Source organism: Bos mutus, chromosome 15 (assembly GCF_027580195.1).
Source record: "Bos mutus isolate GX-2022 chromosome 15, NWIPB_WYAK_1.1, whole genome shotgun sequence".
NCBI classification, from domain to species: Eukaryota; Metazoa; Chordata; class Mammalia; order Artiodactyla; family Bovidae; genus Bos; species Bos mutus.
In genome coordinates, this window is record NC_091631.1 from 33162560 (window position 1) to 33221239 (window position 58680).

The following is a 58680-nucleotide window of genomic DNA, read 5'->3' on the forward strand; positions in this document are numbered from 1 at the left end:
AAATTGAAAAATATCCCTTCTGAGAGAAGAGGAATGTGAAGAAAAGAGAAAGCTGGAGCTTGACCATGTTGGCATGAGGAGGTGTTACTAGTCCTGCTCTGAACAGGGTGTTTATATTTAGATACTGGAGACACCACGTGCTTCCTTCTTCTGGAGGCAGCTGTTAGAAGCACCCTAACTCTAACATTTTCTTCATAGAGACAAATAATAATGAAAGCACAACAATCCAAAACCTATGGGATGTGGCAAAAGCAATTTTAAGAGGGAAGTTTATACCAATACAATCTTACTGCAGGAAGTAAGAGAAATCACAAATAAACACCCTAAGCTTATACCTAAGCTTACACCTAAGGCAGCTAGAAAAAGAACAAACAAAGCCCAAAGTTAGTAGAAGGAAAGAAATCATAAATACCAGAGCAGAAATAAATGAAATAGAAATAAATAAAACAATAGAAAAGATCAACGCAACTAAAAACTGGTTCTTTGAAAAGATAAACAAAATTAATAAAACATTAGCCAGAGTCATCAAGAAAAAAAATGTGGGGGTGGGGGAGGGCTCAAATCAATATGGTTAGAAATGAAAAAGGAGAAGTTGCAATGGACACCACAGAAATACTAAGAATCATAGGAGACTATTACAAGCAACGATGGGCTTCCCAGGCAGCACAGTGGTACAGAATCCGCCTGACAGTGCAGGAGCTGCAAGAGATGCGAGTTCAATATTTGCATCAGAAAGATCCCTTGGAGTAGGAAATGGCAACCCACTCCAGTAATCTTGCCTGTAAAATTCCATGGACAGAGGAGCCTAGAGGGCTACAGTCCATGGGGTTGCAAAGAGTCAGACACGACTGAGAAACTAAGCATGAACGCCTTCCCATATATGCAAATATATGCCAATAAAATGGACAACCTGGAAGAAATGGATAAATTCTTAGAAAGACACACTCTTGCAAGACTGAACCCAGAAAAAATAGAAAACATGAGCAGACTAATCACAAGTACTGAAATCAAAACTGTGATTTAAAAACTCCCAACAAATAAAAGTCCAGGACCAGATGGCTTCACAGGCAAATTCTCTCAAATGTTTAGAGAAGAGTTAATACCTATTCTTCTAAAACTATCCCCCAAAACTGCACAGAAATGAATACTCCCAAACTCTTTCTATGAGGTCACCATCACTCTGATATCAAAATCAGACGAAGATATCACCAAAAAACGTGTTTTTTTGTGATAGAAACGTTTATCACTGATAAACATAGATACAAAAATCCTCAACAAAATAGTAGCAATCCAAATCCAACAAAATTAAAAGGATCATATGCCATTATCAAGTGGAATCTAACCCAGAGATGCAAGAATTTTTCAATATCCACAAATCAGTCAGTGTGATATACCACATCAACAAATTGAACAATAAAAACCATGTGATCATCTCAACAGATGCAGAAAAACTTTTGACAAAATTCAACACCCATTTATGATTAAAAAAAAACTTTCTAGAAAATGGGCATAGAGGGAATGTACCTCAACATAATAAAGGCCATATGTGACAAAGCAGCAGTCAACATCATATTCAATGATAAAAAGCTGAAAGCATTTCCTCTTAGATCTCCAAACAGTAAACGCTAGAGAGGGTGTGAAGAAAAGGAAACCCTTCTACACTGTTGGTGGGAATGTAAATTGGTACAGCCTTTATGGAGAACAGTATGAGTACTCCTTTTCAGAGAATGCAATGGCAACCCACTCCAGTACTCTTGCCTGGAAAATCCCATGGATGGAGGAGCCGGTAGGCTGCAGTCCATGGGGTCGCTAAGAGTTGGCCACGACTGAGCAACTTCACTTTCACTTTTCACTTTCATGCATTGGAAAAGGAAATGGCAACCCACTCAGTGTTCTTGCCTGGAGAATCCCAGGGACGGGGGAGCCTGGTGGGCTGCCGTCTATGGGGTCACACAGAGTCGGACACGACTGAAGCAATTTAGCAGCAGTAGCAGCAGCATGAGTATTCCTTTAGTAACTAAATATAGAGCTATGATGTGTGTGTGCTAAGTCATTTCAGTCGTGTCCAACTCTGTATGACCCTATGGGCCATAGCCCACCAGGCTCCTCTGTCCATGGGATTCTCTAGGCAAGAATACTGAAGTGGGTTGCCAGGCCCTCCTCCAGGGGATCTTCCCGACCAAGGGGTCAAACTCTCATCCTTATGTCTCCTGCATTAACAGGGAGGCTCTTTACCACTAGTGCCACCTGGGAAGCCCAGAGCTACCATACGATCCAGCAATCTCAATCCTGGGCATATATCCAGAGAAAAACTCGGTTTGAAAGGATACATGCACCCCAGTGCTCATTGCAGCACTATTTAAAATAGCCGAGATATGGAAGATATCTTTTCCAAGATATCAATTCCAAGATATGGAATTTAAATATCCACTCACAGATGAATGGATAAAGAAGATGTGGTACACATATACAATAGAATGTTGTTATTGTTGTTTAGTTGCTAAGTTATGTCTGACTCTTTTGCAACCCCAAGGACTATAGCCCACTGGGCTCCTCTGTCCATGGGATTTCCCAGGCAAGAATACTGGAGTGGGTTCCCATTTCAAAACTTCTCCAGGGAATCTTCCTGACCCAGTGATCGAACCTGAATTTCCTTCATTGGCAGGTAGATTCTTTACCATTGAGCCACCAGGGGAGCCCACAGTAGATGACTCAGCCATTAAGAAGAATGAAATAATGCTATTTGCAGCAACATGGATGGAACTGGAGAGAGTCATATTAAGTGAAGTAAGTCAGACAGAGAAAGACAAATGTTGTTTGATATCATTTATATTTGGAATCTAAAAATGACACAAATGAACTTATTTAAAACACAGAAACAGACTCACAGACTTAGAGAACAAATTTATGGTTACCATGGGGAAGAATCAGGGGAGGGATTGGGAGTTTGGAATTGACATGTACACACTACTATATTTAAAACAGATAACCAACCAGGACCTACTGTTTAGCACAGGAAACACTGCCCAATATTCAGGAATAACCTAAATGAGAAAAGATTTTGAAAAAGAACACATACACATATTGGTATAACTGAATCACTTGCCGTGCACCTGAAACCAGCACAAACTTGTTAATCGACTATGTTCCAATGTAAATTTTTTTTGAAAACTGCTAAAACATACAACACAGGTTAAACTCAGGGTCATTATGTTGCATAGAAGAGACCAGATACAAAGGGCTATGTATTGCATGATTCCATTTTCATGAGGTTCCACATAGACAAAAACCAGCCCATGGTGATAAAAATCAGAATAACGATTGCCTCTAGGGTAGGAGGAAGCAGAAGGCACTTCCTCTGGTAAAAACATTCTATATATTGAGGGAAGTGTGGGTTACATGGGTGTCTACATATGTCAGAATAAAGATTTTTTTGGAGCATCAGGAAGGAATAAAGAATAATGAAAAAACAAGAATGTGTGCAAATGCTTCTTCCCATGAGTTTTTTATATCATATGCAATGATTAAAACAAAAGTGATTACACCATCTGACACTCAAGACAATAATATTTTAAAATAGGAAGAGTAAAGGGACCTAAATGGAATGAAGGTTTCACCACTAAAAGTGCCAAAATGTTGTTGCCAGTGGACTATGAATAATTGTCCACAATAATTTTTAATAGAGCAACCACAAAGAAAACTATACAAAGCCATATACTCAAAAAGCAAATCATGAAAAAAATCCTAAAAATGTTCAAGCAATCCACAGAAAGGCAAGAAAACAGAAACAGAGGGCTGAGACAGAGAAACAAACAGAAAACAAATAATAAAATATCAGACTTAAGTCCCAACTCATTAATAACTACCTGAACTGTAAATGGTCTAAACACACAAGCTAAAAAACAGAGATTGGCAAAGTGGACTAACCAAAAAAAAATGAATTCTATTCTGTTTACAAGAAATTCACTTCATATTCAGTGACATAGTTGGTTGAAAATAAAAGGAAAATATATATATATATATATATTATGCAAACATTCATTTTAAAAAAAAGCAGGAGTGGCTTATATTAATAACAGATAAAGTACACTACAATGAGTTTCCCAGGTGGCTCAGTGGTAAAAACTATGCCTGCCATTACAGGAGATGCAGGAGACGACGGTTCAATCCCTAGGTCAGGAATATACCCTGGAGCAGGAAATAGCAACACACTCCAATATTGTCGCCTGGAAAATTCCATGGACAGAGGAGCCTGGCAGGCTGGAGTCCAAGGGGTTGCAAAGAGTCAGATGCAACTGAGCAATTGAGCACACATGCATGCACAAAGCAAAAATATTTCTAGTGACAAAATGACATACTCAGTTCAGTTTAGTCACTCAGTCGTGTCCAACCTTTTGTGACCCCATGAATCGCAGCACACCAGGCCTCCCTGTCCATCATCAACTCCCAGAGTTCACTCAGACTCACGTCCATCGAGTCAGTGATGCCATCCAGCCATCTCATCCTCTGTCGTCCCCTTCTCCTCCTGCCCCCAATCCTTCCCAGCATCAGAGTCTTTTCCAATGAGTCAGCTCTTCACATGAGGTGGCCAAAGTACTGGAGTTTCAGCTTTAGCATCATTCCTTCCAAAGAAATCCCAGGGCTGATCTCCTTCAGAATGGACTGGTTGGATAAGTGACATATTACATAACAATAAAAGTATCAATTAGCCAGGAAAATATAATGATCCTAAGTATGTACACACCAAACAACAGAGCCTCAAAACACATTAAGCATAAACTGAGAAATGGAAAGGAAAATGGACAAATCACAATTATAGTTTAGGACTCTAACAGCCCCCTCAGTATTGAAGTTCTTCTATCTCTACAACTGATAAAACTACTAGACAGATTATGAACAAGGATGTAGGAGAACTGACCAACACAATCAAATAAGATCTGACTGACATATGTAGAAGACCACCCAGCAAGAGATCAAACTTTTTTTTAATCAAGTATCCATGAAAAATTACCAAGATAGCCATTATTATGAACCATAAAACAAAACTTAGGAAATTTTTCCAGTTTTATGGAGAAATAATCGACGTACGCAACACTAAAGCACACTGTATAAGGCAAACAGCCTGATGATTTGATTTACATACATTGTGAAATGATTATCAAATAGGTTTGAGTAACATACATCTTCTCGTACAGATACAATAAAAAGAAAAAAAAAGGGAAAAAATTTCTCCTTGTGATTAGAACTCATAGAATTTACTCTCAACTTTCCTACATATCACACAGTTGTATTAGCTGTGGTCATCATGTTTTACATTTCATCCCCAGGACTAACTTATACCTAAAAATTTGTAACTTTTGACCACCTTCCTCCAATTTCTCCTCCCCCACCCTCCACCTCAGGTAACCAAAACTCTGATCTCTTTTCCCATGAGTTTGGGGGATATTTTCTTTCTCCTTTTGGTTGCTATTTTTTCTTTAGATTCCACATATAAGTGAGATCATATAGTCTTTGTCTTTCTCTGAGTTATTTCACTTAGTGTAATCCCTTCAAAGCCATCCATGTTACCACAAATGGTAGGATTTCCTCATTTTTATGGCTGAATAATATTCCAGTGTGTATCTTACAACTTCATCCATTCATTCATCAACATGCACTTAAGTTATTTCCTTGTGTTGACTATTGTAAATAATGCTGCAGTGAACATGGGGGTATATATATATATATATACACACACACCAGTCTGTTGTTCCATGTCCAGTTCTAACTGTTGCTTCTTGACCTGCATACAGATTTCTCAGGAGGCAGGTAAGGTGGTCTGGTATGCCCATCTCTTGAAGAATTTTCCACAGTTTGTTGTGATCCACACAGTCAAAAGCTTTGGTGTATTCAATAAAGCAGAAGTAGATCTTTTTCTGGAAGTTTCTTGCTTTTTCAATCATCCAACATGTCAGGAAGCATTTAACAGGAGGCTTCCTGTGTGCTCCTTTGGATCTGTCAGGAATTCTCTATTCCTTGGAATTAAGAGGAGAGGCAAGCCTCTCCCGGGGGCTGAGGAATCTAGGCATTTCCTTCATTAGTGCTTCTATATGGTGATAAGTACCCTCTTCCTTCTTGTGAACCATACGGTAAAAGTGATTGTTTACAAATCTCTCTCTTTAATATGGATTGCCTATGTTTTGTAAGTCTGGAATTTTAATCTTTATCTTTGCTGAGAATAACTACTTTGTAAGACAGTATATATGCCCACACCATGTTGATTAAAACACCTTTGCTCCATCAGAGCTCTGGTCCCCGTGTCTTTCTTTCTTTCTCTCTCTCTCTCTCTCTCTCTCTCTTTCAGGCTGATCCCCTGGAGCACAGAGGCCCTCTGAGTTCACTTTCCTGCTCGGGCTTCTAAGACCCTCTCAAGAAGGTGCTCCACGCCTTCACCCCATCAAGAGGGCGCCTGAGGCCTCCGTGAACAGAGCAAGTCCCGTATCAGGGGCTTTATTGGCTTTCTGTGTAAACCAAGGAATATCAGCCTCTTTCTCTCCTTTACTTTCTTATCGTTGACTCTGGACCACCAAGTTCCAGTCCACTGAAGGACCTCAACAAGTGGCACCCAGAACAGGAACGTGGTACACATAGGCAGATTCTTGGACGGAGTGACCCCAGGGCCTATTGAGGCCAGTAAGTACTGAGACATGGGTAATACAGCTGGAAAGCCCCATCACTTTTCTACTTTACTTCATCACTTATTTAAAGTTCAGGGATCTAATGAAACGTATGCTGATTTTTTAGCTAGATTAGAAACTGCTATTTCCCCTACTGTAATGGGAGAAGAAGCCAAAAGGCAACCAGAGAAATTACTTGCTTATGAAAATGCAAATCAGGAATGTCAAAAAGCTATAGCTCCAATTCGTGAGACAGGGACTATTATTGATTATTTGAAGGCTCGTTGCAATCTAGGATTAGAAACTCAAAAGATGCAAATGGTAACTGAAACAATAGCTGCTGCCTTAAGAAAGGGAAATAGAGGATGCTTTACATAACCATTTAAAAAGGGACGGCCCTAAGAAAGCTTAAAAAAAAAAAAGAAAAAATATATTAAAAAAAAAATCTGCCCTCTCTACCGTAGAGGAATGTATTGGGCCAAAGATTGTAAGTCTAAATCTGACATTGAAAGAAAACCTATTCCGAAAACTCCAAGCAGGGACTCCCAGGTCCCCTTCAACAAAAAAACCTGGGGCAAATTCCATCTTTTACCTGAAACCTCAACATCTGGCAGTGCTGCCATCGATATACCAGCTTTGTTTTTAGAATGAGCTCTATTTAAATTCAAATTCACATGAACTGAAAAATATTAAATATATATAATGTTTATTTAAATATAAATATAATTTAAATATAATAGTTTGCTAATCTAATTAAGACATGTCTTAAGTCATCAACATTATATAATACTTTTATTATGCCTAGGTTTAAGGTAAACTAAATTTGTCAACAAAAAGTTAACTCTTTTATATATATATATATATATATGAGATAAAAACTTTTAGATAAACTCTATTAAAAATAATTATATTTTTAATAGAAAAATCTATTATTATAATCTGTTATTATAATCTAAAATAATCTCTTAAGATTAGGATAACTTAAATTTCTAGAGTTGTACTAAACTAAATAACAAAAGTTTATTAAATAGCTAGGTCATTTCCAAATAAAATAAGATTTTAAACCATTAATTACTAAACATTAACTTCCTTCTTACAAAAAGTTTTTCTTATAGAAAAACTAAAGAGATTTTAAACTATTAATAAATACATTATATAATGTATAATATATTGATATATAAATATAAATGTATATTTATATATAATATACATTATAATGTGATATAATAAATATATTCACCAATCTATAAAATGCTAATATACAAGACACTTCATAGTTGCTAAGGAAAAGTAAGATATATGCTTTTAATAAAAAGATATAAGATATGACAAACTCAGATATACATTCCACATTTTTCCTGGGGGCCACTGCTCATTTAACAAACAATACAATTATTAAAATAACCTGGAAATATGACAAGCCTATTTGGACAGAGCAGTGGCCCCTCACGAAAGAGAAATTACAGGCAGCTAAAGAACTTATAGATACACAACTAGAATTAAAGCATATTGAGTAATCTTGTTCTCCTTGGAACGCTCCTATTTTTGTCACAAAAAAGAAATCTAACAAATGGCATCTCCTAACAGACCTTAGAAAAGTTAATACATCTATGAAACCTATGGATGCATTACAACCAGGAATCCAATCACCTACCACTATTCCTCAAAATTGGCATATTATTATTATTGATTTACAAGATTGCTTTTTTAATATACCTTTACACCCTTTAAACCTAGAGAGATTCGCTTTCTTTCTCCCTTATCCTAATCATACTGGACCTCATAAACAGTACCAATGGACTGTACTACCACAGTTCAGTTCAGTCGCTCAGTCGTGTCCGACTCTTTGCGACCCCATGAATTGCAGCACGCTAGGCCTCCCTGTCCATCACCAACTCCCAGAGTTCACACAGACTCATGTCCATTGAGTCAGTGATGCCATCCAGCCATCTCATCCTCTGTCGTCCCCTTCTCCTCCTCCCCTCAATCCCTCCCAGCATCAGACTCTTTTCCAATGAGTCAGCTCTTCACATGAGGTGGCCAAAGTACTGGAGTTTCAGCTTTAGCATCATTCCTTCCAAAGAAATCCCAGGGCTGATCTCCTTCAGAATGGACTGGTTGGATCTTCTTGCAGTCCAAGGGACTCTCAAGAGTCTTCTCCAACACCACAGTTCAAAAGCATCAATTCTTCAGTGCTCAGCCTTCTTCACAGTCCAACTCTCACATCCATACATGACCACAGGAAAAACCATAGCCTTGACTAGATGGACCTTTGTTGGCAAAATAATGTCTCTGCTTTTGAATATGCTATCTAGGTTGATCATAACTTTCCTTCCAAGGAGTAAGCATCTTTTAATTTCATGGCCGCAGTCACCATCTGCAGTGATTTTGGAGCCCCCAAAAATAAAGTCTGACACTGTTTCCACTGTTTCCCCATCTATTTCCCATGAAGTGATGGGACTGGATGCCATGATCTTCGTTTTCTGAATGTTGAGCTTTAAGCCAACTTTTTCACTCTCCACTTTCACTTTCATCAAGAGGCTTTTTAGTTCCTCTTCACTTTCTGCCATAAGGGTGGTGTCATCTGCATATCTGAGGTTATTGATATTTCTCCCGGCAATCTTGATTCTTAGGTGATATTAATTGGATTAGACCTTCTTTAGGCATTGCTAATTATCAACTGAATAACCTATTTAATACTTTAAAATGAGATTCTGACTTAAATAGCCCTCATTCACTTTCTCAAGAGGCACGAGAGGAACTCTGATGCAAAATAAATTACAAAAACAATTTCTTATTCACATCAAAATAGATTTACCTCTAGAATTGTTTATACTCCCCTCTCCTCATTCTCCCACAGGACTTCTTGCCCAATAAGAACACCCAGTAGAATGGATCTATACCCGTTTTAGGGGAATAAAGTCACTTACACCCTACCTTGATTTAATTGCTGTAATCATTATCAATGGAAAAAATAGGACTAAAACTCTAATTGGCTCCAATCCTCATAAAATTGTAATACCTATCAATAAATCTCAACTTGAGAACGCTTTACAAACTTCTACCGATTTCCAAATAGCTTTTCTGGAATATTTTGGAGAAATTTCATTTCATTATCCTTCTGGTGAGCTGTGGAATTTCTTCAAAAATACTGAATTTATTATTTCTCACATTATCAGCTCACAGCCTATACCACAGGCCAAGATTTTTTATATAGATGGGACTAAAAATGCCAAAGCTTCATTCTGGCCTCTTAAAGAATATAAAGTCTTTTATACTAAATTTCATTCTGCTCAACAAAATAAATTATATGCTCTTATTTAAGTTATTTGCCTACATCTTCGATCCATCACACAAGGTATCAATCCTCATGGTTTACAACCTAATGAACTATGACAAATGGATATAACTCATTGCCCTGAACTTTCTCCATTTTCTTTCCTACACATTTGTATAGACAAAAATTCCTCTTTTATCTGGGCCACACCTCTTCGTGGTAAAGCTACACAACATGTTATACCCTGCCTATATTTCTAGACACTTTAAACAGTTTTTACAATCTTTTTCTATTATACATATTACAGGTATTCCTTATAATTCAGACACAAGACATAGTCAAACAAACACATCACACACTAAAAAAATGTAAAAAGGGGGAATACACAGGTACACTACTGTCTTCCTTATCTAAAGCAGACTTTACTAGATTCCAACATATTTTCTAAACCTATAACTATTGTTAATACAGCTTTATTTGTTTTCAATTTTTTAACCTCTTCTTAAGATTCGACCCAAGGGGGCCCCCAGCATTCAAAATGGAGATGAAACAAGAACCCCAGGAAGAAGAAATTCCAATACGGGCTATGTCTGCGCTAAGGATCTCCAGAAAGCACTGCCCTTGGGGCCATCACCCCGATGATCTCCCCACTTGGGGACAAATAAAAACCCCTACTAATCAAGCTGAAAATTTGGTCTCTCAACAGGGATTGCCTCCAAGTCCTGAATACACTCTTCTGGCAATGCTTAGTCTTTTGGCCTGTACCTCCCCCTGCTCAAGCTTGGACTAATACCCAACCCCCCTCTATTACAGGTGGTCGAATGGACAAAGAGAGGACCAATTGTTTCAACTAATGACTCTATACATATGCCTTCTCCCTAGTACATGAAAGGGCCCTCACACCCTGGGCAGGAAAGAAAACTAATTAACATTTCTTTAGGCTATGAAGTCCTTCCCTTGTGCATGGGCGCAGCAGAATTGTGCACAAACGTCAGCCGACAAACTTGGGCTTTCGTCCTGCCTCCAAAAGACTTTCAGACATTGCTTGGATTATTTACTGCCCTTTCTATGTCTGTAAACCATGTTTATACTACTGAGACTTTAAGGAAAGAGTTAGGGAAAGAACAAAGAACATTAAACAAAGGGTTTACTTATAAAAACTTTACTTATACTCCTGTTCGTTGGGACAAATGTCAAACCAAATCAAGAAAATCAATGTTTGTGGCTAATCATACAATTGTTGATTGGGGACCCCATGGCATGTGGTTATCTGACTGTTTAGAGGATATTAACAACACTGTGTGTGATATGGAAGGTCACTGACACTATGATGGAACATTACTATGACAAAGGACTTCTTGAGTGGCCTGACGGTGGATTAGCCCCACCTCGTCCTAGGATCGTCCTTGATAAACAGAGTGGGCCTGAACAATGGGATATTTGGAAACTTGCTGCAAGCACCAAGTGCGGAAGAACTTGGGACTTGGACTGGTCATTTCATAGGGATCAGTCGTGGTCATAGTAACTATTTCTTTCACTGTAATCAGTCATATTTTATACAGGCCTATGTCCCACTTCCTTTTGTTATAGCCATAGAAAATTTACAATTTAATAAGACTTTTACATTCTGTAACTTGTATTAATTGCAAACTATATACTTGTCTTAACTCTATTTTTTTAAGCTACACAATTTTGTGTTACTCCTGTTCAATTCAACCATAGTGCCTACAACTGGGAACAAGTCAAATTTCATTTACAAAATTTACATGATAATGCCTCTCTGAATGTACAATTACTGCAAAAGACAATCTTTAAAACTTTTTCTAAAAATCTGCCCTCTTCCCCTAATTTGGAAACTTTAGCTGAACAAATTATCCGGGCTAGACCCACAAGGATGGTTTCAAAGCATTACCCACAGTATCAGGTCTGGAACTGTAACTTTGGTGATTATCTTGATAATTATATTTACTGTTTACAGTCACCTTTCTACAATGTTGGTTAATACTAACCAAACTCATTGGTCAAGACCTTTTTTACAAACATAATAAAATAGGGGGAATTGTCAGGAAGCATTTAACAGGAGGCTTCCTGTGTGCTGCTTTGGATCTGTCAGGAATTCTCTATTCCTTGGAATTAAGAGGAGAGGCAAGCCTCTCCCGGGGGCTGAGGAATCTAGGCATTTCCTTCATTAGTGCTTCTATATGGTGATAAGTACCCTCTTCCTTCTTGTGAACCATACGGTAAAAGTGATTGTTTACAAATCTCTCTAATATGGATTGCCTATGTTTTGTAAGTCTGGAATTTTAATCTTTATCTTTGCTGAGAATAACTACTTTGTAAGACGGTATATATGCCCACACCATGTTGATTAAAACACACTTGCTCCATCAGAGCTCTGGTCCCCATGTCTTTCTTTCTCTTTCCCTCTCTCTCTCTCTCTCTCTCTCTCTCTCTCTCTCAGGCTGATCCCCTGGAGCGCAGAGGCCCTCTGAGTTCACTTTCCTGCTCGGGCTTCTAAGACCCTCTCAAGAAGGTGCTCCGTGCCTTCACCCCATCAAGAGGGCGCCTGAGGCCTCCGTGAACAGAACAAGTCCCGTATCAGGGGCTTTATTGGCTTTCTGTGTAAACCAAGGAATATCAGCCTCTTTCTCTCCTTTACTTTCTTATCATCGACACCAGACCACCAAGTTCCGTCCATTAAAGGACCTCAACACCAACAGATGTTGGCAATTTGATCTCTGGTGCCTCTGCCTTTTCTAAATCCAGCTTGAACATCTAGAAGTTCACAGTTTACATACTGCTGAAGCCTAGCTTGGAGAATTTTGAACATTACTTTGCTAACTTTTGAGATGAGTGCAGTTGTGTGGTAGTTTGAATATTCTTTGGCATTGCCTTTGTGACTGGAATGAAAACTGATCTTTTCCAGTCCTGTGGCCACTGCTGAGTATTCCAAATTTGCTGGCATATTGAATAAAGCATTTTCACAGCATCATCTTTTAGGATTTGAAATAGCTCAGCTGGAATTCCATCACCTCCACTAGCTTTGTTCATAGTGATGCTTCCTAAGGCACACTTGACTTCTCATTCTAGGATGTCTGGCTCTAGGTGAGTGATCACACCATTGTGATTACCTGGGTCATGAAGATCTTTTCTGTATATTCTCGCCACCTTTTCTTCTTATCTTCTGCTTGTTAGGTCCATGCCATTTCTGTCTTTTATTGTGTCCATCTTTGCATGAAATGTTTCCCTTGGTATCTCTAATTTTCTTGAAGAGATTTCTAGTCTTTCCCATTTTACTGTTTTCCTCTATTTCTTTGCACTGATAACCAAGGAAGGCTTTCTTATCTCTCCTTGCTATTCTTTGGAACTCTGCATTCAAATGGGTCTATCTTTTCTTTTCTCCTTTGCCTTTAGCTTCTCTTCTTTTCTCAGCTATTTGTAAGGCCTCCTCAGACAACCACTTTGCCTTTTTTCATTTCTTTTTCTTGGGGATGGCCTCCTGTACAATGTCCTGAATCTCCATCCATAGTTCTTCAGGCACTCTGTCTATCAGATCTAATCCCTTGAATCTATTTGTCACTTCCACTGTATATCATGAGGGATATGATTTAGGTCATACCTGTATGTATGTATGTATATATACAGCTGATTCACATTGTTGGACAGCAAAAAACTAACACAACATTGTAAACAAATTATACTACAATTAAAAAAATAAAGAAAATGTCAATGTATGGCCAAACCAATACAATATTATAAAGTAATTAGCCTCCAAATTAAATAAATTTATATTTAAAAATAAAATAAAAATTTTAATGAAAAAAAATAACAGTATGATAGTGGCAGAAAAGTAGACAAATAGATCAATGAAACAGAATTGAGAGCCTAGGAATAAACCCAAGTATATACAGTCAACTAATATTTGACAAGGAAGCTAAGAATACTCAGTGGAGAAAAGATAGCTTCCCACTACCTAGCTTTTTTACACATGGTAGTGTATATATGTCTATACTACTCTCTCAATTCTTCCCACCCTCTCTTTCCCCAGTGTGTCCACTGTTTTGATAACTATAGAGTATAGCTTTATGATCTTCTTTCTTGGGATGTCTTTGGTTATTCAAGGTCTTTGTGGTTCCTTATAAATTTTAAGAGATTTTTTCTACTACTGTAAAAAAAATGCTATAGGAATCTTTATAGAGATTGCATTGAATCTATAGATGACTTTTGGTAGTAATGACATTTTAATAAAATTAATTCTTCCAATCCATGAACACATTTCCCATTTATCTGTCTTGTTCAATTTCTTTCATCAATATCTTATATCAATAGCTTTTAGAATATTCTATTTCTCTTTTCATCTTCTTAGTCAAATTTTTTCCCTATTTTATTGTTTTTGATGCTATTGTAAATGAGATCAATTTCTTTTATTTCTTTTTCATTAAATTTGTCATTAGTATATAAAATGCTATTGATTTTTGGAAGTTAATTTTGTATCCTACAAGTGTATTGAATTCATTGATCAGTTTTAACAGCTTTTTGATTGTTTTCAGGATTTTCTATATGTAAAAATCATGTCATCTAAAACTAGAGACCATTTTGCTTCTTCCTTTTCACTTCAGATACCTTTTATTTCTTTTTCTTGCCTTCTTGTTCTAGCCAGGACTTCTAGCGCTATGTTGAAAATGGGTGCTGAGAGTGGCTGACAGTGGTGAGAGTGGCTGACAGTGGTGAAACTGTCTTGTTTTGATTTTAGAATACAAGTTTTCAACCTTTCACCATTGAGTACAGTGAAAAGTTGATATGAGCTTGTCATATATTGCCTTTTTATGATATATTCCTTCTATGCCTAATTTGTTAAGAGTTTTTATCATGAGGATGCTGAATTTTGTCATGTTTTTTCTGCATCTATTTAGATGATCATGTGATTCGTTTTTCATTTTATTAACATGATGTATCACATTGCTTCATTTGTGTTTATGCTGAATCACCCTTGAATCCCAGGAAAAACCCTATACTTGATCCTGGTTTATGATCCTTTTAATGTATTGTTGAATTTGTTGCTAATATTTTATTGAGGATTTTTGCATTTATGTTCAACTGACCTGTAATTCTCTTTTTTGTGCATATGATATCTTTGTCTTCCTTGTCCTGCAAGATTTTGGAATAGTTTGATTTGCTGTACTTTATTGAGAATCTTTGCATTCATATTTATCAGGGATACTGGCCTATAATTTTCTTTTCTAGTAGTGTCCTTTTCTGATTTTGTTATCAGAATGCTGGTCTTATGAAATGAGTTTGGGAGTTGTCCCTCCTCTTCAACTTTTTTGAAAGAGTTTAAGAAGGCCTGGGTTAATTCTTATTTAAAATATTTGGCAAAAATTTACTAGTGAAACCATCCGGTCCTGGACTTTTCTTCATTGGTAGAATTTTGATTACTGATTCAATCTCCTTACTAGTAATTGATCTATTCAGATTTTCTATTTTTTCCTGATCCAGTCTTGAATTATAGGTTATGCTTCTAAGAATTTTTCCATTTCTTCTAGGTTGTACAGTTTGTTGGTATAGTTCATTCACAGTAGCCTCTCATAATTCTTAGAATTTCTGTGGTATCCATTCTAATGTCTCCTTTTTATTTATACTTTTATTGATTTGATCTCTTTTTTGTTTCCCTTGGTGAGTCTAGCTAAGGATTTATTAATTTATCTTTTCAAAGAACTAACTTTGGTTAATATTTTCTATTTTCCTGTTCATGTCTTTCTGTTCTAATCTTTTCCTTCTTCTGGTAACTTTGGGCTCAGTTTGTTCTTTTTCCAGTTCCTGCAGGGGGAGAGTGAGGTTGTTTAAATGGAATCTCTCTTGCTTTTTAATGCAGGCATTTATTGCTGACATTCCCCCTTAGAACTGCTTTGGCTCATCCCACAAGTTCTGTTACATCCTAACGGTTTAACATGTGTAAAACAGCACTACCACTTGTACTAGGTTCACATTCTTTCTCAAATGTTTCACTGATGAACATTTTAATGTTATGTCCCTACTCCTATTTTTTCCATAGTCCCTGTGATTTTGTTATTTTATCTTACATACTGTGGTGATTTTTAGAATATGTGTCATCATAGCAGAAAGAATTTTACTCGGTGGACTTGTGGTAAATGGTGAGTCTTTTTCATTTCCATGGATACTGGAGGCTTCTGAAACTGTAGGCACCACTGTTAGTCAGCAAATGCTGTCTGGGTGGCCGTTTGGGCCAGCAGTTTTGTCCCACAATTAAGAGCAATAAACATTTATTTATTGACAATTAACTACCAGATATTATGATAAGTGCTGGTTATATTGAGGCTAATAAGAAACACTGCCTGTAACTCTTTCAGTCTAGTGGAGGAAAGAGAGACAATTACAATAGAGGGGAACTGATGCTATTAAAGAAGAAAGAAAGCAAGGTCTTTTCTCTCCAGACATCAATGAGTCAGCAAAGACCTCCCAGAGAAAGTTTCCTCTAACCCAGATCTTTCAATGCCAAAAGTCAGTCTCTTTGATCATTGTCCCCATCTCTGCCTCTTTACACTACTTCCTGAGTTACCCAGGCTACCAGACGCAGTACAAGGAAGAGTTAATATGGCCCAGGTGGGAGGGGTAAGGGCCCTGAGGGAAGCAGGTAGAACAGCCACATAAAGGGCCCCACAGGCAGCAGTCAAGGTGAAGAGAAGCTGCAAACCCATGGTGCTTAGGAGCTTTCCTCAGTCAAGTCTTCTGGGGCTTTTTTCCTCCTTCATTTATCCATCCAACCTTCACTAAGTTTCTGCTGTGGGCTAGGTTCTGGGAGAAACTGGTTCTACTCACCCTGCCTCCTCCAACACCAGAGATATTTCTTCCTCCTCTGGCTGCTAGTCTGTGTTGAGTGCCATTTCCTGCCCCTCTGTCAACTGCTCTGCCCTTGGCACCCCAGGAATGAGACTCAATTCTGGAATGTGACCCCCCTTCTGGAATGTGAAGAAGGAAAGGAGACAGAGAAGTTCTTTCTTTACTGCCATCTCTCTGTTGCTTCCCACGTCAAACCTCCGTTGCTTGCGCAGCGTCAATTCTCCAGCCCGTGTTCAAGTTCATTACTTCAGCATGGAGTGAAGAATAACAGAAGAACCCCAAACCCCAAAAGCCCACCAGGTTTTCTCCCATCGTATCAGCCTCCCTACTTTGCTCCAAGCCCCTTCTGCCTCCTCCTCCTGTTTCTCCCTTTCTCTCTCTTTTCCTTTCTTCTTAGAGGGCTGGTGCCCAGAATGTTAAAGCTGGGCAACACATAAGATCATTGTGCCTACCCCTGCTGTAGAGCTGAGGAAGCTGGGCCCAGGAGTTCTGCCTAAGATAGTCAGGAACAGGACCAGCCTGAGGCCTGATCGCCACCCAGCACTGGCTTTCTCTCCATCTACAGAGACTGAGACTGACTCTACTTGGACTCTGAGGAAGAAAAAGTCATCTCAGCTGATGAGCCCCAACTGGAAGGCTCCAGCTATTCTAGCACTGCAGCAGTGACACCCCCACTTCATTTCCACTGTCCCCCTTTGCTCCCCCAACACTCATGGACTTTCAGGCAAAAGGATTTCACCCTAGCTAGGGTTGTGACCCTGATTATCCAAGGTTATATCTATATAACCCCAATCAAAGGTTATACCACTGCCTCCCAGCCCTGCATGACTCCTACACATATGGATGGATCTGTGCCACACTGACACCCCCAAAATCTCTCCCTTTGTCCTTCACCCATCATGAGTCATGCTTCCATGAGCCCAAAAGCTCTGACCCCACAGAATGACAGAAGCTCCACAGCCCAACTCTACTTTCTCATGCCCAACCTTCTTCATACTGACTGGCATCCCAGGGCTAGGGGGTGTGCAGGCCTGGCTGACACTGGTCTTTGGGCCCATGTATCTGCTTTCCCTGCTGGGCAATGGAGCACTGCTGGCAGTGGTGCAGACAGACTCCACACTGCATCAGCCCATGTTTCTGCTCCTGGCCACCCTGGCAGCCACAGATCTGAGCTTAGCCACATCTATAGCTCCAGGGCTGCTGGCTGTGCTGTGGCTCGGGCCTCGGCCTGTGCCATACGCTGCCTGCCTGGTCCAGATGTTCTTTGTTCACGCACTGACGGCTGTGGAATCCGGTGTACTGTTGGCCATGGCCTGTGACCGTGCTGTGGCAGTAGGGCGTCCATTGCACTACCCCATCCTAGTCACCAAAGCCCGTGTGGGGTATGCAGCCCTGGCACTGGCACTAAAAGCTGTGGCTATTGTTGTGCCTTTCCCTCTGCTGGTTGCACGATTTGAGCACTTCCAAGCCCAGACCATAGACCATGCCTACTGTGCACACATGGCAGTGGTGGAGCTGGTGGTGGGTAACACACAAGCCAACAATTTGTATGGGCTGGTGCTTTCGTTGGCTGTGTCAGGTATAGATATTCTAGGCATCACAGGCTCCTATGGGCTCATCGCCCACGCTGTGCTGCAGCTGCCTACCCGGGAAGCCCGTGCCAAGGCCTTTGGTACATGTAGTTCCCACATCTGTGTCATTCTAGCCTTCTATGTGCCTGGTCTCTTCTCCTACCTCACACACCGCTTTGGTCGTCACACCGTCCCCAAGCCTGTGCACATCCTTCTCTCTAACATCTACTTGCTGCTGCCACCTGCCCTTAACCCTCTCATCTATGGGGCCCACACGAAGCAGATTAGGGACCGGCTCCTAGAAATCTTCACATTCAAGAAAAGCCAGTTCTAATGAACAACGAAAACAAGGGAGCCTGAGGGTGGGAGAGGGGGGACATTCAGAGGAGTCTGTGGTCTGGAGGTGTGGTGTCATCTTTGTCCCATGATCTGTGTATGACTGTGACAACCACTCAACAGATATTTGCTGTGAAGTCTCGGTGTACCAGTGGCATCTGTAGACTGGTCTAGCCATGCATCCTGCTTGGGAGGAGACAGGAGATGGGCAACCATGTTGCCATGCAGAGGAGATAAGAAAAGGTGCCAGGGAATAATCCTGGGATCACAATACACGATTTAACTTAAAACCACCCTCCTCCTTCTCCCCCAACTCTGCTCCATCATTTTAACCTAAGTCTGCCCACGTTCCTACACCAAAGCTTCTCTACAGATCCTGGACCCAGGGGTCTGGAAAGAGGGACACGGCCTCTGGAAGTCCTTGGGCACCTATCTGGGATTATAGCCTTCCCTCTATGCCTGGAGCCTGATTCTGTTTTCAGCCTATCCTTCGGGAAGGAGTTAAGCAGGCTTATTCCCCACTTTCTAATAATTGGGATAAGGTGCCCTGGATTCCCAAATTTTTCCAAGACCCTGATCCTGAAGACATTCTCAGTTCAGAGAACCTTCTGGGTCTCTATATGTAAACCATTATTCTCCCTACCCTCACTGCTCTGCCAAAGTCTCAGATATTGATGACTAGAACTTCTGTCCCTGGGCCTATAGCTTCAGGGGTCAGGGGTTCAACTGAAAGAAACTTTGATAGCCCAGAAAATCATTGTAACCACTTCACCTGTTTGCCAGAGATCATTATCTTCTCTTACCAACATGCCCTTTTGTGCATCCTCAAACAAGAATATAGAATTCTCAAATAAAATTCTCATCAGCACCTCCATTTGTCCTGGCCAGCATCATGGGAAGCACACGATGTTGGTGCAATATGATGAAATAGGAATATTTCACACTGCTGTGGCTGCCAGAGAACAGAGATATTAAATAGGAAGTGTCGTGGTGTTGCCTAACATGGGATTCACTTTCTGTTAAAAAAAACTCCCAACTGCAAGGACCTTACACAGAAAGAAAGATCTTTCAAGCTGGCATTAAGTCTGGGTGCGTGGTCAGTCATGTGTTCAATCATGTCCAACTCTGCGACCCCAGAAACTCTAGTCCATCAGGCTCTTCTGTCCATGGGCTTTCCCAGGCAAGAATACTGGAGTGGGTTACCATTTCCTCCTCCAGGGGATCTTCCCTACCCATCTCCTGCACTGCAGGAGGATTCTTTACTGCTGAGCCACCAGGGAAGCCTGGCGTTAAGTCTAGAATGAGTATATTCTCACATAAAAGGTAGGGAGACACTGTCACGCAGTCAGAGAAAGCTGCAGGCTGCACAGCCAGACCTAAGCTCTCCGGGAAAATGATCATAACAGTGGGTACTGGAGTTAATCACAAAGACCTGAACTGGGAGCAGTCAGACCACTCGGCACAGGCAGCTGGACCGAGCACCATGGGATGCCACACGGGAGGCTGCGGATCTGAAGAAAAGCAAGTGATGCCATCTCCAGGTCCTCATCAACAAATAACTACAGAGACAGCCCAGAAGCTGTGTGATTTTCAGAGTGCTGTCACACTGAAGCCAAGTGGACAAGGAGCAAATCCAGTTTTTCTCAGCCCAAGTGTGGACTCAGTCTTTCCCAAGGCTAAACTTTTTCATGAAGTTCTGAGGTAAAGAACCATCCAGGCAGTGATTTTGCAGATAACTTTGATAAAATTCTAACCCTAATAATGGGTCATCAGTCTTTTACATCTTTCTCTTAGTGAAACCTCCTCAAAAAATCTATATTGACAAAATAATTAGAGATGTGAACAAACATGTATGCAGTAAGATATTTATTACAACATTATTATAAAGAAATATAAAGATATGTGTGACAGTCCTGTGTCACTCACACACACACACACACACACGCACGCGCACACACACACCTTCCCCCTCTGGTACATGAAAAGGGAAATCATATGCAGCCAATGTTCAAAAGCAATGAATCCTGTTCCCCACCCACCACAGGAAGCCTCTCTTCTAAGGCACCTTCACTCTGTGGTTGTGCACAACTCCCAAGGCAGCTGAGTCCAAAGCCGTACATTGTCCACTGTAAGTCAAAAAGTCCACCCCCTTGGACATTTGTATTTTGTTTTGGATTGAGATTGCATACATACCTACCATGTGGTGTGTTTAGAAGGCTTTTCTGGCACACTTACTCCTCCACAACAACCTGAGAACAATTATAAGCCCATAATCCCTTATCTATAATTCCAAAATAAAAAAATCTCTGAAGAAACAATAGTTTGTTCATAACTTTGACCCAAAATCTGACCTGACCCGTCACGATCCTATTTATAATATCTATTTATCTCACTTAGTGTGAATATTCATATATTTAGCTACAGAAACATTGATAGATTTGAATACAGTAGGGCACTGCCCTGAATCTCACTGGGGTATTACTTTATGTATCATAAAGGCACTATATTCCCTTTCTAAAATCTGAATCATCCTGAATCCCAAAACACACCCATCCCAAAAGATTTCAAATAAGGGATTAGGGACCTGTAGGATTATCCCTGTAGCCCAAGAGAAGTGAAGAGACCTGTTAGGACTCTTTGTCACTCTAAAGTCTTTGCTCCCAACACCATTCTATACTACCCTAGAAGTTCTTGCAGAAAGCAGCACTGTTCTCTGGATAACAGCCCCCACCTGTTTGTTCCCCTCATGCTCTCCACTCTGGTCACTCCTTAAATACGCTGACGAGCTGTGCCCCTTTCGCAAGGGAGACCACAGAAGGTTCTATAGTGGTGGCAAAACCCATGAACAGGATATGGCCCAAACAGCCCAGTCCTTGGGCTCATCAACTCCACCCAGAACTCAGCTGTCATCTCTTTTCCTTCAACAATTTTCAGTCTCAGATTCTATGTGCCAAAAGGAAAGACAGATTTACTTAGGGTAGGGCAATAAGGGATTAGGGAGTCTGGAGAATCATGGTAATAAGACAGCAAGAGAGAGAAGACAGAGGCGTAGGATTCTGGCCAAGGAGTTGAACTGTACCCAATTTCACCTCTGAGCCCCTGCTATGAACAAAAATCTGAAAAGAGAGCCTCATCTGATTTCACCAACAGTACATCATCCCTGCACCTGCTTCATCCACCTGCTTCTCAATCTGGATCACCCCTCAGGAGACAGATGTGTATTACTCCCTGCCCCTGTCTCCCAGCAGCTCTCACTGTCTCTGTCCCTCTGCCTCTGTCTCCTTGCACTTATGGCCAGCCTTCCCCCAAGCATCTTGTCCTTGTCTGCTCTCTACCTCTGTCCTCCTCACTCAGAATTCCTTTCTAAGAGAAAACAGGTGCCAACTATACTTTATGAGGTGACCTCTCCTCATCAACCATAATTAAAAATGTGCCAGAGGGGCATCAGAAGGAAGAGACTTGGTTTCTCATAACAAGAACCTTGGGATTTCTGGTTTGGTCTACTGCACCTCTTCTCTCATCCTACCCATTTCCTTTTCTCTACACCACACTGTACTTCCACCTGCACAAAGCTCTCCCAACACACTCAGGTGAGCAGAAGGAATATGTTGATCTCTCCCTTCACCAAAAAAGAACTACTGGTTAATGGTTAAAGCTGGAGTCAGGCAGGCATGAATTTGAATCTCAGATCCTCCAATAACTCACTGTATGCCTTGCACTAAATTTATTTAACCTCTCTGAGCCTGTTAATTCACCCATAAAATGGAAATGACACTATCTACTTCAAGGATTACTAAAAGGATTCACTAAGATAATTCATTTGAAGTGTTTGGAATAGTCTCTAACACAATTTTAACAAATATTTGACTATTAATTCTTCTCCTGGACCATGGCGCATGCTCAGTCAAACCTTTGCTCAAAGACCTGATATCCTAGCTCTGTCTAGGAAGCTAGACCGACCCTCTCCTGTGGCCAGTCACTGCTCCTCTAGGAAACTTTTCCTGGCAACACTCCCACCATGGTAGGACCCTTCCTAGTGCTTCATACTTATATCACCTCAGCCAGCTCAGACAATGGCCAACTTCATGGGGTAACCCTACATGCTGGGGAAGGACAGGGGAGGATGCACCCCACATGCCAGGGGTCTCCGCAGGCACACAGGAGTGGAGTGGGAAAGTAGCTACTAGAAAGACTCTCTAGAGTGGTTCTTCTCCAGGGAAAAAACCACTCTTCTTCAGCAAAACAACAGGTTGAGATTTTGTGGCAGAGACACAAGTGAAAACCAAAGATTAGGGCCATAAAGAGCATCCACCAGATACAAAGCAGCCTAGGAAAGGGAACAGAGGATGAAGAAAATTCTTCTTAAATTCACCTGGGAAATTCTGGCTTCCTGAAAATTCTCTTCAGTTACTAAGGCAACACTATCCTAATTCAATTCTTATCCTCCACACTGTCACTGCTCAGCTTGGCACCCTCCTACACACATCTGGTTTTTATTGCAATTGTAACCCACTCATTAATAAAGGGTTTCAACCTAGGCTGCACATTAGAATTGCCTGAGAGCTTTAAGAATTCCTGATGCCCAGGCATATTCCTGACCAATTAAGTCAAAATCCTTGGGCATAGGATCCAGGTACTAATAATTTTTAAAGCTTTCAGTTAGTTCCAAAGTACAGCCAAGGTTCAGAGCCACTGCTTTGTTCTCAGTTTAAGTCCTGATCTGTGCTTCTCCCATGTCTTTCAAGACCCCAATCCAACCTCACAAAGAAGTCACTTGCAACTGACAACAGAGCATTGCAAATTGCTTCACGGAGGAAAGGCTTGATCCTGTTTCCTTAAAGAATTCAGACCAAGAACTACACACACATATAAACACATCCTAATGGATACCTGAATCTTCCTCCCCCACTAAAGCAGGAGAATGAACGGGTTGACTAAAAAGTATGCACTCAGGCTGTGGGTACAGTGGGGTTATGAAAGTGATTGCCCTCTCCCCACCCAAGGCCCCAACACCCAGCAGGACCTCTATGACCTCATGCTGCAGTAGGTCAGAGTCTGGCACCTGGGGCCTCACCTCCCTGGGCAGCTTGGGGTTCCTGCAGCAGCCACTGCCCAGCCTAACCCCTCCCACACCCCATCATGTTGGTTGGTACCCCCCACCTGCTGACACTGGATGAAGCTGATGCCACCTGGACTCTCATCAAAGATAAGGTAGGAAAAGAGGGCAAAAGAGGAAATAACACAGTGTAACCTACATAGGTCTCAGCAGCTTGTAAGTAAGAAGAGGTTGGAAGGGTGAAGACAATAATAACTAATATTTACTCAGTGCTGTCTCCTGTGAGAGGCGCTGAACTAAGTGCACTAAGTGTCCAATTTGATTACAATTGCAAATATAGGTACAAAAGCTTCCTTGAAAGACAATGGATGGAGAGCTATGAGAGTAGGAAGTGCTATGTTGGGGATAGACTTAGAAGGTCAGGAAGGCTTCCTGGAGTGAGTAACATTCTAGCTCTACAAGTAGTTATTCACATGGAGGGAAGAGGAATACCTGGCACATAAAGAGTGAGTACGCTACACTACGCTAAGTCACTTCAGTCGTGTCCGACTCTGTGTGACCCCATAGACGGTAGCCTACCAGGTTCCCCCGTCCCTGGGATTCTCCAGGCAAGAACACTGGAGTGGGTTGCCATTTCCTTCTCCAATGCATGAAAGTGAAAAGTGAAAGTGAAGTCGCTCAGTCGTGTCCAACTCTTAGCGACCCCATGGACTGTAGCCTACCAGGCTCCTCCGTCCATGGGATTTTCCAGGCAAGAGTACTGGAGTGGAGTGCCACTGCCTTCTCCAAGAGTGAGTAAGAAACACCTAAATGGAGGGGAAGGGGGCAGGAGTGAGTGAACAGTGTACTAACTAAAGGTAGACTATGTGCAAAAGCCAAGAAAGGGAAAATAAAAATGTGTATTAGTGAACTGCAAATAGTCCTCTGGAATAGAGTTCAAAGAAGTAGTGATGAAAATGAGGAAGAAGAGGTACAGGGGCTAATGGTGAAAGGCCTTTTACATTTTCTAAAGAACCTGAACTTTACCTTCGACCTCTTCACAGATATTCCCTCCAGTTTAACTTCCACAGAATGATAAACTTGGGTTTTGAACCAAAAAATACAGATTTTCAGGAGCAGGCAGATTTCAGCTCTATCTGAGTTGTCGGTGTCCAAAAAACCACACCAAATTTAGATGGCCACTAATTTCTGAGATTAGAGAGTTTAGGGATCAATTCTGGTCATGTTATCTGAATTAAAGTGAATTTGAAGCATTTGCAGAAGGCAACTCACCAAGTTTAAAACAATCATCTTGAAGTGTCCAGTAAACTCAAAGCAGCCTTAATGGCACGTAACTCCCATTTGAAATGGAGTACTTGCTCACCACAGAGGTCAGCTTCCCAGGCAGAAAGAGAAGAGCCAAGGTCCTCCCAAGAATGAGAGCAACTAGTCTCAGCAATGGGAAAGGATGGTCCTGATCAATTGGGGTGAAGTAAATGAGCTCTTTAACTATCAGAAAGCTACACCTCCTCTGAAAATCAGAAAAACTCCCTGTCCTATTTAAATGGAAAATTGTCAGGAAAGTCAGGGTAGAGACATACAGGATAAATCACTGGTGATATGTGACAAGTTCAAGGAGTAGGACACATTTGAGTGACCTGGTCTCCTCTCCAGAACTGCTGAGTTAGTGGGCACTCATAGGACATCTCACTAAACAGGATGTGGCTCAAGGGCTCCCTATTCAGAACTCAAACCACCAAGGTACCTCCAGGAAGATAATCTTCCACCATCACTTTCATGGGCTGCCCCTGGAGAGGCTAACTTTGCAGGCCTCTAAGTCCTCAGAACTTCCACCCAGAAGTGCAGTGGAAGCAGGCAGTGGTCTCAAATGATGACTCTGCCAAGAACACACTCACCCTAGCACAGAGCTGAGCACTTTAGGATAACACTGGGGCCCTCAGGGTAAGAATAAGGGCCTAATAAATTTTCATGGCAAAAACCAAGCACAAAAAGGCCAAGACAAGAAGGACCAAACCAAGAGGAACTGTGATCCATAAAAGCCTACAGGAACTAGTATTACCAACATGAGGCCTCAAATCCACACAAGAACTATCCTTCAGCTCAGGCAGAAGGTGTATACTAAGGGATTATAGACATAGTATAAGCATGGACTTCCAAACCTATTTGTGTATCCACTCTTGGTTAATAACAGCACACATTTAACCAATCACCTAAGAATAACCGTTGAAGATGCCTTTCCCTCACCCCTTAAGTGACCAAGTCCTACTAATTCTATAACCTAAGTATCTTCCCCCAGGGTTTTACTTCAGGGCCTTACCATGTCTTGCCTGGAATTTTACAATGCTCTTAACTGACTTTTCTCTATTTTAAGCCTTCTTAGACAAAATTAACTTTCTAAAATGCCTACTTGAATCGTGCCCCTCCTAACCAGAGCCCTTCAAGTGGCTTCCCACTGTCCTCCGGATAAAATTCCCATCAGTTAGCACATAAGGCCTTGAATAATTAAGCTCCTGTATCCTTGTCCCTCTCCATACACTTAATATGAAATTATATGTTCCTGATTATGCCCCTCTTAGTTTGTAAGTTCAAGTTTTTTCACTGGCCGTTCCCTCTGCGTGGACTGACCATTCTGTTAGCTTACTAATTCCCTCAAAGCTAAAGTATTATCACCTAGAAACTATCTTTGGTCCTCTTCAATCAAAGACAAAGGCTGTTAAATCATCTGCTCTGCAGTTTGCTCTCTGAGCTGTTTTAGGACAAGGACAAAGTCTCTTGCATCTAGCAGAGTCTGGCACACAGCAGACATTCAGGTTTTGCTATAGGGAAGAACTGGGAGACAAACAAGAAGCACCACACTTTGAGCATGTTGTGGAGTGTAAAGAACACTGGCAGAGGGAGGGTCCATCTAGAGCAGGCTACCAGATTAACTAACTCTAACCTGGCCCCTAACTCAGTCTCTGACCTATATACTGACTGCCCGCAGGTTATCGAGGAGCGCTTTGGGCCCAATGTAGTGGCAGTACCTTTTCTGTCTGATGCAGCGTGCTATGACCTTCTGGGTGTTTTAGTGAAACAGTCCCGCCCAGCCCACAGTCGCCTGGCTCTGCCAGGTCGGCAGGGCCGGCGGGCACTACAACCAGTGGGGCTGCTACCAAACCTCCTGGAACAGGCAGGCTCTGAGGGTGCCTTCGCACACTGCACTCGAGAATACTCACCAAACAGCCGAGCAGAGATAACCTATGAAGAAATGCGACTGCTGGATGGGCAGCCCTGCCGGATCCACTTACACATGGGGGGTCTACGCAAGAAGATGGCCTTCCTGCTGCTGCCACCAGGGCAGGTGAGCTTACAGCCGTCTCTTCCCTGGCTCCGAAGCACCCACAGCATCTACATCATCTACCAGGTCTTCTCCTGTTCCTGGCTACAGCTGGGGCTGCTGCCGACAGCCCATGAGCCCCAACTGCTCCGGTTACAACGGTCACTGCCTATTGCCTTCTCCTGCCTCAAGTTTTCATTGCAACCCAAGGGAGTGCTGGGACCACAGAAGCCCCTGATCAAAGACCCACTGCCCCAAGGGGCCAGCTGGGCCAGACCCAACCTCAGCATCATGCCACCTCCGGCCCCTACATCAGCCTCTGATGATATCCCCGAAGCTGCTGATGTGCCCCAACCTGTCCCAGCCCCACCTACACCACCTCCCCAAGAAGGGCCAGAGTGCAGACCAACCAGATTCTCCTACAAGGGCCGAAACCCCTTCCGAAGGGGGCCTCAGATGCTGTCAGGTACTGATAGAGGAAATGAAGATGAGAGGGCTGGGATACGGTGGAGGGAAAGTGCATGGGGAGTATAGCCCAGGAATGTGTGGGCCACACATAACTCCACACTGGACCCTGGTCAAGGGGATGGAGTAAGGGAGCCAGGGGAGGGTGAGACGGAAGCATGGTCCTGGTGAGGGGGTGGGTACAGCACAGAAGACCAGAGGGAGGGATCAGGGAGGCAGAAAGACCAGGGCATGAGTCAAGCTGTGACTATCCCCAACCCTGGCAGAGAACTGGCTCTTCAGCCCCCGCAACCCCCCACCAGGAGCCCAGGGTGGGGGCCCCGGGGACCCCGACCGGCACTCCATGTCCCTGCCCCTGCTGCAGGGTCTATCCTCGGAGTTCGACAGCGACGAATGAAGCTGAGGCGAAAGATGCAGGGGGCGAGGCCCCCAAGATCTGACATAGGGGTACTGGTCCCCAATAAACATCAACTGCTGCTCCCCCAAACATCCTGGGCCCATGCTGCTTCTTCCTGTGGGGGTCTGGAGGAAAGCCCCAGCTTTTTTCCCTAGGCTTCCTGTCCCCTCACCCTCTAAAGGTATAAGAAGTACCTTGAAACCTTGGCATCATGTCCTCACCAGAGAGAACACACCCTGACCACTTCCCCATCTATTTACAACTTTCTTGGGGCCCCAGCCCCACAGATAAAGGGTGGGAAAGAAAAATGAGCACAGAATAGAGATTTCCCTTTTATACATATTGCAACAAGTTCTCCAGAAAACATTCATCAGAAATAAATTAAAAAGTCCTCTTGCCACTGCCTCCAAACATAAAAAGGAGCCTACACCCTGGCCCCAGCCCAGGCCACTCAAGGCCCTGATTGTCCATGGAAGAAAGTTAAGGGTTGAGGGGCCCGAAGCCTGAGACAGGAGAGCCAGACCCCTCCTCGGAAGTATCCAACAAGAAAGGCGAGGTGACAGCGTGTGCCTGGGAGATGGCAGCCAACTCCTTGAGAAACTCAGGGAAAATGACTGCACAGTAGACAGCATTCTTGACTCGCAGAGCCTCACCTTGGCGCTCAGGGGCCCCACCCCGGGCGGGTAGGACCGGCGTCGAAGCCCCAGGGGAGCCCCCACCTAGGCCAAGTCCTGCGCCACCATCTCTCCCAGGCTGGAGAACCATCTGTGCCGCCTGCCGAGCCCTGGTTGGACTGTGTGCATGCCGCAGGAGTAGCTCCCCCAAGGACGGCCTCCGGCTCTTCACTGGGAACAAACAGAAGTGTCGGGAAGGTGCTGAGGTCAGGCAGAATCCCTTGGCCTGGGAGAGGAGAGTTCCCCACCTCACCCTACCCCCACCTCCCAGGTTCATGAACTTTTCAACTAGGACTCTTAACACTTAAGTGCTGCCTGCTCAGCCTCCTTCCCTCTATCCAGCCATCCCACCAGTCAACCATCAGGCTCAGTCAACCCTTCAGACACTTCACAACCCTTCAGACACTTCAGACAGGACCACTCCCTTCTCCAGGTCCCTTTACCTTAAGGGATTCTCTTACTGCTCCTCCCTTTCCAATCACTATTCTAGATCACTAAGCTCTTTCTCCCCCATCTGTAACATGCCCTTACTTCCTGCTGCCCAGCACGCTCCTGTACTGGAGTCAAACACTTCCCCTTTCCCCCTGCCCATCTATGACGCCTCAGCCACATCCTCTGCTCCTTCAATACCCACAGGGGCTATATATGCAATCAGAGTTCAGTGACTTTATCAGATCTGTCACACACTGCTATCCCTCCAAGATCTACTCTCCTGTGCTACCAGTTGGCCTTCCACCAATTCCTTTCCTATAACCACCAAAGCTACCCTCCCACTGGTTGTGGCCAGACAACTCTACATGTCAGTTCAAATGAACCACTGAAAATACTGCCTTTTCTCCTCTAATTTCCTGCCGACACTGCTGGCCCTGGATGTATTCTTGTCCCTGTCCAAGACCTAGGGCCTAGACTCTGGGGATTTAGTCTCCAGATCATGATATCATTCCCATTCTCTCCCTCTAATACTGGTGACAGATATACACTAAACAGATACATTAAATGTGGCTTTTAGAGCCCATTATAACCAGGTTCACACACTTCCTCCCACCTCTTCTTGAGACTCTACAGAGCCCCTGGCTTTGGCATCCACATCTATCTGCTCCCCCTGGAACCCTCCAGGCTCTTCTCATGCTTCTGTAGCCCCTTCTGCCTTAATTTTGTTCTCCTTGATGTTTTCATCCCTGGCCTAATCCCCCTAACCCCAACTCTCCTCTAATTTGGCCTCCACCAACTTCCCATTTTACTGCCCTATCACATTGCATTTCAATAACTTGTTCTCATGTCTTCTCCTCAAACATTAATCTGTGAGTTTAAGGGCTTACACTCTGTCTTATTTACCTCTATATCCCAGTGAACATAGTACCAGGACTATGGAAGCAAGATTACTTCCTGGCACTAGACCATGAGGAAATCATGCTAAGAAACTTCAATTGGGCCTTCACAGCTATATAATAACCCTCCTGGTACTCTTCCCAACCTACACACTTTCCTCCGAAAGCCCTCATCTCACCTCTGCTTTCTTGCTCAGTGTATTATTCTGCCTCCTACTTTGATTAGCAAACAAAGGATGACTTCAATTCCCTAAAATTTCCTCTACATCTCAAAACTCCACTGGTAGATATAATGTCCTCCTTGATTTCTCAATTGCCTCAAAGGGGGAAAAAATTTCCCTGGTGCTCTGGATCCTACTTACTTCCACCACCTTTGGGACCTTGCTCCCTCAGTTATGACAATCCTCTAGTCCCCATCTAGATTATCAGCTTTTTGAAAGTAAAGATCTCATCTTGCACTTCCATGAGTCTCCTGTACCAAAGACAACACCACATGGCAAGCACGCAGATGCACTGTGTGCTAAATCACTTCAATCATGTCCAACTCTTTGCAACTCTATGGACTGTAGCCCACCAGGCTCCTCTGTCCAAGGGATTCTCCAGGCAGGAATACTGGAGTAGATTGCCATACCTCCTTCAGGGGATCTTCCCGACCCACGGATCAAACTCGCATGTCTTATGCCCAATGCATTGGCAGGCAGGTTCTTTACTACTAGCACCACCTGGGAAGCTCAAGCACTCAGATACTTGCTGATAAAAGATCTAAATTTAAAATCATATATAACTCTTCATATATAACTCTTCCTTCTTCCTCATATCTCACAACTACTCGCCAAACTCTGCCAATACTTCTTTCCCACTTCCACCTTATCAAATTCTTCCTATTTCTACTGTTCTAATTCAAGCCTCACACGTCACATCTGCATTATGGCAGACGCTTCCTGATTGCTCTTCTGACTCCATCTTCTCCTAACTCCAATGCACCTAACACATGAACTTACATACTTATCTCTCCACTCCCACATATAGGACCTCCAATTGGTATCTCACTGCCTAAAAGTTTACAACTTCCACCCATCCCAACTTCTACTCTGAGAACCTTCTGCTGTGATGATATCTTCCCAGCCTTACTACCAACTGTTCCACCACCTTCCAAATTCCCTGCTCCAGCTAAACAGTTCATGCTATCTCCTGAACAAATAATAGTCATCCCATTCCTTTGCCACCCAAGTCCTACCCATCTCTCAAGACCCATGTCAAATGTCATATCCTTTACCAAACTTTAACAATATTGCAACCTAAAAAAAAAAAAATCTCAATCTAGAAACTATTCTGTCCCCTTGCCTGTCCCCAGCTTCTAGAGTAGTTTTTGCTGGTACTGTTGATTTGGCTCTCAGTGGACACAACTATTTTTCCTCTGACCAGAAACTTGAAGATAAAATCAAGAGTCCACTCTCTGCAACTCTCCAGTTCTCACCACAAGGCTTCAACCTTAATAAGAATTCAATTAACCTGAGCTAGTTAGTTGCCTAGGGAAGATGGGGAGGCGGTGGCAGGGTAGACCTCACCTAGGGAATCAGATCGGCGGGGGGCAGGTCCTGCTGCAGGGCCCTCGGTCCAGTCCAACTTGCCACGGGCAATGAGGTACTTCTTGGCTTTGGATAGCAGTGCTGGGAAGTCCTCCTGGGAGGCTGCAAAGCTCTCAATCTTATTCTTCACAGAGCCCAGCACCTATGAAGCACAACTTCATGACATTTCTGGGTGGCTTCAGACTGACACAGTGCTTTCTAGCCCCACCAGGCCTGTTCCCAGCACCCCCAGGGCTACTCCAGCTGTGGGCCTGGCCCACTGTGGAGCCTGGACGCACCCATGCACGCATGCATCGCACACCTGCAGCAGGGACTTGACACTGGGCTGGAAGACCATGTTGGTGTTGAGCAGGAAAGAGCGGAGCAGGGGCTGGGGTGACAGGCCAGCTGGGCCACCAGCCCCGTCAGCAGGAAGTTGACATAGACGGAGTTCTGCAGCATATTCTCGAGTTTGGCAAAGAGCACAGCCATGAAGGGGCCTGGGGAGGTGGGCACAAGGATACAAGGCCTGAACACAGTGCACGTCACACACATTCCTCCCCAAAACGAGATCCCCCACTAGGTGAAAATTATTTGTATTTCAGTCTCTGGGAATGTTTAAATATCCTGTGAACACCTATTCTGGACAAGATAAAATGGCAGACACCACATGGACCCACAAGAAGGCCAGATGCCAGCTTTATACACATTCTAGATGAAGAGCCAGACCACAGGCTCTGGAATTAGACAGACTTGATTAAATTTGAGCTCTACCATTTACTAGTAAAATTACTAGATGAATCAAAACTCTCCAAGCACAGTTTCCTACTTGTTAAAATAAGAAAAACACCCACATCACAAGGTTATTAAGAGGATCAAAGAGAGACTGATACACAGCATTTAGGTCAAAATCTAGCAAATTTTAAGTATTCAATAATAACTATAAGCTATATGATATTTCTCAATTTTTTAAAAAGCTTAACCCAAGAGAACAACTGAAGAAAGAACAAGTGACTAAGTGATTAGAACCAAAAGAAGAAACAAAGTCACACACAAGACAGAGAATAACACTAGACCTGAGTCAAAAATAAAGCCACAAGAAAGCAAAATGAAGGCAAAGAAGGTGACTATATTGATCAACTTAAAAGGGGAGAAATCTTTGGAGAACCAAAGGAATAATCAGGTCTGTTCAAGAACTGGGAACGAAAATGGTAAGACAGAATCTGTAGGGAAAAAAAGAGCTTAGTTCAGGGCCAGAGAAAACTGATCCAGGACAGACTCTTTGGTGGAAAAGAGACTAGCAGAAGGGATTAGAATGACCTTCTAGAAGAATTGGCCTCAACTGAGCCAGGTCACCAACACTAGTACAGTAGAACCATCACAGTCTATCTGGTCAGGGATTTGTGGGAGAAAGGGACTGTGCCTATGAACTGCCCTAGGAATTAAGCCAGGAGAACAATGAAGGGCAAGAGACACTGAATCCTGAAAAAGATCATAGAACAGTCTTCACTCCACACACACATGACTAGCCTTAGCTCTAAATCAACTCTTGGTTTAGCAAGGTCCTAAGATATCCCTTATCATCTCCAGGGGACTTTTTTGCAAGACAAAAAGCTCAGATGAGTTTATGAAGAAGAAAAAAGACAGAGAGCTTCAGTTAACACTTCAATAAAGTGGTAAAACCTGCACACCACCTTCTAGTGGCATAGAAAAGGAAAGAGCAAAGCAGAGGCTAAGTAAATGAATACACCTATTCTCTATAGTCTGCAAGAGTTGTTATTACTCCAGAGCAAAAGCCCTGATGATGTGCAAGCAGTGTGGCAGTATATCCCAGGCCCAGTTAGAACGTGTACTGATTGTACTGATCAATGCATAATAACCTCACTACAAACATGTGAGGAAGACATGTGGCGCCTTGGTCAACTACTATCTGCCATCCGCCCAAGATAATAATCCTGAACTACCACATGCTGAGTTCTCACAATATACCAGCATCACAGTAAGTGATTTACATGCAACAAAGACATAGATGGGACACTAACTCAAGGAATGTCTAGTCCAAATCACTACACAGCTTCCCAGAAGTGTCTCCCCAACAACCCCCAGGATGGTATGTAGAGGAGGGACAAGAGCCAGGTGCGAGCTGGGCTGGGTAAAGCAGGGTCAAACAAAAACAAAATGCAGTTAGCCCAGCCACTCAGGCCAGGTCTAACCCCAAGGTCTTTGGAAGAAACCAAAAGAACTTAACTGGAGGAGTCAAGGCCAGCGCTGTCATTTTCCCTGATTGTGGTATGTCACTGATCTAATTTACCCAGAGGTATTTCACTCTATCTGCTGCAATTCTTACCACTACCCATAAACCCTTAGAAAGGCTTACCGAGCAGTCAAGGCAAGGTACAAGGATAGGAAACAGGAGAAACTTGAAACTGAGCCCTTCTCTAAAGAGGCTGGGAGAAAGGAGGCCAGGGCTGAAGAAGGAAACTACATCAGAGAGCTGACTGTGGGCCACAGAAGAGCTGACAGGAGACCCAACACCCAGACAGATACACTGGTGGGAACAGCATGGAATGGCATGATTTACAGGTGCCTCACAAACAGGACAGGCCATGTCTTCCACATGGTTCAGATGTATTACTGTGATTTACCAGGAAACACCAAACACAAAATATCCTGATCACGCATTCCAGGAAACGGCCAGACTGAGGAAGAGTTGGAACATGCACATAGGACAGACATATAAGGCTCAGACAAAAGTCAATACTCAAACCAGCACAAGCATGGAAGACGTACAGACAGACACAGAGACACAGTATGACATGATATGTATCTGGAGGGGACCCAAGCAAAATGGATGAGGAGCTAGGCAAGTACACAGGAATGACATGGCCAAGAAGTCTCAGAAACTAGCACAAACAGGTCGAGAACATGCAAAGAGTACACAAAGGAGAAGACCTAGGCTAAGTAGCTTACCAGTGAAGGGCTGGCTTGGCAGCTGGTTGAGAGTCCGCAAAGGGCTGCTGAGGAAGGGGCCAGGGGGCTCAGGGGAACAGGTGAAGCTCTCGTAGGCCTCCTCCTCCTCAAGAGGTAGTGAAGGCTCTAGAGGGGGCTCAGAGCCAGCACCCCCATTGCTCAATGCCACCTCCAGCTCCCGAAGCTCCTGCCCAAAGCCCTCTAGTCCTGCCATGCCCTCAGAAGTGTCCTCTAGTGGTTCCCCAGCTCCCTCCTTTGGCACCCGACGAACCTTCTTGGCCCCCTCAGGCCATGGTCCTGGCAGCCCATTGAGCTGGGGAGGGGGCAGGTGGCCAAGGCTTTCCCGTGCACCCCCAGCCAGCCCCCCACTCCCCAGCTCGTCCTCCTCCCCTCCCCCCGCATTGTCCCTGCCCTCCTCAGGCAGTAGGCTGCGTTTCTTAGTCCGGGAGCCAACTGGACTAGGCTCAGGAGGGGGCCGCTCGCCATCATAGGGGGCAGACCAGGTACGGCAGGCTTGGACACAGCGGTCCACACCACGGCGCGCCTCACGCAGATACTCCAGGTAATTGTCTTCCAGCTCACCAGGCTCCTCCACAGGGCTGGGCCGGCGGCCAGGGCTGGAGGCTGGGGACGTAGCAAGCCCTGGTGAGCGAGGGGCTGGGGCTGGGGACTCGGAGCCACCCAGGCTCTGCTGTCGCAGGAAGAGGGCTAGACGAGATGGTGTGGAGGGCCGGTGTACAGTCACCACAGAAGAGGAGTCAACACTTGGGCTTCCAGGGCCTGCCAAGGGGAAAAAACATAAGAGGGATCAAAGAGACAGAGGTGCAGGAGGAGGGATGACACAACATGGGTAACTACAAGAGAAGCCAACAGAGCAGCAGAAATGTGACTGATTCGGACAGCTGACTCTCCACCACTCAAATTAAGCTTTTCCTCATTCAACACCACCCTCACCACCATCACCATGAAAACAACAGAAACAGAAGAGCATGACCAGAGTGAAGAAAAGGAACGGCTCTGCTCAGAAGCTAAATTTCTCTGGTAGAGTTAATGATCCACCCTCCAACACCTCTCACCAACTTCCCTAAAGATGGAATGCCACTCACGGCCACCTCCCTCCTTCCACCCTGGCCCCGCCTTCTTGCTAGGCTACCCAGGACCCAGGCCATACCCGTTGTGTCCTCCCTTCTCCCTGCCTCTCTGCTAGGCCCACCTCGTGCCCACGAGGCATGCTCTGGACGAGGTGGGCTGGAGGCATGGTGCCGACAACAGCGTGGGATTAGGGAGAGAAACTTGTCTGCAGCTCGTCCATACAGGTCCACGTCACGCACAGCCGGCTTCTGGCTCAGCATCACATGGTTACACGGGACAAGATACCTGGGAAAGAGAGCACAAAAGAAAGGATAGATCAGGAAGGAAGGACAGGGTTTGGGAGAATATCAGTGGAACTACATGGCTAAGCCAGGTTTCAAGAGGACATGCACAAGCAACCCCATGCAACCCATCACCCCAGCAGTGCACAAGGCACCGACAGCCCTGAAGGTTCAGGATCAGCCATCCCTCAGCCCTGCCCCAACAGCTACCTGAGAACCAGCTGCAGCAGGACATCCTCACAGCTGAGGTTCAGAAGGGTCCTGAAGAGACTCAAAGACACCATGCAGAGCTGGGGGGGTGGGGGGGGATGGGGCGGAGATGAGTCACTGTAAGAGCTCTCAGCCCTTCAGGATATTTAACAAATGGGAACCGCCCCCCACAACCTGAGGCCCGAGCAACCACTCCTAAAACAACAATGGCACAGGGCTTGGCATGTAACAATCATTCAAATATTAAACAAATAATTACACTATCTTTGTGGTCAAGACATCATTATTTACAGATAGGAACAACTGTGTGCCAGATTTAATGCATTTCTATAGACCACATACTTGTCATCAAACTCTGGCTATATATACCTGGCAATAGAGATTCTAGCAACACTTAAATGGAAGGAATACCCATGAAGAGACCCCAGGAAATACTGGAACTGAGTGAATGTCTAACAGGAGACAACACAACATGATAACTAAGTGAATGCCAGTCAGCAGACTATAGCAGCATAGTAACTGAATGCCTACCAGCAAGAAACCAGAGGGAACCTGGAAGAATCCCAACTGGGAAGTGGGTGGGGGCTGTGAACATGGAGTGTGAGTCACCTCTCCAACACCAGTGTCTCTCGGAGAAGGTAGAATAAAGAAAAGTTCAAGGGCAGCTGACAGGAAAAGGAAAAAATAGGTGGGTCCAGAACAAGGGAAATCTTTTGTTTTAGGAAAGCAATAAGGGTGGTTCACCTCCAGCCAGGCAAAGACAGCAGACACATGTAAGTTCTCCCTTCCTCCGCTGAATCCCCAAGTGCTGTCTCCGTACTTCCCTTATGACAAGTATACTTGAGCTCCTCGAAGACAAACACTGGGTCTTAGTCTAGGGCACTACCTCCACAGTCTAGGTGTTCATCATTTACCAAATGACTGAGGGGAAGTTAAAAGCCAGTCATGGTGGGAAAGAGATAAGATAGCAATTCACATTTTAGTCAGCATGGATATTTACCCTAAATGACCATTTTAACTAGCACTCAGTCTCATTAAAACATGAGTTTTAATGAAAACACTCAGACTCATTAAAGATTGTATGGTAGGTAGAAAAACGGCCCTCAAAGATGTACAGATCCTAATCTCCAGATCTTGTACCTTTTTACCTTACATGTCAGAAGGGACTTTGCAGGCATGATTAAGGTTATTAAGGAATTTAAGTTGAGGAGAGTAGCCTGGATTATCCAGAGGGGCCCAATTAAATCACATGAGTCTTTAAAAGCAAAGAATATTTTCTAGTTGGGTCAAAAAGGAAGAGATTTGAACCGTGAGAGGGACTCCATCCACCACTGATGGTTTTGAGGGTGGAAGGAGTCATAAGTCAAGGATTTAGCTGGTCTCTAGAAGCTGGGAATGGTTCCCAGCTGACAGCCAGCAAGAAAATAGTAATCTCAGTCCTTTAACTACAATTAAGTAAATATGACCAAGGACTAAAATGATCAAGGAAATGGATTTTCTCCTGGGGCCTCCAGAAAAGACACTGCCCAGTTGACATTTTGATTTTAGTAGGGTAAGGTCAGTATCAGATACATGACCTACAGAATGGTAAGGTAATAAATTTGTGTTGTTTTAAGCCACTATGTTTGTGATAATTTGTTATGATAGCAATAGGAAACTAATACAGATACTCAGGTCCTCAGACTAGCTAGCAGCATTATTCACCTTAAGCCATGAAAGTCAGGCTATAGTGGTTACAAAATCAGGCCAATAGGAATCAAGCTTAAAAGGGCCAAACACAGGAAAGGGAAAGCACCTGCATGTTTAACATGGGAATCCTGAAATCAGAACAGATTTGGTTCCTCCAAGAACAGAGAGCCAAGAATAAATACCCAAAGACCACGAAAGGCTCCTGAAACCAGAGGACCAAATGCAATACTAACAGAAATATGTGCTAAAGACTAAAGACACTGAGGGAGAATCAAAGAAATTAGGGTAAGATTAAGACAAAAACAAGATGGACAGAGCCCAGCACAGGGGGAAAAAAAAAAAAAATCAACCCTAGGAAGGAAATCAACATTCTCAAAACATGAACAGGACATTCTATGAAGCCAAACAGATTTAAGACAATGGTCGAACTTCAGCATAATTAGAAATAAAACTTTTTCAATATCTTTGTAAAATTAAAGCTTTGTCAACTATTTCCTATTGGTTTATACCAATAATTCTTAAGCTAAGGCATGTATCATACTTACATTTTGGGGTATTATAAAAGTTCACATGCCTTGGGCCTACTTCCAAAGAATATAACTCAAGAGACCTAAGGCAGAGCTTAGAATCTGTTGTTGTAGTTATTGTCATTTTCCAATTTTAGGGTGTACACTTGGTTCAGAAACTCTGGTCAAATCAGAGTCAGTCTAAAAATCTCACACATACCTTAAACTTAGCTATTCAGGAGAATGTCAAGTATACAAAACATAGCTATCCAGAAATCCTACCTACCTCAAACCCTGCTACCAGGTATCTCAGGTAACTGGAACAACTTTTCAGAACCCTTAGTGATCCAAGAACTTCTACTTCAAACACAAAGACCCAGAGAACTTCAATTATTTGTAATAAAAGAAGGAAATAAAAGTGGTGATAGAGCCAAAATAAATGCCATAAAGTGCATGGCTAAACAAATGCTTTATTTCCCCCAGAAGGACAGTAGGTCTTTATTACTTAGACAACTTACTCCTATTTTATATATATTTCTATTGGTTAAAATCTAACCTTCTTACCATGGTCTACAAAGCCATGCATGATCTGAATCTTACCCACCTCTCCCTCCTTTCTTCCCCATGCTCACTACACCTCCAATCACACTGGTCTTTTATCTTCTCAAATACATTTCATTTCCTCTCCCCAACTGTGTCCTTTGCAAGCACTGCTCCCTCTGCCTAGACTGTTCTTCTGCTTGCTCTTTAGTAGGCTAGCTCCCTCATGACCTTTAGGTCTCAGTTCAATGTCATCTCCTCTGAGAGGTTTTTTGATTACCCTACTGGCTTAGATGGTAAAGAATCCACCTGCCAACACATTTTCAAATTTTAATCCTGGGTTGGATCCCTGGGTCAGGAAGATCCCCTGGAAAAGGGAATGGCAACTCACTCCAGTATTCTTGCCTAGAGAATTCCAGGGAGAGAGGGCCTGGCAGGCTACAGTCCATGAGGTCACAAAGACTTGGATACAACTGAATGACTACCACTTTCACTCTCTGTTTTCTAAGCAGCCTGTTTTTTATAAAAATGACCTCAACTTTCAATTATTTCAGTTATGTGTTTGCTTCTCTACCTACTCTGTGAAGGAAGCTCCATGAAGTCAGCAAAAACTGCTTACCATTATATCCTCAGTACCAGAGACCAATATAGTGAACACACTGAACATTCGATCAAAACCTTCAGGAGGAAGGAATGTTACTAGGTAGGTAGGCAGATGGGTGCCCCAAGTTACAGCAGTTCAAATACAGAAAATTCAAAAGGAAGTACAGGTAAACACACTAGTTATAAAGCAGGCTCAGAGCCTGAAGAGGTGATCTCGAGTCACCCACAACAAACCACAGAGCACTACACAGCTGAAGAGACTCTCAGGTCAATGCCATATTACAAGTGCTGCACAATGGCAAAACCTATAGCCATGAGTGGCCAAAGTCATTCATAAAATATAACTGTCCTGTGTATATCCAGATATTACAAAAGCAGGGAAGCACATTGAAAATGTTCCCAAAATAGTTAAAAGTTTAATACTAGAAAGAAAATGCCACCTAACTTTGAAGTGATTACTGGAGACAAAGGCCAAAGAAGGGCAGAAACACCCTCCCAGAACAAAGGCTGGAGAGAGGAGATGGCTCACCCAGGTAAGCCAGGACAGAGGTAGGGGCCATACCCGGGAGTTGCTGCCAATACGGGCAACAAGGGTGTCAAGGATGGTGTGGGTGTCATGCCGGTGTAACAGCAGGAATCTCAGGAAGGTACGGAGCAAGGCGGGCTCTGAAATACTCCGTAGGAAAAGTTCCAGATAGGCGGTACTGGCGATCATCTCCTCCACAGAGGTCTGAACGAAGGGAAGGTAAAGTTCGGAAATTTAGGGCTTCCCCACATATACACAAAGCCATTTTCCTTAAGTTCTAAGGAGGTACCAGGAACAGACAGGGAAAAAGGGAGGAGTACCCTGCCCACTGCCACCCACACTGGTCCTGGCACTGAGGTAACCACTCCTCAGCCTAATCCCCTAATCTGCCTTGCCACCATGACTCTCACCTTGTGCAGGGCAGGGCCCATGACTGGCACCAGGAACCCATTATGGATATAATCAACCAGCTGCTTTTGCACCAGAGGATGAGCCACCTGTATGGGTACAAAAAAGAGGATGGAGAATTTTGAAGGGTGCTACTGTCAGAAAGGGAGCAAAATGTTAGAATATATATATATATGCACCCTCCCCTCAAGCTGAAAGAAAATCAGAACTCCAGAGATTGCACCTTCTCCCACCCCATTTCCCCAGATGAGCAAGGGCCAGAGCTCCTGGGAACCCCAGTCCCACCTGAATGACTGCATTGCAGAACTCTAGAGAACTCATGAAAAGCGCAAGGGCTGGCACTCCAAGCCAATCTTCCCGTCGCAGGCAGTGCCAATCATCCCCTGGAACTTCAATCTTTCGGGGCAGTGACGAGTACAGGGCACTCAGCCCTGTGGCCAGCACCTGGGGGCCATCCCCAAGGACAGGTTACCAAAGGCACAGACAATATAAAAAATGAAAACAGGGAACTATTAACCCAGAGTTTTATGGAACAGGGATAAAAGCTATTACCAGAGCAGATATTTAGTTACCCAAGGTGCCAAGACATCACCTGGGAACACTGGCCCATGAAAAGCCTTCATACCTGCCTTATCCACATAAGCCCAAGTTTCATCCCCACCCCAATTCCAGGTGTTACATTCAAACCCAGGGGGCTACTTGCTAAAGGAGAGGGCCCCGGTGCATAGCCCCTCCACACCTCCTAAATAGGAAGGTGCCTACACCATACCCTACACCCATCCCAGGAGGTGCTGACCGGGCAGAAGTAAGAGTGATCTGCGATGTAGCGGCCCACAGTGGGACTTCCAGCTGATAGAGCCATGAGCAGGAGTAGGGCGTCGCGGGCCTGCTGGCCCAGGGTGCCCTCTCGATGGACAAAAGGGACAAGGCGAGAAAAGAGGAGAAGACGGGGAGCAGCTCCAGGTTCAGGAGGTGGCTGCAGGAAGAACTCGAGCAATGAAGGCTCCCGGGCCAGACACACGCACAGCTGGCTGAGAAGTAGCACCAGGCCTTCATCCAGTGCTGGGCTACTGGGCACAGGGCGGCCACAGGCATCCAGCAAGATCAGTAGAGCCTCACGAACTGGACCATGCCGCAACAGGGGCTGGCGAGCTTCGCTCACTAGCATCTCAAAGAGTTTCAGTTGCTCAGCCCGCCGTTCCTCAACCCCATCCCCAAGCTCATCCCATTGAAGCTGCCATGTCAACACACGGGTTAGCAGATCCTCACGCAGAGCAAACTCAAGCAGGGGCCCAGGAGCTGTGGGGACCAAGGGCACTGCGCGATCCTCTGCCAGGAGTGTCAGCATCTGGTAAGTGTGGTTGCGCACGGCACTGAGATCATCAGCACCCCCAGGAGCTGCCCGAGGCCCTTGCCGTTCCAGGATTCGCACCACCTGGGGAATCAGGACAGATAAGAGAAGGAATCTAAAATAAGGTGACTAGATGATAAGGTGAGAGAACACAGAAATTTAGAGGGACTCAGGCAGGTAGTAGACTGGGCCCTTTGGTATACAGTCTCCTACCTGGGACCAGTGATTCTTGAAAACCATGAGGCAAGTCTCAGGGTCAGCCATGACAGGGGTCTGCAGACTGGCCCCTTGTGGTACACGGTGCCCAGGGCCCCGGGAGGCCAGTCTGCTCAGCCAGTTCATCCTCTCCATAAGGCAGGCTGGGCACGGCCAGCGGCCAGAGAGTCACACTCTGAGAACTTGCCAGCTGGAGGTTTTCTCCACCTGTGTCTCTAGTCTGCTTCATCCGGTCTGTAGGAGCCAACAACTGTCCATGGAGCCAGAAGATACACCAGGCTGGAACAGTGAGCCCAGAGGTCACTGCCCAATCCAGGCCTACAAATCTAATTCAAAGAGAAAGAATAGAGAGGTTAACAGAAGTTTGCTTCTTTCTACCACCCAACAGGAAGAACTCAGAACCACCACTCCACTGAAAACGACACACACAATCAGCACTTTAAAGTCAACACGTGTACAACAGAACTCATTCCAACACCAAACCTGTGTTACTTCCCCAGCCTTCTCCACCTTAATAAATGATAGCAATATTCACCTACTTGATCAGGTCAAATACCTGGGCATCATCCTTCTTTCTTCTTGTTATTACCTCCAATATCCAGTCCATCAGCCTATAATCTATACCCTCCAAACATGCCTCACTATTGCAATAGCTTCCAATCTGGTCTTCATGCCTCCAGTCTTAGCCCTCTGAGAATCTATTCCCCACACAGCAACTAGAGTTTTAAAACATAAATTATACTACATCTCTCCTCTGCTGAAAACCCTCCAATGATTCCCTATCACACTGGTAATAATCCAAGTCCTTTACCTTGGCCTCTAGGGCACTATTTAATCTAATCTGTATAACTTCCTACATGCCCCTTTTCACTCATACTTCACTCATAGGAGCCTTTCTTGAACACTAGCTCTTTCCTCTGTCTGGAATGCACTTTTCCTGATCTTCACATTGTTCACATCACTCTTTCTGAATGCCATTTCCTCTACTTAACAATTCTATCGAAACTGCATTTTCCCACCTTCACTCTCTAGCTTTCTAATCCTTTCTTCTGCACACTTTTTTATTTTCTGAAAATATTTGTCTATTCATTTATCTATCTTCCCTACTACAATGTAAGCTCACTGAGGACAAGGTTTCTCTGTTGCATCACCAGTACCTAGAGATCAATAAATTATCTGCTGAATGTATAGATGCTCAAGTGAATGAATGAATGAATGAATGAACAAACAATGAACTATCAGGAAATCCAGTCTAGATCTGACTCTAGTCCTCTGGGACTTCTGAGGAAGAAACCTTTTTCTATTACAGGTCCCTCCCTAGAAGCCCACCCAACAGGAAATACACAAACAGATCTTTAACTTGCTGAATAATCTTAAGAGGTAAAAATTCAGAACCAATCAAAAAAGCAAAAGAATTTTAATTCTAGAAAAAAATACAAGGATACACTCCCATAAATACACATATACCCACTCCTGTCAGATGCATTCAACATTCACTCCTGCGGACGTGACAGAACACCCACATTAGAGAAAGAGCTGTTGTTCAGTCACTAAGTCGTGTCTGATTTTTTGTGACCCCATGGACTGCAGCATGCCACGCTTCCCTGTTTTTCACTATTTCCCAAAGTTTACTCAAACTCAAGTCCACTGAGTTGGTGACGCCATCCAACTATCTCATCCTCTGCCACCACATCCATACAAGACTACTGGAAAAACCATAGCTTTGACAAGAAAGACCTTTGTTGGCAAAGTAATGTCTCTGTTTCTTAATATGCTGTCTAGGTTGGTCACAGTTTTTCTTCCAAGGAGCAAGCATCTTTTAATTTTATGACTGCAGTCACTGTCTGCAGTGATTTTGGAGTCCAAGAATATAAAATCTGCTACTGCCTCCACTTTCTCACCATCTATTTTGCCATGAAGTGATGGGACTGGATGCCTTAATCTTAGTTTCTTCAATGTTGAGTTTTAAGCCAGCTTTTTCACTCTCCTCTTTCACCCTTATCAAAAAGCTCTTTAGTTCCTCCTCACTTTCTGCCATTAGAGTAGAATCATCTGCATATCTAAGGTTGTTGATATTCCTCCCAGCAGTCTTGATTCCAGCTTGTGATTCATCCAGCCCAGCATTTTGTATGATATACTCTGCATATATAAGTTAAATAAGCAGGGTAACAATATACAGTCTTGACAGACTCCTTTCCCATTTTTGAACAAGGCCATTGTTCCATGTCCGGTTCTAACTGTTGCCTCTTGACCTGCATACAAGTGTCTCGGGAGGCAGGTAAGGTGGTCTGGTATTCTCATCTCTTGAAGAATTTTTCAGTTTGTTGTGATCCATACTGTAAAAGGCTTCAGCATAGTCAATGAAGCAGAAGTAGACATTTTTCTGGAATTCCCTTGCTTTTTCTAAGATCCAACGGATGTTCACAATTTGATCTTTGGTTTCTCTGCCTTATCTAAATCCAGCTTAAACATCTGAAATTTGCAGTTCATGTACTGTTGAAGTCTAGCTTGAAGGATTTTGAGCATTACTTTGCTAGCATGTGAAATGTGTACAGTATATGGTAGTTTGAATTTGACATTGCCTCTCTTTGGGATTGGAATGAAAACTGACCTTTTCCAGTCCTGTGGCCACTGCCAAGTTTTTCAAATCTGCTGGCATACTGACTGCAACACTTTAACAGCATCATCTTTTAGGATTTTAAATAGCTCAGCTGGAATTCCATCACTTCCACTAGCTTTATTTGCAGTAATGCTTCCTAAGGTCTACTTGACTTCACACTCCAGGATGTCTGGCTCTAGGTGAGTGACCATACCATCATGGTAAACATCTGTTGGCCTCAGCCATGGCTCACAGTTCCTTCTTCATCACATCTACCACCCTCTCAGCAGTAATGGCTCTCAACAATACCTCCTGAGTATAAAAACTTCAGAGGCAAAAAAACAACAACTTCAGAGGAAAGGCATGGTTCAATCATCCTTCCTTTTTATACTCAACAAGGCCTAAAGGAACCCAGAGACCTGCCAACAGACCCACACTTTGCCCTCCAGTTACATTAACCACCACCTCCTTCTACCCAGATACACAGTCTCTCACCACTATCTGCTCACAACTAAAAGGCAGTAACTCTGCTTGCTTAAGGAAACTTTCTTGAGAACAAAAGATAAGTCTTTTTTTTTTTTTTTTTCCCCAAAAAGACATAATGGGAAGAGCCAGTCCTAAAGAGCAGGCAGGGCCCACTCATTGATTAATTCAGTGTACATCATACCAGTACTGGGGCACTGTGCTAAGGAAGCACTGGAAATACAAAGATGGATAAAAACAGTTGGGGGAGCATAAACAAAAACTTCAATAAATATTATAAAGAGGTATTTACAAAAATGTCATGAGTGCACTAAGGAAAGAAACTAAATCTGCCTGGAAACTGTAAGAGGATTCCAGAAAAGAGGTGATACCTGATGTAAAACGTTAACAATGAGATACTGGTCACAAGGAGAGCAGAGCAAAAAGTCTTCTTCATATTAAAAACATTATATACAAAAATACAGCACTGTGAAAGAACATAGTAAATTTAAAGAACAGTTGCAAGTTTGGTGTGGCTTAAACACAGACCATTTAGAGAAGAGAGGACAATGTTAAGTTAAAAGGTAAACATGGGTGAAGGTTATAAATATCACTGAATATCATGCTGAGGAGTTTTATTTATGAACACCCTGGAATAAAGGAGCTTTTTAAACAAGAAAATGGTAAGATCAAATTTGCCTTTAAAAATATGTCAGCTAGCAGTACAAGGTAGAGAGAGACTAATGGCAGTAGACAATTTATAAGAATCTGTTTCAATAGTCCATTTTAAAAAAGGAATGTATGAACTAAAGTCGTAAGAGCAGAATTAGAAAAGGTAAATCTGAGATTCACCTCTATGTCCCACAGCATGTCCCCTGTGATAATGAAAGTGTTTACACCTATAATATCTGTCACTAATAGCAAGCTCCTTGACAAAAGAGACCATATCATTCATTCTTCTTTGAAATTCCAATGCCAACATAGTAACTGCCATTCAAAAACATTTGTGGAACAAGATGCTGAATTTAAAAATTATAATAGCTAGCACATATTGAGCACTTATATGTGCCAGTCTCCATTCTAAGCACTGCATGTTATTGCTCATTTAAGCCTAATAAAAACCATAGATGTATTATTATCTCCATTTCACACACAAGGAAATCAAAGCCTAGAAAGGTTAAATAGCCAAAGGTACCCAGTTGGTAAGTGGCAAGAATGAGATGCAAATGCAGATAATCAGCCTCCAGATTTAACTTAACCATGAAGTAGAATAAGATCTACCAAATGAATGGAGGATGACAGAAGACCCTAATATGAAGTATAAGAGTCTCAATAAAAGGTAATTCCACTAACAGACTAGGAACACTAACACTAGGAACACTAGTTTTGGACATGTTAAGTTTTTAGACACCGATAAGATATCCACGATGTCCAGAAAGCAAGTAGAAATTATACTCAAGCTCAAGAGTAAAATCACGACTAGAGCTATAAATCCAGGAGTCACCAGCTTATATGTAGTAGATGAAGCTAAGTAAGGGGATGGAATCATCCGAAGAGATCAGTAATCACAAAAGGAGCCAAAGGTGACATCTTGGGGAAAACCAGGATTTAAAAAAGCAAAGGAGGAGTCTTTAAAAAAGACTAGTGAAGGTAGCCAGAAATGGAAGGAGAAATCCAAGAAATAACCATAATCAAGAAATCAAGGAAAGGAAGTTTCAGGAAACTGGAGGTTGTCCATAGTGCACAGTCTACAGAGAGATAAAATAATGAAAACTAAAAATAGTCAGTTGATTTTAGCCGGTCAGATGGGGAGCCTCAAGGGCAGTTGTCAAGTGAGGAAAAGAAGTCTGAACAAAGTAACAGGTTGTGGATAAATCAGAAGGGGATACCTGACCAAAAAAAAAAAAACAAGTATAGTACTAGTCTGAGAAAAAGAAGTACACCACTTTCTCTGAGAAAGGAAGAAAACAGTAAAATATAAAGGATGAGTGCCACTTCCAGTAAATCTGAAAACAAAAAGAGGAAAGCTAATATCTAATACTACCCCCTACCCAACTACTCTTCCCTCCCTCACTCACCCAAGAGAGTCGGGGTGAGGGAGAGAGCAGAGGGGAGAAAATGGAAGTGCCACAGAATGGATACTCAGTCTGTGTATAACCCCACATGGTTTCCTATAAACCATCAAACACAACCACACTGATTTGGATCACCAGCACGGATGCACTAGAAAAAGTACTTATGCGTCTGTCCTAGTATTTAAGATCCCAAGTAGTCATGGGCTGGAGAAGGCAAAGCCAGCAAGTGCGATACTGGGAATCGCACTTACTGGGAAGAAATCTCCCCTGTTCCTAGACCTGTCATTTGTCACATTCTTAGCCCCGGGATACTGCATCATCCTTTGTCAGTTTCCTTAAACTCTGCCCATGCCTTTGTATATATTTACAAGTTGTTTGTTAGTCTTTGGAATTAGGTTCTGGAAGCTGGAGGCGGTTTAGTTTTGGACACGTTAAAACCTTATTTTGCTGAGAATGGTTGCTTGGCCCTTCTTCAGCTCCCCTGGGGATTCACTGTGAGGTGGTGAGGATGGAAGTGTCAGAGTAGGTTAGATCTCTCCTTTCTGTAAGAGATGACAGCCCATTTATCATTGAATTCTTTCCAAACCTAATTTGTGCCATCTGCTACCTTCAAGGACCCTCACTGATACAACAGCATTACTGGTTACAGAATGTTTCCTCAGACATACCTCATCTGAGGACTGAAAACGAATAGAGGTCCTTAAGGTCCAGCAAGAATAACCCATAGTAGTAAATAAAGCATGAACTCTGGAGTCCCTCAAACAAAGGTTTGAATCTCAACCATTTTCCCACTGCATGACCTTAAATCACACATCAGAGCCTGTTTCCTCATCCACAAATTCCTGATGAAATATATATTGTTACTGTTTTAAGATTTAAATAAGATAATCTATGTAGAAGTCTAGGTGCTCTATAAATGACATTTTCCTTCCCACTTTCGTCTTCCGTCTCTCAGAGATCCTCATCTCTGACAGAAAGGAGAGATCTAACCTACTCTGACACTTCCATCCTCACCACCTCAAACTGAATCCCCAGGGGAGCTGAAGAAGGGCCAAGCAACCAGTCTCAGCAAAGTAAGGTTTTAATGTGTCCAAAACTAAACTGCCTCCAGCTTCCAGAACCTAATTCCATAGACTAACAAACAGCTTCTACCTTGTGATGTACCTGGGGAACCACTTCTGCTCCACTGCTTGACTAACATAAGGCACTAATCACAGACCCAAGGGGAACTGGTCTCCAGGACTTTCCCTCCCTACCCCACCCCCATTTATTTTCAAAGACCTCAAAGAGAAGAACCACACTTAAATCAGTGTCTCAGAACTCAAAAGCTAACACTTAACCTGGACCCTCTTCACCTACTTCAAAAGCCTAAAAGAAAGCCAAGTTCAGTGTTCCTGTCACCTATATAAGACTCCCTCACTCCCTGTTAACCCTGAAAAGTTCAGAACAAGACAAAGAAGAGAATGGAATCACCACCCTATGACTGTGCCTGTTCCTCCCATAGCAAAGTCTACAGAAAAGGAGACCTCTCTTCCCAAATTCACCTACAAGCTCAGTCACAGGGAAAAAAGGAGCTGATCTTTCAGACCTCCCAAATGGCCAGAGCCAAGTACTCACCATAGGGCCCCCAATTCAGACATACAGGCACACTCAGCAAGAGTGTCCACCAACAGCAGGAACAAGGCAGGAAGTGGCTCAGCCCCACTTATGAACCTTTGCCCTGGGTGAGGCAAAGAGAGGGAGAGAGCTGGGGGCAGGGATACACCTGTAACACCTACAGCTGACAGAGAGAGACCAAACAACCTTCTAAGAACAGGTCAGTGAAGTTAAGGCTTCTCATCCCCTTACAAATGTTCTTCCTAGGCTCTGCCTCTTACTGACCTAAGAGGCAGCAATGTGCTGTTACCCTAGATGCTTAAGTGGGAAGATCTGATTAAAACCTCATAGGAATACAAAAGGAAAAAACAAACAAACCCCACCTCATAAGAGCCTACAATCTAGAACTGAGATTACACATATCCTCTCTGCTTGTCTATCGCTCAGCCTATACCTATAAAACAAATGGGATATCAGTGTATGGTCCCAACTCACTCCTCCTCTCCCCAGTACCACCTCTGCTTCTTGCAGGCATCTCCCCACCTGACTCTAGCAGAGCCCTCATAACTCACAACGTGAACTCTATCACATGTTGACTCCCCTTACCAAAGTAAATCCCATGTTGCACATGGCTTTCTCCACCCTCTTTGTGGGAGAGGGTGACAAAGAAGTCAAAGAGGAGGTACAACTGAACCAGATCCTAATGGATGAGGAAAGTTCACTGGGCAGAGAAGAAAAGGCATTCCTAGAAGAGAAAGGAGAAATTACAAAGATTTCAAGGCTTAAAAAAGTAACATGTTTGCTAGGGAGCTGTGAACAATTTATTCAAGCTAGAACACAGAGTGGAGAGTGGTAGGAGATGAGGCTAGTCATGAGTCGAGGCCAAATGATGCCATATTAAGGAATTTGGATGTCATCCTACAGAAGACAAACAGCCAAAAATTTTAAGCATAAAGAGCTCCATTAAATTTGTATTTTTAGAAAGATCATTCCAGGGACGGATTAGAAAAAGAAAGTCTGATATATATACTACTATGTATAAGATAGATAACTAATGAGAATCTACTCTATGGCACAGGGAACTCTCCTTACTGCTCTATGGTGACCTAAATGGAAAGGAAATTCAAAAAAGATGGGATATATGTATGGCTGATTCATTTTGCTGTATAGGAGAAACTGACACAGCAGTGTAAAGCAAGTATACTCCAGTAAAAAAAACAAATAAAAATTAAATGACAAAAAAAAAAAAAAAAATACGAAGGCAGGAGACTATCAGGGGGAAAAAGTCCAGATAAGAGACAAGAAGGAAGTAAACTAAAGCCTTAATTGTGAAGCTATAACAGAAAAGATGAAGCAAACAGAGAGACTATAAAAGGAAATGTATTAAGATTTTAGTGATTGACTACATACAGGGGGTAAAGGAGCAGAAAGATGGAAGATGACACTGAAGTCCTTGCCTGGACTGCTATATACCATATGGTAGAAAAGAAGACATTCAAAGCAAAGACAATGAGTCCTGTTTTGAACATGTTAACTATGATACCTGTGAACATATACAGGAGATCACTGAGTAAAATGACCGGAACATAGAGAGAAACTAAGACTAGATACAGAGAAGTAATCATCTAATTATGATATACTTTTACATTTCACATTCTCTCTCTAAATTGAAATTATCTTTTCATGTGTCCACCTCTCCCAATCAGATTGCAAATTCCCTGAGGATACAGAGGACCAGGTCTTATTTATTGACATCTTGTTATCTCATAAAATGTGAGCATCGTAAGGGCAGACTATATGCTGAAGTATCTGCTGAATGAATAAATGAATTCATAAATGAATGAATTTGTCCTCCCAGCACTTAGCAGAGTGCTGGCACACAGCAGAGGTGGAATAAATGGTTACACACAGCACTCCAAACATGTTTCTATCTCTACATTGGCGGGAGCCGGCATATTGCATATTGAGTGCATATTGCATATTGCATATTGAGTGCAGCACTTTCACAGCATAATCTTTCAGGATCTGGAATAGCTCAACTGGAAGTCTATCACCGCCAGGAGCCAGTGTGAGGAACTCCGCCCGTGGCAAAGGTCAGGAGGAAGGAGGCTTGGCATACGCAAAGGTGGGATCGAGCCTCAGGAGTACCCCTGGAAATTCTCGAGCATCTATCCCCCAAACCAGAGTCTGCCTACTTTCTGCTTTGTGCTCTCACACACCTCTGACTTTACGGGGGGCTGTCCCCCACTACCTCTCTCTGAAAAAAAGAGTTAACTTACAGCTCCAGTTAATAAAGTTCCTGGGTGTGACAGTGTTTCAACCTACAAACTCCTTTGGAAATCCTCTAGCCTGCCTGAATAGGTTTTTCCGGCCACATGTGACTGCTCAGAGCCTCCCAACTGTGAGAGGCATGAGATGTTCTAAACTGTCTAAATACAGAGTCCTTTGAGCAGTTAAAAGATTGATTAGAAATTTTATTGGTGAAGGGTTTTTCACTTGTTGGGCCAATGTTTGCTGCTAAGTCTCCATATCCCTTACCTGCTGTGTCCATGGCAGTGTATTGATTAATATAACTGGTGTAAATAGTAGCTTTAATGTTTGTAACCTTGGACCCTTGAGTTAATTCTTTTTTGTTGTAGCCCACCACACCTTTGCCCTATAGGAATGCAACTTTAATGCTTTTGGAGGGTGGCGCCTGCCTAATCACCTTTAGAGAAAAATAAGTTTTCTGAAGAAAGGGTCTTAAAATGTTAACAGGCCTCCAGGCCAGAAGATGATGCAAATCACCTAAACTTTTGCATATGATAAGTTTGCAGGAAGAAAGCCTGGCTTACTGCATGACTCTACCCCTTCCCCCATTATCCTCTATGCATAACTTAAGGTATAAAAACTACTTCGGAAAATAAAGTGCAGGCCTTGTTCACTGAAACTTGGTCTCCCCATGTCGTTCTTTCTCTCACCTTGTGGCTGAATTATTTCAGCCTCTTTTCTCCACTGAATTTCCTCACTGAGCTATCCTTATTTCAGCCGCTTTTCTCCACTGAATTTCCTCACTGAGCTATCCTTATTTAACCACTCTTTATATCTTTAATTAACGCTTAATTGATCTATTGTTTCCTGATGATCGCCGATGCCGTCTCTCCTTCGAATACCCTGGATCAGACGGGGCTGGACCCCAGCACTACATCATCATCCTCATCTATGTTTCATTTTCTCAGATCTATCATTCAGCTATATATCATAAAGCAAAATCCATTACACTTAAAGCACTACAATTCAACAGAGATTCAGTATAGCAAACAGTAAGCTTACCAACCTAGTGCTTTCTCCAGACGATCAAGAATGCACAGTCCCTAAGAACCCTCTGACATACAACTTGATTGACCTACCATTATCGCAATGTGACCCAGGTATTATGGACAACTGTTCCTGTTTTTGCCACATTATTAAACAAAACCTTCAAACCTATGTCACCCACAAAGTCTCTTTAACCTCTTTTGGAAACAGAACAACTACAAATCTTTTAAAAATTTATTTTGCCAGTATAATGTCCTCCATGTCATCACAACTCTTCTTATAAATCACATGCTTTTTATGCCACATCACCTTCACTCTATGTTACAAACTATTTTCCACCCCAAGTCACCCTCATGAGACCAAATCTGGAGTCCAGACTTTGCCACTTTATCACTGTGATCTCTGGCTCCCCAGTTTGATTCTCCATCTATAAAATAAGAATTCCTGCCCTTACATACTTCACAGGGTAACTATATAATTCCAGCAAAACCTGAGATCACTATGCAATCCATATCAAACAGTAATTCTGAGGAAGCATGTGCAGCATGCTTCCTCAACATAATACAGCAGCCACACCATCCCTCTAAATTTCTGAATTTCATGATCCAGTGGACATAGATTTTAAAGTTTTTAAAATAGGATCATTACTTTTTATTTTGACAAATAGATCAGTTTTTTAAAACCCATCAATTACTGTCACCACTACTTCATCAGTGAGAGAGCACTTAAACACTAGAAGAATAGGAATGATAATCTAAGAATAAATTTATCTTTATGGAAAACTCATGTTCCATATGTTTTTATTTCTCTCCTTCCACCTTGAATAGATAAAAACTTAACCATGGACTGGCACTGTTTTTAACCCAACGTTTAGGAATCACTGCCCTAAAACTCTTTCATTATACATGTAAGTTTTAAGGGTTCTGTCTAGGTAAGATTGCCAAGGGTTCCACTACCATGAAAATCTGCTAGGTCTTCAGAGAGAAGCAATGAAAACACCACAGGACGGTTGTTTCTGAGGCTCAGATTCTTGAATGGAATGGGGACTTGGGCTGCTCCTAATTCTCAGAGAATGGTCTGTTTTGGGAAGATGAACCTCTTCCTGAGGTTGGGAAGGTATCTGCTCTGTGGCAGACTGTCAGTAGAGAGGGAATTTTAATAGTATGGAAGTGGCAATTATCTGACTGCCAACCCAGCTTTCTACAACATTCAAAATTTTTATGTGCATGTGGGTTGGCAGGGAACATGGGACCTGTAAAACGCTAATAAACTGAACCAATTAACATGTCGTGAAGGGAGGAATGATTTCAAAGGGATAAGAGAAAAACTTTTGAGGGTGGTAGAAATGTTCAGTATCTTGAAAATGGTGATGGTTTCACAGATGTAAACATATGTCAGAACTCATCAAACATGTACATTTTAAATATGAGTACTTTACTGTACATAAATTAGTTTTAATTTAACTGTAAGTCATCCTGTTTGGAAGTCTAAATACAGCGTTGTATGTAACAAGCCATATTATTTTCATGAAAGTAGAATTAGCAACTTTAAGCAGCTAGTCCAATATAGAAGGCAACCGTCAAAGCCCCACAGCTCAGCACAGATAAGGAGCAGCAGTGGAGTAAGGTTGCCCAGAATCAGGTGAAGAGGAAACAAACACAGGCAGTCATAGCCAAAAAAAATCTCTATGAGAGGGAACATCGCCAAGTCTTCAGTCCCAAGAAATAACTTGAGGAAATGAGGAATTCCAACGATGACTCTGTTAAAGAGTAAGTCTCAAAAATTATTTTCATTATCATTGTTACTATTGTCCATGACATCTTCATGTTTCGATCCTCCAGAATATGTAGAGCCTATGAAGCAGAAGAGCGAAGTGCACATTTCCACCCAAGCTATCCTAACTCAACCTAAAACTACTGCTCTCACTGGGCAGGACACTCCATTCAGAACCGACCTCTCATCTTTATCTAGGTCTCACAATCCTCGTTCCTCCCTCCATGCCCTGCCCTCAGCTCCCTCCTGATTCACCAGCTATCAGCATGTTCCCGCCTCAGCCCTCTCTATTCTCCCTCCCAGCACAGGCCTCAACCCCTCCTCACTCTGGTCTAGCCAGGGCTGTCCCTCACTCCTGCCCACAGGAGCCCCAGCTCCTCACTAAACCGTGTTCACAAGTCCCTTTCACTTGGCCCCTCAGAAAGCATCCCGGCCCTTCATACAACCCAGCTCCTTACTTGCCCACTCACCCGAGGCTCTAATCTTGCTCCCCAACCTTAGACACTCACACCCGGCCCCTCACCACATTCCAGCCCCTCACCCTGTCCCCTCACAAGGAGGGCAGTCACCAAACCCGGTGCCGTCATTCCCCAGTCCCTCATCCCCTCTCGCGCCTCTCCGGGCCCTCTGGCCCTTACTTAGTGTTCACTCACAGAACCCCGACCCTGACCAGGCCCGGTCGCCACCGCGGTGCTAGGTGAGTTCAGGCCGCCATCGCTCCTCAGGCGCACCAGCCGCGCCCCGCCCCGCGCCACACGCAACTCGCGCCCCCGCGCACCACACGTAACCGCCCAGCGACGCACCGCTGGGCAGCGGCGTGCCAGCTCATTGGCTGGACAGGGCCAAAGCCAGAGCGTCGATGCTTGTTTCCTGGCAACGGCCGAGCGCAGGGGCGGGGTCGCCGACGGCATTCCGAGCAAGGAATACCGCCTCTTCCCCCCAGGTTCCGCCCCCTCGCACTTGCAAACCCCGCCTTTCTGAAGGACTCCCGCTTGTCACAGGGGAAGACCTCTGGGGAGGAGGAGGCCCGCGGGGTGGAGGCGGAGCCTGAGGAGGAAAGGTCAAACCAGAGGGCAGAAGGCGGGACCTAAAGAGCGACGTGACTAAAAGAGGCAGGGAAAGGCCGGAGGGCGGGGCTTAGGACAGAGATCCGGATGAAAGAGTGACAAACGTGGTAGGGGCGGGGTCACAGGTCCTAAAGGAGCTTACAGAGGAAGAGGAGGCGTGGAGGGGGTGGAGCTAACACTGGGGGGTAGGTCTAAGGGGAGGAGTTAGCAGGTGAGCCAGACCTGCGGAAAAGCAGAGCCTTAGAGAAGGCAGACAGCGAGTGGTCTAGCTCATTTCTTGCACCACCTGCGGGCTTGGATAGGACCCAGGCGATGACTGCCCTGCGTTGGCTCGCCAACACCTGCTGCCTTTTGATACCTTGAGCACTATCGTTTTCAGTCTCTCAAGGAACATGGAGTAAGATCCTCCTTGTCAGGCAGAATTCCAGGTCAATTATAACCAGTCTCTTCCCTTCAGGATCTCAGCCTTTATAGACAATTGCAACGTAGTGTAATTGCCATCAAGGAGCAGTACTCATCACACAACAACACACATCGAGGAGTAGCACTCCTCACACACAAGTCCTATGAGTGTTTAGAGAATGAGGGGAAAGAAGAGCAAAGGGGCCTAGGAAAGCCGTCTAGGAGAAGATGATGTCTGAGCAGTCTTTAGAAACAAGCAAGAGTAAGACTGAGAAATGAAAGTTTCAGATAAGGTCTGCAGTTTAGTTGCAAGTATTACATCGATGTTAATTCCCTGGATTTGATCACTGTGCTCTAGTTAAGATGATAACAGGGGAACACGAGTAAGGAGTTTACAAGGACTTTCTGTCCTATTTTTGCAACTTTTTTGTAAGCCTAAAATTAGTTCAAAAGAAAAAGTATTTAAAAAGAAAAAGTAATGGAAGTTTCAGCGGAAAGGATCAGCACATAACAAGGCAAGAAAGAATGGACAAAATGTGGGAGGTACTCTGAAAACTATCATTAGTACAGCTTGTCTGGAGCCTAGGGAACATGCAGAGGAAACACTGTGAGATGAGGTCGAAGACATGGACCAAGCTTTGTAGACCATCTTAAGGAGTTTAGATTTTCATCCTTGGGGTAATAGAGAACCATAAAAAATGTTATGATCAGATTGATAAGATCCAAATTGGAATAGTAAGGATGTAGAAAAAATGGATACGTGGTTATTAGGTCACCAGGGCTTGATGACTGGATGAATATGAGAAAAAGTAAGAGGAAAGATTAAAAACTGAAGTGGTTTGCCATTTCCTTCTCCAGGGGATCTTCCCAACCCATGGATCCAATCCATGTCTCCTGCATTGGCAGGCAGATTCCTTACCACTGAGCCACCTGGGAAGCAAATACAAGCACTGCTAAGTCACTTCAGTCGTGTCCGACTCTGTGTGACCCCATAAACGGCAGCCCACCAGGCTCCCCCGTCCCTGGGATTCTCCAGGCAAGAACACTGGAGTGGGTTGCCATTTCCTTCTGCAATGCATGAAAGTGAAAAGTGAAAGTGAAATCGCTCAGCCGTGTCCGACTCTCAGCAACCCCATGGACTGCAGCCCACTAGGCTCCTCCGTCCATGGGATTTTCCAGGCAAGAGTACTGGAGTGGAGTGCCATTGCCTTCTCCAAATACAAGCACAGGAAAAACTAAATGATAGGATTAAGAGTCAGGTTAGTGATCACCCTTGGAGAAGCGCTGCCTAGAAGAGGGCAGAGTGGGGCTCTTGATGTGAGTGCCTGTTACATGACTGTGTTCACTCTGTGGAATTCATCAAGCTGTGTACTTAGGAAATATGTACTTTTCTATATGTATGGTCTAGTTACTATGCACTGAGTGCATGATAAGTCACTTCAGTCATGTCTGACTCTTTGCAACACTATAGACTGTAGCTTGCCAGGCTCCTCTGTCCATGGGATTCTACAGGCAAGAACACTGGAGTGGGTTGCCATGCCCTCCTCCAGGGGATCTTCCTGACCCAGGGATCAAACCCTCGTCTCCTGGGACTCCTGCACTGCAGGTGGATTCTTTGACACTGAGCCACCAGGAAAGTCCTCTGGTTACTATGCTATATAACAAATCATCTCAAACTTAGTAGGGTAAAACACTGGTCATTTTATTATGCTCACAGATTCTGGGAATTTGAATAAGACAGGGCAAGAATGGCTTATCTCTGTTCCCTGATGTCTGGGACCTCATCTGGAAAATTCAAACACCTGGGGGTGACTTGAGGCTGGTGACTAAAATCATCTGGAGGCTTCTTCACTCACATGTCTGATGCCTGAGACAACTGGGATAACTTGAAGGCTGAGCTCAGCTGGAACTGTCAAAGTACAGGCACATGACTATTCCTGTGGCTTGAGCTTCTCACAACATGGCAGCCAGGTTGTAAGAGGCAGCATCCTGAGACAGCTTCTGGACAGTGAGTGTTCTAAGAAAAGCAGAAGGAAGCTGCTTGGCCTTTTATGATCTAGTCTCAGAAGCCACACAACATCACTCCTGCTTTACTCTATTGACTGAAACAGTCACAAGGAAGGAGTATCAGAATATTATACAATATTATACAATTGTAATAGTAACAATACTGGTGCTAAGTATTTTGGCTGAAAGGCCAGTGATAGGGATCATAAGAGAAAGAGCAGATAGGAAAGATAATGAGCTCAGTTAAAAGACCAAATGGGCTACAGGTGACTGTGCAGTATCTGAGTGGGGACATCCTGTGAACACTTAGTGGTATAGATAGGTCTGTAGCTCAAAGAGAGTTATTGGGAGTCATTAAATGGGAAAGGAGATCCTGTGGGTGACCCAGACTGACCACAGAGAGTTGGGAGGATAGAAAGAGAGTCCATCAGAGTCCAGGAAAACCTCACCAAAACAGGAGGGATAGGCAGAGGGGCTTATGAAAGAGACTAAGAAGAAACAAACAGAAAACCAAGAAATTATGGTATCAATACAAGTCATGGGAAAAGCAGTTTTCAAGAAAATAAAATATACTGTTGTAGACCGTAGATGTTTCTTCCAAGACACTATCTGAAAACACAAATCTAGCCATATCACTTAACTGTGCAAAACATTTCATGAATTCTCCATTGCTTTAGATAAGCTATTAGTTTTATAACATGGCTGACAAAGCTCTCCCTGAGCTGTCTTCTGTCAACCATTCAGCCTCATCTTTCACCACTAGGCTCTCAGATTCGCTACAGAAACCAATTGACGTTCCCCTAGTCACCTATGCTTTTTGAAATCTCTGTGCCTTTCCTGTAGCGCTCTTCACTCTTCCATCTCTACACTTAACTAACTCCTATTCATCCTACAGAACCCAGTCTCAATTGGGACCTTTCCTATGCACTATAATAACTCTCTGTGTACCCACCTAATTGAGTACTCATCAGACTAATATATAATTGCCTATCTACCTGCCGCTTCCCCCACTAGACTTCGAGTTTATGGAGGACAAGGAATGTGTTTCATTCATCTTTCATCCCCAATACTTTGCATAATTTTGACGTGGCACATAGCAGGTGTTTTGATTATGACTTTTTGAGAAAGATGATATTAGTGAAAGGGACATCAAGTTGAGGGAGAATTTTTAGGATTTTTTAAAATTATTTTCTGGTATGGGAAGTTTAAGCCTGCTCATAGAAAGGGAAAACTGGAAGAGGTTAAGGATTTAGAAAACACAGGAAATAACTGGTGAGATCAGGCACAAGAGGTAACAGGAGGGGGATGAGGACCAAAATGCCACAGGATGGCCCCCATCACACTCATGCAGCAGGAAGGACGTAGACAAGGGTGCAAGTAATGGAACGAGAGCTCACATTGATATGAAAGGCATTCTCTGTCCCTGGAGACTAGTTCAGCACCTGATACCTGACATATCTGACAGTACATAGATGTTAAAAGAATAAAAAATGAGGTTCAAGCTGGGA

The 58680-nt window shown here is 43.4% G+C and overlaps 3 protein-coding genes across 3 annotated transcripts; 2 read left to right on the forward strand and 1 right to left on the reverse strand.

Moving 5' to 3' along the window:
• Positions 1–17721: 17721 nt before the first annotated feature.
• On the forward strand, positions 17722–18696 carry OR52W1 (olfactory receptor family 52 subfamily W member 1). The gene has a single exon (XM_005907130.2). It carries the CDS (start codon positions 17734–17736, stop codon positions 18694–18696), a length of 963 nt encoding a protein of 320 aa, XP_005907192.2. The 5' UTR covers positions 17722–17733.
• Positions 18697–20549: 1853 nt separating this feature from the next.
• On the reverse strand, positions 20550–54449 carry FHIP1B (FHF complex subunit HOOK interacting protein 1B). Its single transcript, XM_070383836.1, is given in 13 exon segments — positions 20550–28777; positions 31503–31665; positions 31825–31895; positions 31898–32002; positions 34473–35252; positions 35686–35849; positions 36056–36135; positions 39956–40123; positions 40330–40416; positions 40613–40771; positions 41124–41762; positions 41892–42220; positions 54335–54449. Coding segments are annotated over 12 exon segments (2919 nt in total). The 5' UTR covers positions 42030–42220; positions 54335–54449; the 3' UTR covers positions 20550–28412.
• On the forward strand, positions 23838–27932 carry C15H11orf42 (chromosome 15 C11orf42 homolog). Its single transcript, XM_005907129.2, has 3 exons — positions 23838–23909; positions 26738–27536; positions 27802–27932. Exons 1-3 carry the CDS (start codon positions 23838–23840, stop codon positions 27930–27932), a joined length of 1002 nt encoding a protein of 333 aa, XP_005907191.1.
• Positions 54450–58680: the final 4231 nt, after the last annotated feature.

Bases quoted from the DNA above. Each gene is read 5' to 3' on its own strand.
- OR52W1 (XM_005907130.2), top strand. From the start codon at position 17,734: ATGACAGAAGCTCCACAGCCCAACTCTACTTTCTCATGCCCAACCTTC.
- C15H11orf42 (XM_005907129.2), top strand. From the start codon at position 23,838: ATGTTGGTTGGTACCCCCCACCTGCTGACACTGGATGAAGCTGATGCC. The intron at 23,910-26,737 runs GTAGGAAAAGAG...GACTGCCCGCAG, and splicing joins GGACTCTCATCAAAGATAAG to GTTATCGAGGAGCGCTTTGG. The intron at 27,537-27,801 runs GTACTGATAGAG...CAACCCTGGCAG, and splicing joins GGGGCCTCAGATGCTGTCAG to AGAACTGGCTCTTCAGCCCC.